We start from the raw sequence: 69,844 nt of genomic DNA on the forward strand, positions 1-69,844 counted from the left end.
GACACATAAGTTTCTCTAATACTCGTTTATGTCCGTAGTCATTAGAGGTGATGCAAAGGAACTCTTGTCCATTCTCACAATGTGTTTCCACATGAAAACCATTGGCTCTTATATCTTTAAAACTCAATAGGGTTCTTCCAGCCCTACGAGCATATAGAGCTTCAGTGACATTAATACTTGTGCCATTTGGCAACATAAATTGAGCTGGTCCTCGACCATGAATCAATTGTGATGGTCCAGCCATCGTAGTCACAGAAGATCGACTAGGCGTCATGCATAGAAATAGTTTCCTATGTCGCAATATAGTATGTGTGGTGCCACTATCAACAAGGCATTCCAACTCTCCAGGAAACATACTGAAAAATAATAAAGTTTGAAATTAAAAACATGTCCATGACATTGAATAATACGATACTTTATTAATAAATGTAGCCAATGATTACATCAAATGGTCCAAAAAGGTCTAATCCAGAATAAAGAAAATCAAACTGAGACACATTGTAGTCACTCTATCCGTTTGGCAACTTCAATCAAATATGACCAGGAAAGTAGAAAGGGATGTTGGTGGAGCGAGGCTCGCTTAAGTACCAATTATCTCAATGACTTTCTTAGACATCATATTTTATTGGATACGCCACATAAGAAAGAGTTAATACAATTGTCATTTATTGACTATTACATGATTCTTGAAAATAAAGAGGACTATTCTAATCAAAGTCTGCAGCATCCTTGTGCACTTCATCTTCAGCTTTGAAGTCCTCTATGGTGAGATTAACATCTCCACCATTTTCTTCTTCTTCTGCAAAGTACACTTCTTGCTCCCTCAGGTCCCTGTATGCCCTGTATCTTGCAGCTAGTTGCTCGCTTGCCTTGCATTGCTTGAACCAATGCTCACTAGATCCACATCGATGACACATATCATTGTGGTTGCCTCCCTTCAATTGAGGTGCACGTTGTGGGCGTTCCCTAGGAGGATTGGCGCCTCCACCACGACCCATAGCGCCACCACCACGAGCTATGGCTCCACTACCACGGCTAGGGTTGCCACGACCCCCTCTCCCACATGTGGCATTGCCACCACGTGTATCCGCTCCAAACTTGCAGTTTACTTCCTGATTAGGGTGGTTATATGGACCCATACATCCCTCATGTCAATTATTCCTAGGGTTCCGCTCCTTGCACCCTCCTTTGGGTGCATTATAATTCGCCTCATGAACGCTCTTGGTTCCAATGGGCCTTGAATTATAATTTCTCACAAGTATGTTATCATGTTTCTCAGCTACAGATATGATATTGATAAGCTGAAGAAACCTCGTGATCCATCCAGCATTGACTTCAGTACAGTATTACTTTGATACCACAATGGCTGAAACGGGGAAGGTGGAGAGAGTCTTCTCAATTAGCTCTTGCTCTGTGACAGGTTGTCCACAGAATCTCAACATGGATTGTAAGCGAAGAGCCTCTGAATTATATTCAGCAACAGACTTGAAGTCAGCAAAACGCAGATTGTTCCATTGAACCTTCAAGTCAGGGAGGAGGGAATCTTGGACATTTCCAAAGCGCTCTTCTAGCGCTACCCATAGCTCTCTTGCATCCTTGATCGACATATACTCCAATCTAAGTGCCTTGTCCATATGGCGTCGCATCAAGATAACTACTTGAGCATGCTTTGTAGATGTTCGGATGAACACAAGATCCGGGTTAGGTGCCTGGATTATGGGTAATATTCCCTTTGAAGTGAGATGGTTCTCAACATCGGTTACCCAACTGTGGTAATTCGAGCCTGTTGAGTCAAGCATGGGAAAGTCAAGCCTTGGTTCATTCGACATCCTGAAAATAAGAAGAGAATATATATTAGTTTCGGAGCTAAACTTCCACGAAAACTAAAATAATAAGATTTCCGAACCAAGCTACCAAGAAATCAATTTCCAAGAATCTCTTTTGGATTAGACCAAACAACAATGTTGTAATATGGTCATATTTGATACTAACGGACACTCTTAGTCCAAGCATTGTGAACACTCTTAGTTCACATGAACGCTCTTAGTTCGTTTAATTATGAACACTCTTAGTTCGTTAAGCGTGAATCCCCACAATTCCGCTTTGTTAAATACTCAAAACCATTTGGCAACATATATTCCAATATTTGCAGAAAATAAAAGATTTTAAAATACATGAAAACAGCAACTTTAATTCACAAAAACTTACGTGATGGTTCTTGGCTTGAGGACACGCGCGTGTTGGAGCAGACGTGTTGGGGCAGCAACAAGCAGCAGTTTCTGTAGCAGGTTCGTTTTTTTTTTCCTCTCTGGGCCTTCTGTTCTTTGGGTTTTCCTCTTCTTTTTTCTTTTTTTTTTCTGGGCCGGGTCCCTTCTCTTTTTTTGTTTTTTTTTCTTTCTTTTCCTTCGCGTGTTCTTCTTCTGGTCTGCAGCGATGGGTGGTTTGTAAATGGGTGGTTATCTGTAGCGATCGACTGTTGATCTGTCGAGGGGGGCGCAAGACTAGGCTGAGCATAGGGCTAGCAAATTCAACCGATCCAAACCAGCCAACCGAGTCCGTCCCGAATCAAGGGTGTCGGTTACCAAGGGTTTCGGTTACCGAACTTGTGGTACGGTACAACCGAACCGAGTGGGTGTAATTGGTACGGTAGCGGTATGGAATTTTAAAGAAATACGGTATACCGTACCGTACCACTTATTTAATATAATATTTAATTATTTTAAATATTTCTTATATAATCAATCATAACCGTTGATTTTATTCCATATTAACTAACAACCGTTAGATTAAAACTTTCCAAACCCTAATCCCATTCCCTCAGTCCCTCTCTCAGTCTCTGGACGACTCACCTCGTCTCTCTCTCTCGAACCCGAGCGAGACCTGAGCCTCTCTCTCAAACTCTTGGTCCAAACCCTAATCCTTAATCCCTCAGTCCCTCTCTCGACCACTCCCTGTCTGTCTCTCTCTCTCTCTCTCTCTCTCTCTCTCTCTCTCTCTCTCTCTCTCTCTCTCTCTCTCTCTCTCTCTCTCTCTCTCTCTCTCTCTCTCTCTCTCTCTCTCTCTCTCTCTCTCTCTCTCTCTCTCTCGAAATCGAATCGTTCGACCCATTCGATTTCATTTCACGTCAAATCGATTCGATTCAAAGTAGTTGAACAATTGCTGCAGTACTGCTAGTGAGTACGAGCTCGGAGCTTCAATTGTTTTGGATTAGAAGCTTTGGATTGTTGAGTTGAGGTTCGAGACTTCGATCTACCCAATTTTAGACTTTTTAGGAATTCGATCTTGGATATGTTATATATTATCTTGAGATTTACCAATTTGTTATGGGTTTTAAACTTTTAATGGTTTTTCTTTTGTGCTTGGAGGAGCAGGAGCACCGATGACTAAGTTTGATGTTTGAGGGAGAAGGACTAAGTTTGTGGGTCTCAATGTTCCGCCATCTGTACCCAGGTATGGGATATCTCTTTTGATGTAAAACATTTTCAAAAGACCATATCTGTATCTGTTAACAACTTAACATGCTAGAAGGATTTTGTTCATTTTGTTCAGTATAATAATCAATTTGGCTATTGGCTTACTCTCTTGATGTCCAGGTGGTCATTCTCATGTTCTTTTCAAAAGTGAGGGCCTCAAAACCTTCGGTTACAAGGATATTTCTGAACTCTCTTGTTCTGTGGAATAGGACTATGGATTAAAGGAGTGTTCAATTTTTTTCCCTTCTTCCTTGCTGGTCATGTAAGTTCCTGTTTGTCTTAATTTGACAGCACCCACATAATTAATTTGTAATAAGTCAATGTTGTTGAATCATGAATGTTTGGTTGGATTTGTCTATGAAATTTTAGGTTCTTGATTCATCAACCCAACATAAACTATCCTTGGATAATATTTGTGGAAATCTGAAGAATCATGTATTATTATTTTAAATTGTAAGGTGAGGAAGTGCTACTCTTATCTCTGAATCCTTAGGCACCTAATTAATAGGTTACATTGTTACAAGTAGGCATCACCTCACCATAAGTATTCAAAATTTCATTCTTATCCGAGTTTCCCTACTTTATATGTTGCTTTTCTTATTTGGCCTAACATGCTCTCATTATAATTTTCAGGTGTTCCAATCTCAACAATTCAAGAAATCTTACAATCAAGGCTTAGAACTAGAGCAACGTAGGAGCACCCCATTTTGATCGGTTTGGACCAACAGGTCAGTTTCAAAGTGATATATATTTGTAATGTTAGATGATGAAAATGTTATATATATATATATATATATATATATATATGTTTGATGTTTGTATTAATATCACAATGTATGATGTTTGTTTCTTTTGTCCAATGAGTTAACCTAAATTCTTCTTCATTGATTGAATTTGCAGAACTGCCAGCATTCTTATTCTTTTCAACTAAAATGGATTTGCAGAAACTTTGAGTCTTTGAGTGAGGCAGGGAGCACAACAAGCAAATATGCAGTGACAATGAGATGAAACTTGAGTCTTTGAATGCTTTGTTTTCAACTATTGTCCGCTTTGTTATTGTATCATTCATTCATTTGTGTGAACTGTAAGTGATGGTATGAAGTGATGATGAGATGAACTATAAGTGATGAACTGAAGTTGATGTGAGAGAGTGAGAGAGTGAGAGTTATAAGTTATTTGATTGTTTTACATTTGCTTATGGTCTGGGCCTTTAAATTCATATAAGTTATTTGATTGTTTTTCATTTGCTTTCAGTTTTTCAGTTGCTGACAGGTTTGGAATTTAAAATTTTCATTTGGGCCGTAGCTGAAAGCTGGCCCAATCTTAAACTCGGTTGGAGGCCCAACCAACTGATACCGAGAAGTTGATATACCGACTTTTGTGGCCGGTAATGGTACTTCATTTTGTGTACCAATAAGTTCTGGTATGGTAGGTGGTTTTGGCCTTGGAGGGCTGGTACCGTACTGAACCCAGCCCTAGCTGAGCAGGTGGGAGGCTGCTGCTGCTGCAGTTCGTTGGTGGTGCTGCTGCAAATCGGAGGTGCTGGGATCCGGACGTGCGAAGCGGGGGCGCTGGGTTGTGCGCAGATGAGGCCGGTTTGGCTGTGCTTAGCGTTGCGTCGCAGGATTGCAGGTGATGCTGCAAGGTGGTGATGCAGGAGCTGGGGGGTGCTGCTGTGCGCCCAGGCGGGTGGTGGTCTGATCTAGGCTGGAGGCCGATGGTGTGCTACAAGCCCGTGTATTGCAAGCGGCAAGGCTGGGAAGGCAGTGGGCTGGGATGCAGGCTACTGCGCAGGTTGCAGAAGGAGGGAAAAGCCAAGCTAAGGTTTTTTTTCTTTTATCTTTAGGCTAGGGTTAGATTATCGTGCTGATAACGTGTTGTAAGAGAATTGTAATTGTGTTTATTATTGATAATAGGAGCCCTTTATATAGGGTGCTACAAGGTACACAATAAGTAATAGAATCCGAATACAATTGAATACCTAGAACACTTTCCTATTACAACTCTAAACCCTAGTTTGTAGAGGCACACATTATGTCGACATCCTTCAACAACTCAGCATTTCATTTGGTAAATTATTTTTTAAACATGATGAGATCATAAAAAGCATGTTTAACGTGTTTGGTAACCTGTCGTGTAAAAATGTTACGAGTATGTGTAAAGACTAAAAAGTTTTGTTACTCCGGATGATAATTTAAAAACACAACTCCATTACATTACCATTAAAAAAAAAAAAAAAAAAACACTCCAATACATTAAAACCTTAGTTGTTCGCATAAACTGTTAACAATTCATTATCTTGCAAAGTTGCTGTAAAAAGATTGGCAGATGAATAGGACCTACCCATTTACTTACATAGAAAAGAAAAAAGAAAAAAAAGAAGAATTTATGCTTTATGGTCCAAAATTGTAATCGGAGCACATGGTACAAATTTTTGATTTATGAGAAACTGCTTGTTGCAAACTTCCAGAGTCTGGTGAATCGATCGGTGCTAAGAAGACCAAAGACACCGAGGAAATACTCAAAGTATGTTAGTTATATGGAAAAGCAATGCTCAATGCATGTATATCCACACTATAAACCTCATTAGAAGCACAACAAGCAATGTGAACATCAAACAAAGTAGAACCCAGCTGCAACTATATATGATGTAGAAAACTTTCCAGGCCCATGCCTCACCTTGTCTGAAAAGAGGGGAAGAACGAAAAAGAATAAATTGAGTAGCAATTAACAATAGATTAGATTAGATTAGACATACCTAGCCCATGTGATTCTTATCCCAGCACAATGAAAAAAGAACTAAAATGTCCATGGAGAGAGAGGAGTGCAGGGAAAAGAACAGAGGAGAAGAAAGAGACATAATGCATCATTTGGGAAATTTAGTCAGGGTGTTTTGGGGAATGTTGAAAATTTCATTAAAGTGATCGCTTCTCCGCTATGCGTTCGACAAACGTAGATGAAAAAAAGCATGCTAGCACCTGCTTTTTATTTTTGTGGTTTCGGGTTGCAGTTGGTAAAAATAACGCTGGATTAAAATATTTACCAAACAGCTAATGAGATGAAAATGGTGAAAAAAAGAAGAAGCAAAAACTAGCCCCAAAACTCAATACCAAACTAGTCCTAATCGTTTCAATACTTTTAACCCAAGCACTTTGATGGCAAAATGGAGGAACCGCTAGCTCTCATGTTTGAAGCTCTCATGTTTCTCAAGTATCCTATAAAAAAAATGTCATCAAAAAAAAAAAAAAGTATCCTATTAATAAGAAGTGTGACAAAGAGCCAAAGAGTAGTGATTACTTTTTCACATGGTCTGTCATTCATCACCAACTTGGCTTCCGTGCATCATCTAATTACAAGAGCTCCGTGAGCATCCCCTTGAATAATGCTCCAATCCATGTGGGTTGGATCCTATTGGAACTACCAACCAATAATTTAATTCCCAATCCCTCTTTTGTTTCTTTCTCTCTTATGGCACTATACAGTTGATGATATGCCCACAACTAGCAAATCTTTCAAGATAAAAGAGCAGGATGCGCACTACCGCTTGTTTAAAACGATTTCCAGTCAACAAGATCCTCCATAAATATCATAATCCCAATATTGAAAAAGTGTTATTTTGTCATCTTCTACGCTTTTGCCGATTTCTTTATTTACAAGCAATCTTCTTCTCTTCCTTTGCTCTCCCATTCTGATATAACGTGCATTATTTGGTGGGTGATTGAAGGGGTCCCTTTTTATATTATCTTGGATCAATTCCTAAAGGTATGGTTCATACTTAATTGAGATGTCCCAACAAAATCAAACAACAAGTCAATGGTCCTTGATTTAGAAGGCAAAGGTGAATAGATGACCTAATCTCTAGGTATGCATCACGATATTTGACGTTTTAACTTCAACAACATTTATGAGTAAAAAAATCGTCTTTAAAGACAGGAAGACAAGATGTTCAATGAATTGTCTTAAAAATACATATGTAAAACTATAATTTTAAAGAAATAATCAAAGAACGTTATGACATGTATGAATTGAGAATAAGTCGGGGATTTGTGTGCTTCAAGGAGGGTGGCAAATAACCTTAAATACGATATTCATTAAATCATACAGTAATTTAGAATACAGGTACCATATTATCGCAAAAACTTAAACATTTTCCTGCATTACAAATTGTCATTTACTTTGAAAAACCAAAGCCTAAACTTGAGAATGTGGGACAACGAATTTGACAAAACTAGCTGTCATGCTTCAACTCTTGAAAAAGCTCTTTTTGGTTGTGTTAGGCCTAATGCCTTGCAATAATTGATAGATTCCAAATAATGGCGGTGGGAATTGGGAAAAACGTGTGTTTAATACAATTATACTCGAAAGAAGTTTCAAAATATTGTTGGCACCTCCCCTAAGAACCTAATTGCCAAAAGTGAGAACAACCGTGCCATTTTTCTTTGCCTCCTCCAAGGTTTTTGATGGTTCATAGCTCCTTGTAAAAAGACCATTTGGACATTCCCTTCCCTTTGGGTTTGGAAGGGACTTATTTTGGAATTCAATTATTTCATTAATGAATTGCAGCTGGTGCGGGTACAGATAATGACACAATGCTCTATCAAATGAATGGCAAGCAGCTATTAGCTACCAAGAAATAAATATAAGCACCAGTGCCACTGGAAAAATGTGTATATCCTTTATCCAATTTGATCTTTGTAATTGATATATGGGGTACTTCATCCTAAACCCAATATGATCTTTCAAGGTAGTTGTAGTGTGATCTGCATTTATGGATGCTCTACTTAATATAAGCTACATTTGAATATCGAAATTCAGTAGCTTCTCGACTTTGACTAGCTCTCTATTGTGTATTCTTAACTAAACATTTAGCTTGAATTTCTCTTTAACGTAAGGTTCTCAACTCTAATAGGTGTCTTCATAATTCTAGGTTGCTAATAACTAGTTTCACCCACATGGGCCCCCAAGTCCTCCCTCCCTAACCTTTGCCTCCATTTTTTTTCCGTCACGGTGCATTCGACTACTAACACTCAATTAACTCCAAGAAGAAAACCGGCGAAGTAGACTGCAATGACGATCATCGACAGAACTACTTGATAACTTCGATGGTAGAGGGACGTCATATATAAGATATTAGCACTTTTAGATCAAAAGTGAAAGCAAGCAAACCTCTAGCTAATTGATATTACTGTGTGATCTGGTCTCCCATGATCTGAGACTGCTCAATCAACATCATCTCTCTTTCTCATTAAATATATATTATTCTACAGTAGTAGAGGCTGGGACCATCTCTCTCTCTCATTATAAAGTTCCAGTTCCATCTTCTGATTTCGTCAAGCACTCAAGCCTCCATCTCCAAATTCACATATTCTTGGAAATATCACTAAAACCTTTTGGGTTAAATAGAATATTGGCCAAGAAAAGCCTGGTTGCTACCTCGATCTTTACTCAAATCTGTATGTATATATACAGTTAGAGAGAAAGACACGGCATTTAGAGCTTTCTCAAAGGGTGAAAGCACCCTAGCTCACAGAGATCTTAGCTGCTCTCTCTCTCTCTCTCTCTGGTCCCTGAAAATCCAAAACCCCATAACTTATTTGTCCTGCACATCCCATCTCTCCACCATAACCCCAGTCTTCGCACCCATCAACTACTTAAAAAGATCAAAGACAAAGACAAAGAGCAGAGCAGAGAATCAATCCAAGTGAAGAAATGAAGATCCGGTGCGATGTGTGTGACAAAGCTGAGGCCACTGTGTTCTGCTCAGCAGATGAAGCAGCTCTCTGCGATGTCTGTGATCGCCGTGTTCACCATGCAAATAAGCTTGCAAGCAAACACAAGCGCTTTTTTCTTCTCCAACCAACTTGCAAAGATTCCCCTCATTGTGATATCTGTCAGGTACCTTGCTCAAATCCTAGTTTTTGCTCAGTTTTTACTTCCTTCAGTAGTTTACAATAACGTACCTTTCGGCCAACCACAACGAAAAAATTGATGAGAAAATGAACTCAAGAGTTTTTGTAATCTATTATGAACTCAAGAGAAAATGAACAAGCGTAAACAACCTACCTTTGATACTGAGATTTAGACTATTACATTTCTTGGAATTGACTAGACAATAGAAACTTTTCTGTTCTTGTCATTTTCGATCCACAATTCAACAAATCCAAAAGCAGGTTGATATTTCTAGCCGCTGCTATGCTTTTGTATCACCATGTCTTGTTGAGAAGATTAGATTTAGCTTAATGTGACAAACTTTCCATTTCAAGACTAAAACTGCAAGAACAAAAAGATATATATAAGCTTACATGAGTCGTAAATTAGTTTTGGTGGGTTTAATTTGCAGGAAAGGCGCGGATTCTTCTTCTGTCAAGAAGACAGAGCAATTCTTTGCAGGGAATGTGACCATTCAATCCACAACGCCAATGAACACACTAAGAAACACAACAGGTTTCTTCTCGCTGGTGTAAAGCTCTCTGCTGATTCTACTCTGTATCCAACTTCATCATCATCATGCTCTACCTTCTCTGATGACATAGTCATCATCAACAGTAGTGATCATGCAAGAGTAGCCTCCAAGTCATCAACAAAGAGACCTAGAACAAGATGCAATGAACAAAAATTGTCATCCTCATCATATAAGGTAGAGGAGAATTGTTCTATCAATGACAATGGTTCGGTGATTTCAACAAACAGCATATCCGAGTACTTGATGGGAGATCAGATCACCGAGTGGCGTGTGGAAGACCTTCTTGATGTCTCATTTGAATTTGATTGTTTCTGTGAGGTTGGAAGTGCACCTTACATGTAGAGAGCTAACAATATCACTTTTGCAGATATTGCTTCTGGGAAATGTTAGTTTTACTTGTTGGAACAATCCAACTCTTTTTTTCAATTTTTTTTTCTTTGTTTCCAATTCAATCACATTCTCATGTGTGAGATTCGTGATATCTGAACCCTTCCTATAAGAAAAGAGTTGGGGAAGAAGTGATGGAGTTGGGAAAAAGGTTAGTAAAAAGAGTTGGAGTTTCTGACATGTAGTGAAGAAAGATTTCAAAAGCAATAGTTCTTTCTCAAGAGAACGATGTGATCTGGATATCTGGAGTTTCATTTCAATCCCATCAACCAAGCACGATAGAGAGGCCTTTGAGAAGTCATAAAACTTATTATAGGAGTTCAGCTTTTTCTATCTTTCTTTTTTTTTCTTTTTTGAATCTGAAAATCTGTATTAACATTTTTTTCAAGGTTTTTTTTTATGTGATATTGCTGTTTCAGAGGTATTCTTCTTTTTTTGTTATGGGAGAATCATAATTGTTATTGGATATGGATGAGTACCCCAAAGAAAACAAAGTAGGAAAGTTTGGACTCTGCAGATTCATACCGTAAGAGTCACGTTCTGACAGTCAATTAATCAGATAAATTCAACCGTGGAAATTAATGAGCATGCCAACTGCCTTGTTATTTTTCACCATTACATCTAAATTTAACGACAGGTGAGCACGACTAACAATAGAGTCAACTGACCACTTGAGCTGCACACCGTAAATAGTGTTCATAGACTCATAGTACCCTAAGAGAGACCAAACTCATGAGAAAGCCACAAACTAGAGCGCTTCAGGTTAAGAGTAAAAGCAAATAAAGAATAGCCAACACTATGTCCTGCGGAAACTAGAGGCAAACATTGAAGCCTTATTTTCTTAAGTGCAGCTGAGGCTGCATAGTCATAAACCTAACACTCACTAGAACTTCAAGGAGACCAAGAGTTGTTGACAACTTTGTTGCAAACTTTAAAACAACCAAATAGGTAAGTTGTTTATCAATAATGAAATACCACAAGGGAAATTGCCCTTACGGTTGTAGTCCACAAGGAAAAGAAAAGGTCAAGCCTAGAATCCATCAAGGAAAAGAAAAAGTCGAGCCTAGAATCCCACCATGCACAATTCTGCTAGAAGGAAAGAATGAGAGACAGAAAGTAGAAAAATTTCTTCGAACAGTAGGAACACATTTTCAGGTACATGCTACATTTCCACAAAAACCTGAACTGTGGCACACAGATTTAAGTGGCCTCTAAAACATCTGCTTCACAGTTCACACTAAGATTTGCAGAGTAAAAGACAAAAAGCTTACATATGGAAAAGGAAACAGCTCTATAATGACAAAAGTTCAACTCACAGAAATTTTTTACCGCTATAGACGATTCTACCAAGTGAGGAACAAGTCAATAAACAGAGTTAATGAATTGATATTGCACAAATGGATGAAGAATATTGCTTCTTAAGCATACATTGTATCTATACACGGCAAAGTAACAATATAACACCAATCACAACATTTTGCTGCATGCTGAAGAAACAAAGCAACATCCTGCATCTCATACTCCCAAATGTGCCGGTTTCTTTCTCCCATTTTTGTACCTTCTTATTTAACAGCCCCCCAGAGAGAAACAAAGTATAAATATACCTTTCAGACAGTCACACTTACGTACAAGCAAACTAATTAAAGAATTGCACCCCCTATATCACGGAAAATTGCAAACCGGCGACAAAGCCCTGCAAAATAAAATGCAGAAAAGAAAATGTAAAAGACCCATGTAAAACTATGACTGCTCATCCATCCTTATCAACCAAAAAAAAGAAAATGACTTGTTACCCATCCAAACCTGAAAATTAGTCTAAGCAATCCAAACCCACAAATTAATGCATTAAGTAAACACAAGTTATACTGTCACCATCTTAAAATCCTATTGCCAATCAGATAATTTCCACAAAAACAAAAAAGGTGTTACCTTTATTTGAGGGCATAAAACAGCATCACGAAGTAAATGCAAAAAGCCTATCTGCAATCTTTGTACGACAAATTGGGCACTCGGAACAAGCAAGTGAACACGATTTACATACTGCAAAAGATGTACATCATGATCACTAAAATACAGAGTGGAAAGAGCTGAAGAGCTTTGCATAAAAATTCAAATTCACTTACAACAAAAATGTCGGCAAGGCAATAGAATTGCTGCAGTTGGTGCTTCGAAGCATACTTTACAGAGATGGGAATTGGCATCACCATTTCCCTGGTGTTTGAGCTCTTTTTCCTTCATCTCTTGCATTCGAGCCTGAAAACATAAAAGTACAATCTATAACACAACTTTCAAAACTCTTAACTACTACAAAGCTTCATAGTTCACAAACACTTGCTTAACTCTCTTTCTTTTTTCTTTTATCCCCACCCCACCTATACCAGTGAGCTGTTGCCTGTTGGTTATTTGAATCAACACCCTGTCCAAATCTTGACTCCAGTTTCTAAAAGGAATGGCAAAACAAGCCTAGCGCACTACAGGTTAAAAGATAATGCAGATTCTGTTTTACCTTAAGGCGAAGAACGAGGGGTTCTTCAGTGCGAACTTCATCATTAGCTGGTTTTGAAACATCCAACGCTTGTCTCTCTTTGGGGATAGTATTACTTTCACTGTCATTTGCTTTAAAACCATTATTGGTTTCCATGGCATCATTGTGTCTTTCTTCTGTGGTTGTCTCAGGGATAGCTCCACCCTCTTTCTTTAATTTTGCAACCAGGACCCACATGTTTGCCAAGTCATTTTCCAGAGCTTCTTCTCTTTTCTTTGCATCTTCAACCTTTTTCCTGTATTCCTCCTCTACAAATTCCTTTTCAGACAGAGCAGCCTCAAGAGCTGCCTCTCGCTGTTTCCTAGCCTGGAGTTCCATCCTTAAATCATCAGGATCAAGATTCCAAGACTCAAAGTCCTCAGACAGCATATCATTAGCACGACCAGAAAGCCTCCCTTTCCTCCCAGGTCTTGATCCATCATTGTACTTGCGGTTGACACCATTACCAGGATGCATGTTAGAACTTCTAGAATTATTGGCTAGCTCACGAGCAGCCAACAACTCTTTCTCCAGTTTAGCACTCTGTAATGACAGTTTTGTCACTTCACCGGCCAAGTTTTTCAACTCAACAGCAGCAGCAGATGCCAGTTCCTTTGCATAAGAAGCTTCTTCAGCCAGTTTCTGATTTTGCACATGTAACCCACTATTCTCCTCTGAGAACTGGACATGCTCCACTTTTAGTCTTTCATTCTCAATCTCCTATGAAGAAACAAAAGCATCAATCAGTTAATGAATACATCGAAATGGAAGCAACCTCTTGAATTAGTACAAGAACATCTCCAAGCATAATAAAAAAAGGAAGTTATTAACACTCACGATGTCAATCTACACGCCAATTAATATCTTCTTATCTTCTTACACACATAAAAAGTTCGAAAGGATAGTATATTGATATAATGGGACTATTACCAACAATCCCCAAGCTAAAAAAACTAATAACCATAACTTTTACCCAAAAAGGAAAATGACCGGATTACATGTTCTCAAAATTGCTACTGTCATGTAAGAATGACAGCAGGAGTGTCTACATGAAAGCCCACAAGAACCATGAATAACAAACTAAACAAAATACAGAAAGTGCAACTCGACCACATGGCAGAATATTTGAGAGTAAAGGAACAGATAGCACCTAGTAATCTAGGGTCTATGGATTCAGAAGCTAAGAAAGATCGGCAATCACCTGAGACTGGATTTTCTTTCTCAATTCATCAACATACTCTTCAGACACACCGTGCTCGGAAAACCCTGAAGCTAGGCGCCGCTCTAATTGATTCACTTTTTCTTGCAATTCCAAGTTCTCTGCACACTGAAAAGAGCCAAAGATATTTATATATATATATATATATGCATATTTATATAACAGAGGAAATAAAGAACAAAGCTAGATGGAATAAAAAAAAAAAAGTAAATAAATAAAAAACCATAAATAAAACAATGTCAATTAAAGCAAGAATAATATTCCAACCTTATTTTGCAGTTGCTCTTGAAGAATACGATTGTCTGCTGATTTTATCTGCATAAGTTAAACTCAAAAGAATGAAATTCTATTACCATTAGAAAGTACTGTGTTATTACACTCCCACTTACGGTCCATCAAACACTAATATACAGAAAAAGCAATAACATAATATAAACACTCACTTCCAACTCAAACCCCTTCTCATCGCACTGTGTCATCAGTCTCTTAACTGTCTGTTGCAAGTAAAACAAAATTTCAGCTATTCACAAATTAAGACACAGTCGCACAGAGAACTACATATGAAATAACGAAGTTATGAGAACAAAGAACAACCTGCTGCATCTCAACCAAAGATGCATTAGAGACTGAAGCCTCACCACTTTCATTGATGCGCTGTTCTAAAACCCTCATCTGCCTTCTCTTTTCATGGATATCACGTTCCAAGTTCTCAATCTGTAGGCAAGCATAATTATATAATCAAGAGCCTTTTTAAGGAAATACACATACTTCAGCTGCGCAAATGAAGCTCTCAACTAATAAATTTTCCAGATAGCTGAATGCTGGATTGTAAAGCATGGAAAAAGATTACATCTCTGATCACATTAAGCAATCAACTCTCTTCTTATCAAACAATGTGTAAAAAGATAATAATGAGCACTTTAAAAACAATGGCGCAGAATAGGCTTTGGCAACAGTGAAAGGAAAATTTACTTGAACTTTGGAGCTATCAGGGTCATTTACAGACTGCTCCACCATTCGCTTCAAGGTGCTGGTGCCAAGTGCTATCTCTCCAGCAAGCATCTTTACTTGCTCGACAAGCAGGTCTATATGATCTGTCATTGTCATCCCTCCCTAAATACATAAAACAATTAATAAAGCAATCATTACCCTAAACTGATTAATACATAAAACAATTGTAATTAGAATCAAAATTATTTGTGACAATTTAGCAAAAGTATTCAAAGTTTATTTGCTGAACTGGAAAGAGACCAAAAAATAAACAAAGGAGGACTTACTGTTGTCAGTTTCGAACCACTGATAAGTTCCCCAGCTTGAGTTGATTCTGTAATTGTACTGCCAGCAGGTGAGAGCTCTTCATTCCACCTGCTGGAAGATCTTTTGTGTCTAATATCATAAGACAGATCTGATGGGACACCAGAGGCAGAAGAAGGTGAGTCCTGGTTCTCACTTTCTACTAGCAAGGACCCATCTCGCACTACTTCCGTTTTCTGACAGAAAATCCACAAAGGTCAAGTATGACAGAATTAGTGTTGATAACAATATAAAATTTTAGAGAGGGAGATAGACTAAACAGATAAAGTCACAGAAGATGAAAAGAGAAACTTCAGATTATTATATGTGAGAGGAAAGGAAATCCTTGTCTTCATTATAATATGTGATATAATGTGCATCCTTCTATATATAGACCTTCCACATAAGGCATCTCCTCATAACTAATTTGTCTCATTTGGAAATAACAGTATCCAGCATTCAAGGCTCAACATACTAGGTTAAGAAAAAGGGTAAAAAGACAACAGCAAATACCATGCTTTCTTTGCAACTTAGTTCAGTAAGGTACTCACATCATCCTCACCAACAGAATAACGTCGTTGGTGGGTGGGAATATCACTCAAACATCCAGGTATGGTATTTTTTGATGAAACAAGAATGAGCTTCGTCAGCCTCTGGATTCTACTCATAAGAGCAGCCTTTGCTTCCTCTTCTTCCTCCAATCTTGATTGCATTTTGACTTGGCCTTCTTCCAACTAGTTGGAAAACAGCAAAGACGATATATAAATCTTAATCATATATAAATATTAAGCCATGCCACAATCAAGCAAAAAATTTTGAGAAGAAAACCTTCTGCTTTAAAGTGATAATTTCCTCATGACTGATGCCAACAAGCATACCCTTCCTTAGCTGATCAAGCTCTTCTTTAAGGACTGAAATTTCTCTTTGATACTTCTTAATTAAAGACTTTTCATCAATAATCTGCTAGAAATATTTTCAGGAAAACAAAAACAGAGAAAAGAGGAATGGTTAGCTACAGGTGTTTAATGCTGAGTCTTGACTTGAAATTTTGTACATACAGTAAAATGTAGCGCACCTTATTACGTGATGCGTAGATCTCTACTCGCTTTGCTCTGCTTGCGAACTTCAATGTATTATGGGTTTCCTCCATGCTACTTGATGCAGGAGTAACCGTGCAAATGAGCTGGAAAATTATACAACGATGGCACAAGAGGAAGCAAAGTTATAACAATTTTAACTGCATAAATATTTTCAGAACTATTGATTCAATAGCACATACATGGTAGAGGTTTCAAACAAACTATAAGCACTGAATAAATAGACATTAAATCATGGATTAATGTGTTTAAATTACAAGATTTACAGCAACAGATCAATATGGGCAAACAAATGTAGCATCTGAAACTCACCGAAACATGTCCATGCCCACTTAGCGAAGATTGTAAAAGGCGGGTGAGCTTAGAATCTCGATATGGAACATGGGATGCCTTTCCCTCACTCAGCTTCCCAATTACCTTCATTGCAACGAAACGAAGTTTAATTCATAAACATTGTCATGGTACATATCAATCAAAACATCATAGTGATTCATAAAACTAGAGTGATCATTTTCCTTCATAATTTTTTTTTCTTTTGCTCAAATAATACAGTGAACATCAAACAATAGATACATGTAAAGTTCTCTACTAATAATGGAAAGTGCATCAGCTATCATATTGCCGAAACAAAAATGCCACCAAAGGCATTCAATATATTTGCATATATGCATGTGCATATAAGCTTTTGTAATTCTACACATGTGACTAAACAAATAATGCACTTAATAAAGCTACAAAAATAATAAGTACTAAAAAATATCCTCAACATTTAGTAATATAATTATATAGTAAGGCACATACAGTTCCAAGAGTTAAAAGGCTCTTGTTAATGTAAGATCCTTCCTTTCTTCTTAGTCCAGTTGTTTCAGTTTTAGAGCTCTCCGATCCAGCTAGATCAATCAAGTTCTAAAGAAAAGAAATAAACAAGAAGTTAAGACTAAACATGCATGGATACAGAGAAATAATCTGATATTTAGGAATGACAAGTATCTTAACCATACAAGTTGAGAGAAGATCACTCCATCATATTCATCCCCATGGGCACTACTTTCAATCATCTGCAAATGCAGGTGAGTTAAAAATTCAGCAGTCAACTTGTCGTGCAGAAATAAACAAATAAATCACCTCAGACACAATGATTAATTTTATAAGAGAAAAGTAAGCAAATTTTGACTACAACTACTGTCCAAGTGATAACTAATTGATGCGTAAACTATGTATTGCCCTTGGCAACAACATTTGAAATATTTTCAATTACCAATATCTGAAATATGAACTGAAAAAGAATAATTGATTTGTTCCAGGAGGTACAGGGAAGGCTCAAACAACTAGCAAAAGAGAAATGTCTTTCTCTATTACAATAGTGACTTTACAATGAATGCATGTCTTCCTGGACGGAGAACTTGGTCCATCAAGATAGATAAAATATAGAACAGCAAATGCAATCACAAATATGTTGATGGAAAAATTGGCATCTCATCACAATCGTAGCAGTGCAAATTGATAATTTATGAGGAATATTTACCAGTGTAAATATGGTGTGACTTCTACTACTGAACAAATTATAATTGTTTGATCCAACATGACGGTGCTCTGCCATTACCATGCAACAATTAAAAAGTCAGTCAACCAAATTTGAACAGTCAATCAATTTAGGCAAATAAACTGATGGAAGAAAAAGAAAATGTAAATCTAACAAAAGCCATCACTACAAGTACCTTCTCCAGCAGCAATAAACGAAAGTGCATGCCCAGGAGACAGAACAACTTCTTCTTTTATACCCTCAACATATGTACCCTAAAATTCCGAGCATTATTGTAAGGTTGTAACCAAAAAGAAATACAAGCACATCAAATACTAGAGAAGCCAGTCAAAAAAATCATGGGAAAAAAAAAACACAGCGAGCAAACACAATTGATGCCATTTCATAAATATAATTTGTCTATGCATGCAGGAAAGCAAAAGAGATGAAGACAAATTACAAAAGGAACAGAGGAGATGAATGATAATAAAAGGCCTTTAGAAACAAGAAAAAAGATGACATTACAATAAGGAATTAGGAATTCTAATAAAAGAAAATAAGCAAACCTGTGAATCTTCTCTAACACGCAAATTTTGACCTGTTGGGTCAAGCAAGTCATTTATCACCTGAATACATATGCACAAAGAGCACCAAAATCAATTACCCAGAAACAATAGTTTCGGTGTTAAGTCTAAACACCAAAACTAAAAAAAAAAAAATTTAAAATTTAAAAAAAAAAGTAAAGAGATATTGATCAAAAGAAGAATAAAGATTATGAATATAAAGATAAAAAATGATGGCATACATATAATTCTACTGACCTCATTGTAGATCTCAAGATACGAGACACGAAGTAAAAACTCTCTTCCTGGGGTCTGAAATCAGAATTCCTCTATCAATTAACAACATGCAACTCAAGCCGGTCTTTCATCATTATAAACAAAAATCAGATAATTAAGCTTCCAATACGTGGCAAAACAAGTAAGCAGTCATCTATACTATATTTAAAAGAAGAGGGTTTGCTCACCATAACAGAACTTTTTTTATGGTTATAGCCCTTAAATATTAAAAAAATTTGGAGTTGAATTATTTAGGAAGGACAAAAAGTCAGTTCACAAAAGATAAGAAAAGGAGAAAAAGGTTAACATACTATTCACAAAAAAAAACCCACAAAAAAATTAAATAAAATAAAAAGTGGAATAGCTGCCCACTTAGTTATCCACACCCATAGACTGTGTTTGTGACTTCTAGAATAATCTATTGGCAAGCAACACACAAATACAAACTGAACAATTCACAGAAAGAGATAGGTAGAACTCATATCTGTTAGGTTCTTATGCCAGTAGAACAGCACTATAGATTTCAAAGAAAGACAGTAGCAATATGATTAATTAATTTATATTAGTAAATTACCATCTGTTACTTGCTGAAAGGATTTTACAATCAAAACTAATATGGTGTAAATCATAATCTTTCATTAGATGTTAATGTTACATAATTGCTTTCCTAGAAGATGCCAAAAAAGCGAGTGTGGGGGTAGGGATAAGTATGTGTATGATGATAAAAAGGGCAAGATACATCACAGGGAAAATGTCAAATTAAGGAGTACTTTACAACTATACAATTCATAAGTAAATAAATAAGCACTTACATCTTGGATCATACTGAATACATCTTTTATGGCCAATGGTATAACACCTGGAGCGTTTTGATCTCCCTGTGCAGACAAAAATGAGTCAAATCAACAATATTGCAAGGATATTACATTATCAGTGGTGTACAAAAGGGGCACATATTTTTTTGTACTGATGCAAGGGAACAGAAACAAGAAAAATCAAGTATGGTAAAAGAACTTACATAAAATTATTACCCATTGACTTGCTCATAGAAGTAGATTATAATTATTCTACCAATAACTTAATAATCGGGGTTGTGCTTTATAATAGACTTTGTAAAGAGTTGATAAAGATGCGAAAGCATGGACGACAGCATCGAAATCAAGAGTTTCTTGTTACCATGTTCATTTGAGTCAACATGACCATTTCCTCACTATTAGTTTACAAAAAGTTATGATATCAAAGTTTTATGGAATTTAAAACAAATGTGTATTATTATTCATCATGAAAATTAACTAGAATTCACATAAGCAGCTGCAATTAAGGTTTTGTTAGGACACAGATTTTACCACATATTACAGAAAAATGAGTACAGTAACATCTATGATTTCTAACTCCCAAAATCTCTCATGCAAAGTAAAGAGATAGAACAATCACACCAGTAACATGCACCTGTGCTACGGAGTAGTCCCTTATGAATCCTTATACTTTTTTTTTTTTATATAGGCAACACAAGGAAAGCTTGTATCTAACTTCCTTAATGTGTAATCAAATATAGGGAGAATAAGCAAAACAAGACGGCATGGTTTTTATACATTCTCAAAGTTCTAACAGAAAATCCCAAGAAAGCACAGTGACACTTACATGCATAGTGTGCGTCTTCCCACTACTTGTCACACCATAGGCAAAAACAGTGCCTGCGTAGTTAGCAACCAAGCTATTAGAAATGGAAAATTAACTAAGAAAACTGAATGCAATTACTGAATTCAGTTTTTCTACTAAAACAGACATTCCGCCAGCGGAGTTTCATTAAATATGTACAAAAGAATTGAAACAGAAGGTATGACATACCATTGACACCTTCCATGGCAGCTTTGACCACAGGTTTGGCAGCGACCTCATACACCTCTTGCGAAATCGTATCCTGTCCAAAAACTTTATCTGCAAACAACAAAACAATCCTCAAATCCAACAAACTTCAAATGCAAATCGATTCGGCCACATTAATAACTAGCCATTTGCTTTTGCATTTCCATCAATCTACATCCGAAATTTCAAATTCAAACTTACCGAATGCATAGGCTGTAACTGGATTGTACGCATTCCGCACAATCTTATCACCATCTGCATACCAAGTGACCTCATCCCCTCTCTGATACTCCCTCTCGCTGCAACCAAAAGCCCCAAAAAGAAAACCAAACAATTCAACCACATTACCTCAATTCAAAAACCCTAGGATCCAACGGTTCAAATCCCCCCAATCCCAAAGCCCGTAGATCCGATCCAATCCCGACGGATCTACCAAAATTACCTGAGAGGGCGAAACCGAATCGTGACCGATATGCTATCCCCAGACCTCGGCGCATCCACAATCTCGGCCATAAGGTCCTCGGCCGCGAACCCCACGGGCGAGACGCCGCCGTAGGACCGCGAGCCTTGGTACATTGATTCGGAGCGGGAGCGGCTGGGCGTGGCGGATCGGGGACCGAGTCCACTTCCGGAGTTGTAAAACGACGTCGCTGAGCTGGAGCAGGAGCGCGGAATGAGAGCGCGGCCGTTGATCAGCGAGGAGGAGGAGGAGGTCGAGGAGTAGGGACTTGAAGGCTTGCGGTACGAGAATGGCGAGCTGCTCCTTGCTCTGGAGGACGAGGCCATCCAGGTGAGTCAACTCGAACTCGGTGGCTGACTGGGCCAAGCAAGCAAATCCAAGTGGAGAGAGAGAAGAGAATGGAGAAGGAAAAGAAGAAGAGGAAGAGGAAGGTGCAGCGGAAGGAAGAATATGTCAGAGAGAGTCACATGGTTTGGGAACCGAAAGCGAAGAACATTGTCTTCCACCTTTATTTATAAATATATACTCACTCACACGCTTCTTGAAGCTATTATACCTCACTGGCTCACAGTGTGAGCGAAGCTCCCTCTCTCTGTGCGTAACAGAGGGAGAGAGAGATGGAGATGGTTTCGTCTTCTTTAAGGCAAAGTGAGAGTTGCAGAGAGAGAGAGAGAGGGACTAATAACCGGTGAGGTGAGTGGTGAGTGAGAGTAGAGAGAGAGAGAGATTGAAATTGTTTTTTGTGGATTATTGGAATTTGAAAATAAATAATTACTGGGGTGACGTGGCGGGGTGGTTTAAATTTAGTGGAAGCACCCGCGCTAACAAAAATACAAGACGGGCTTTGAAAAACAAACGTTGCCAGGGAGCGGGAATAACAGCGGCCGCCGATTGGGACGATTTACAAAACGCCAGTACTAATCATTTTTAAATTTAATTATTTTTTTTATTTTCTGATTTTTTTTGTTCTTGTTTTTTAACTGAGAGTAAAATAATAAAATGACATTATTGGGGTTAGTCCAAGCGGTGAAGAAAGATTTGAAATCGGGTCTAGAATTAGGCTAGGTCAAGGGTATGATTTGCCTTCAATATAACTAAAATAATTAAAATTTGTAAAATGACATTTTTTATTGTTTAGGGTTTGTCGACTACTTGATTCAGGTTGTTGAACAAATTTGGTTGGATTGTGTTTTACTATAATGAATGCTAGTTTAATATGAGTTGGTTGTAACTAATGCTTTCCTCTATTGGGAGTCTAATTACTTAATGCATGAAACGTCAAGTTGACTGGGGAATGGGGTTTTTGTTTTTGATGCGATTGGGGAATGGGGTTTATGAAGCTCGATGTTGGTGTAAATATTCAAATGGCCTAAAATATTGGCTATGAACGATTTAAGGAGGAGGAAAGGTATCCTATCGAACTTGTTTCCTTGCCATTATATAACATTGGCTAAAATTTTAGTTATATGGATTGGGTCTAAGATCTATGTTTTTACTACTTCATATTTAAAGATTAAGTATAGTTGAATGACATTAAGTATATTTTTTTCATTATTAAAAAAATGATTGTCTATAACGGTTGAGATTTATTGTATTTGCTAGTTCACTTGCACTGCCGGTGTGTAGAAAAAAAAAAATTTAAATCAAAATGGTAAATGTACAAGAAAAGTACTATGATTCTTTGAGTAAAGTAACTAAAGTAAACAAGAGCATCATCACTTACAAAATTAGTCTCTCTATAAATATGATTGAACTGAATCGATCACCAAGATTGTGTCAATAATAATCCCATGTGTATGTTGTTGTTTGATCACCAAGCCATCAAAATTAGCTACACCACATTATCATGCGTTGGCTTTCATTAGATATGGCTGTTTGAACAATTGGTACTGTATTTTAGAGGGCTACCAGCCTCATTTTAATTAGTTGATTTTACTAAAAATAAAAATATCCCCATTTACACCATTTGAGCACTTTATGTGATAAGGAGGCCTAGTGAGGAGCTCTTCAATGTGGTTGTCCAAAAAACACCATGATATAATCTGGCAATTAGGATTGACTTGTATAAAAGAAAAACAATATATTATTTGATTCGTTAATGATCCGGTTCATTTTTATAATTATAAAATATTAATTTTTATAAATATATAATTATTATTTTTAAATATAAAATATAAAATATTAAGAATACTTTATAAATTTAGTATTTTGGTTACTTTAGTTTATCGTTCTAGGAAATATTTTGATAATGTAATTTAACTTTTGTCAATATTCTTCATGTTGCTTTTATATTTTATTAATGTTTTATGAGGTATCTTGATAAAAATTTAATATTACTATTTAAAATGCAAAAATATTTATAATTATAAACACATTGAATTAGCGGATCGGGGATTTGGATTGAGTTATCAACGATCCGCGGGGTTAACGGAGCGGGTAGGGTTGAAATTTTGTATTACTAAACGGATTCAAATTTAGGTTGATCCGTTCCATTTACAGGTCTATGTGCTGTGGGTAGTTTTAAAAGCATCTAACCACTTCATCGTTTAAAATGTTACCAAATTAGCTCTTTCAAGCATTTCCAAAACAGTTCTTATCATCGTTTGTGAGAAAGAGAGAGCTATATTTGTTGTGCTATAAACTTTTATGGAGACTCATATCCAAATTATATTTTACAAATGATCTAAGGGACATATCCGTATTAGCATCTTCAGAAAATTCTTGTCAATTTGAACTCTCGCTCGTAAATTTCACCAAATTATGAACTTTGGTTTGGGAATCTCCATCACCCACCTCAAATCCCCTAATTTAATCCAAACACTAGCTGACTTGTTCAACCCTCCCGACTGGCTCCGACCAAACTCTTTTTATATTAGTTGATTTATGCATGTATAGAACTTATGGGAGATGTGACACCGACACCTTTTTGGGAAAAGAAAAAAAAATTAAGAAATGTGAGCTTTACCACGCATCCATTGCAACATTAAAGTTAAACTACCAGCTTGGATTATTAAATTACCTATAGTTGCATGACACATGGTTTAAAAACAGTGCGTGTAACACACGCGGAAGTTTTTGGACGGTAAGGATTTGGGATACTTTCCCATGTGATGGGCTTTCTTTACCTTTCGCCGCTTACACGTCAGATTTGGAAGGCGACATGACGAGGGCAAAGTCATTTTGATGTTGTGGTGGGGCCAGTTTTGTCTTTTCGCATGATCCACAATCTCCTTATTCAGTGTTACTGTGCAGCTCGCGGCACCTTGTTGAGGAAAGGCGGTGGTGAATCTAACTGGGTGCATTTGTGTGAGAAAAGGAAATAAGCTGTCCGAATCAAAGTTCAAAAATTTCGGTTTGAACTTTTGACTAAAGTTTTTGGTAATTTTGATTGATTGATAGAAATTTTGATAGAAGTTCGAGGTGTCGATGTACATCTTGATATATTTCGGTCATTATTAATTTTTTAAAATTTGTTTTTGATAATTTAAATCTTATCCTTAATGACAAAGTTTTAAACTGTAAGACGCACGATAATTATTGCAACAAACTTAGCATTGATATTGCTTGAGTTTGACCCAAAGGTCGCATAGAACAGTATCTTATGATTAGCATGTATAATCATTATGTCCAAGTAGAAACAAAAAAAGTTGAAAAGAAGAGGAAGAAAAAAAAGAAGATGCTGTGTATCTCAGTGCCATTAAGCACTAACTATTGGCAGCTATCAATGGCGTAGTTATTATCACCCTAAAATTAGGAACGGGTAAAACGTCACTATAGGTCCTAGGCAACACAATCCTACAAATGGGGGTTTTATCTTCCTCACCAGCGCAACAAATATATCGCTCTAAAAAAAACATAACCGAGCCGTCTGAAAGTTTAATGCGATTCAGATTTCCATTTTGACTCAAAATCGAGACGATATAACTGAATTCACTCGGCCACCCGGAACTGAATCCACTCGGAGCTGATAGAGTAGAAGCCAAGAAAGAATAGTGATAAAATGGGTGGTCAATTTCTCACTTATTTGTTTTCTTGGAGGTTTTAGCAGAAAGCAAGCAAGTTTGCAACTTTTTGTTCTTGGTGGTCCTAGGTAGTGATCAATAATATATGTGTGACCGTGAAGAGAAACCAACTCGCTGGATATGTGTTTGTGACACTCATATGTCTCACGTGCATTTGGGGCCTTTAGCATTTCCCATGTGGGTGCCCTATAGGCTATAGCTTCCAACTCAGATATCACTCATTGTTTTTCCCTTTCTTTTCTTTCATGCTCACGGCATAAAGAAAAGACAATCTTCCAAATCTGATCTTACTTGCTGTTGGTGCCCCTCTTGTTGCTGCTGCTAGCAACTCTGGGCCTGCGCCCTTGGAAATAGTCTTTGTCAACCATGAATGTATTTAAGTTGAATCAGAGACTCCGAATTTATCATTAACTGTGTAAACACTAAATGTGAAGTTTTTTCAGCGCCTGAAATCCATCATTTGAGATATCAAGCTACTAGATAACTTGAAGTCATTTCCTTCTCCTACATCCCAAGAGAGTCGGGAAGTTAATTTTACTGTGGATGCCATTGCCGAAGTGGATCACAACCGCCAAGGATCTCAAGTTTAGCACCATAGTTTGCCCTCTTATGCTTCTTCGCGTTCAATTTTGACCGCCCTAGCTTAGATTTCCCTTGTAATTTTCGTTTGTAATTTCCATTTCCTGATCAAACGAAAAGAACAATCTCACTCATGGTCCTCATACAGTATAAGAACTTCAAAGATTTGTGTGTTTTTGCTAAAGGGGAACAAAGAATAATGGTCGTGTATTCCTAATTGTAAAAAAAAAAAAAAAAAAAAAAAAATCGTTCAATATTTTTTTAATTAACGAAATTTTTTTTTTTACTGTTGTTCTAGAGATGATGAGTCACTTTACTGGCCTGCTATCCACTTCCTTGAAAGGCCAAATTCATCTATTCCTTCCCTCTTCTTCTTATCGGCTCCATCTTCATTCCCTCTTCTTGGTCCGCTCCGACACACACAAGAAACAGCTATGCATGCTATATCAGTGCCTTCACCGATGAGTGTGAGAGTAGTGAGAGTGGGAGCTTCTTGGGATACCCAACAAAGACTCCCATACAACCGCAACGCCCCAAGAAAGTTAAAGCAAACCCCCTCCTCCACCACTATTCCCACCACCGAAACCCCTCCAACTGTCTCTCTAACTGCCTCAACTACCCGTACGGCCGACCACGTCTTTGAACTTCTCAAACGCCCAACTCAAGGTAATCAGATTCCGACATTCTTATTGCCTCCACTGTTTTTGTTGGGCTCCTGTAATTTTCTCATATCATGTTTTCTGGGTTGATGAGAAATATGTATCAAGTTTTTAGTTCTGTGTACTATGTTGTTTTTTGCTTCTCAAAAGAATAATAGTCATTTTGGAACCTATTACCTATGTATGTGACTATGTGTAGTGTTTCTGAGTGATGAAACATGAAAACACAATTTCACTTATTCGTGTAAAATGCCGTTCATTTTCTCAATGATGCATTCTGGAAAGTCTTCATGGTGGGAATCTTATCTTGTAGAGGAGAGAGTCAGAATGGATGAGTTATATATGGGCTACGACCGATGGTTGCCTAGTCCACCTAAGGTACAGAAGCCTAGTTCTCCCAAGGTACAGAAGCCTAGTACACCAAAGGTACAGAAGCCTCAGACCGTACTCAATGCAGTCTCATTAGCTTACCTCGGCGACTGTATTTATGAGGTAGGATGCTTATAATTAGTCTTTTTTTTTTCCTTTTCTTTTTCATGTTTTGTACTGAAGATAGAACTGCTTCCTGTTATAATTGCGACAAATACAGTTATGCAATGTGTTTATATGGACTTAACCGCTGTTTCTAAAATCAGGTGAATTGTGAGAAGCGCACAATTTTCTAAAAGATATCATTAGCAATAAGGCTCAATACATTTCGGTGTGAATTTTTGGATGGATTTTTCTTTTTCCATCTTAAGATAGAGTAAGGCGTCAGTGTGTGCCTAATTGAGGCACCACAGTTACTGAGGAGGCTATTTGCATTGAGATGTGAAGCGACATTTCATCAAAACAAATAGAAAATTGTAGAGAACTGGACAAGAAGTCTATTAAGAAACAAAGCTACAACAGAAGAAGCTAACTGAGAAAAGTCTAACAAACACGAAGTCCATGACTCTAATACCACACAACAGCTGTACTTCAATTAGAGAAAATTGTAGGAAAGGAACTATCTCTGAACTCATTAGAAATTGAAGCTTAAAGAAGCCCATAACCAAACCATTAATCCTCTCCCACTGATCTAATTAATCCTTTCCATCCTAATGACCCAAAAATACTGCCATCACCACACATATTCCGATCATCAATCTTCTCTTTCTAGCTCGGAAAACTCCAAGTATTTCTCACAGTAAAGACACATATGCTCCTGGAGTGTTTTAAGTCAACACAGCCTTCCAAAACAACATGTCCAAAGAGCAAAGGCAATTGGACATATAAAAGAACATGTTCAAAGAGCAAGTGATTGCTCTTAGCACAGACGAATGAGGCGACAGATATAAAGGTCTTCTCTGAACCATATTACTTATAAGCATCCAAAATTTGCTTACCTTTAAGCTTTAACAAAAACTTCTCCTTAAAAAAAAAAAAAAAACAAAACAAAACAAAAACTACTTTAGTATGAGAAACAATATCCCCCTAAACCTTGGGAATGTAGGTTTCCTTGGTGGCTACACTGACACTCCTGCTTCCCAAAATTCCTTAAAAACTATCATCAAGTCTGTGGTTATGACATGTCAGGATTGTTAATTGCAATAGAAGACCACTGCAACCAGGTGACTTATCTGTGTAACAATATAAAGTACTTTCCTCGCCTCATCCTTCGTAATGGTCTTTCTAATCAAGTTGCCTTTGCTTCCCCAATCTATCTCCAATGGATCCCTCAACCGTTGGTTTTGAACCTCTTCTTTTGTCTGGAGCCTTTATAAAAACTGATTATTTCTTCAGTTATCCTCCTTCATCTTGGGTCACTGGGCCCGTCTCCCAACTGCAACCTCTCAATCAAGTTCAAAATACCATTATCACAATTCCAAAACAGAAACAAAAAGATGATTTAGAATTGCACCAAAAGATGTACTCTATAGTTGGGAAAAGGTCTCAGAGATTATTAAATACTATAATCGAAATGCTAATGTATAGTTCATCATGTAGAGATCACAAGAAATTCATATACTTGTATGCTGCCTGGTTTGAATTAATATTAGTGATATTGTTACCCTGCTTCTGGAGCTCAACCTTCCTTTATCACTTACTATCATTATTTCTGATGCAGCTATATGCTCGCAGGCACTTTTTGTTCCCCCCCTTGAGTATTGAAGAGTATAATGATCGTGTGATGGCTGTTGTACGCTGTGAAGCACAGGTATGATAGCATTTTTTTTTAAGCTTCTAGCATGTATCTCTTAGTTCAAGATCCTTTTTATTTACTCAAATCAAAGCATGTGTAGATCTGTGCCACTCATATGGGATGGCTAGGTTTATGAACTTATAATCTATAATCTGATGATCGAGTTGATTCCATGATTCTAAGTTCAATATCCCTAAATTTTTGTGTTCTAATTTTTTGTAAGCTAGGGAATATCTCTTTGTTTTGTTTTTTTTTTTATCCTGGTTAGACAGCTAGGGAATATTATGGTGCTGCAATGAATTTTTTACCTGTTTGCTGATGTGCATTTGCATAGTATGGTTCTCTGTTTTTGATTACATAAATAAGAACTACAACAACTATCTCTGTTGATGTAACTGTAACCTTTTGTTTTTTTCCGAGCTATGCTCATACTAGCAACATTTCACTATCCAATTAACTGCATTAGCTTCTGTTCTTTTAGAAGATGTAAATTAGATTTTCTTTGTCCTCCACACTTAATGTTAAAGAAGATACTAGATTGCTATACAATGCTGTGATCCTTTCTGTTTCAGCTGACTATACTTTGACATATATCTGTTGCTATACTTTTGTATTTACTAATCTTACATATATACAGACTTACTAATCTTATATATACTAATCTTGTTTGTGGACTTGAACATATTTGTTAAAGGAATGTAATTCTCAGGATTTATTTTATCTCGTACCTACCTTGGAAAAAGAGATTACTTTTGTGCTTATGTGTTTCCTGCAATAAATCCTAGGGTGTGGTTCATAAATTTGTTGACTAAAACAAACTTAGCCTTTTACTAAAACAACTTCTGCGCATTTCAGGATGCACTGCTCCAGAGACTTCTAAAGGACAATTTTTTATCAGAAGAAGAGAGGTGAGTAGATTATACATTGTTGATCGATTTAAATTTTTGTTAAGAACAGTTGTCTGAAGGAATCAGGATTCCCTCCTACACCATTTCTTGATCATGTTGAGGGTTATAAAATATCTACCTTAGATATCTCGTTTGATATTTTGCTTCAGGAATGTCCTTAGGTGGGGAAAGAACATCAGTTCAGCTAAAACACGAACAAAGAAGCGTGCTGGTGCAGCAGTCTATAACAGAGCATCTTCACTGGAAACATTAGTCAGTGCCCCCTTGTGCTTTCCTTGGACTTTTTTCATCAACTCTAGGCTTTGGAATATTGTATTTTGAGTCCAATAGGAATGTTGATATGGTAGTATCGGTGCATTCTTGCAAATTATTTTAGATATCTTTATTGTATTTCCTTCATGAAAATACGATACATGATCCTCATATTACAAAAGTATCCACATGTGATTCTTTTTTGCTTTTTAAGTCAATGTGACACATGCACTCATGCACCAGCAGGGATTCAATCCCTGAACTGACCTCTACCCTTATGTAAATGCAGGAGGTGCTTTTAAACCTAATTGCAAAATTGGCATGTGATTTTCCACTTGTTACCAACACTAGATAAAGATATGCACCAAAAGACATGCCTACATAACTTGTAGTATGTAGTGTGCGTGTGTGTGTTGTTTTATTATCTGGAAAGGGGGTAAAATTCTAGTGTATATTGAAACCAACCAGTATGTTGCTAATGAATATCTCCTAAATATGTTGATTTACTATTCAACATGCGTATTCAAGTTCAAGATTTTAAAAGTATATTATGATTCTCTATTCATGAACTAGCATCTGGCTTGTTAACATAAAGTGACCCTAAATGTTTGTAGGTTGGACATCTCTACCTGACAGATGTAAAGCGTTTGGAAGAAGTCATGGTGAAGTTGGGGTTCTCAACTGATTCTTCTATGCAGTTGACATCAGAAGATGCAAATGGTAAGTCTGCACCAGCATCAGAAGATGCAAATGGTAAGTTTGCACCAGCTTTTTCTATATACAGTGTACATGTATCTGTGCTTAGTTTGCTGAAGAACTTCCCCTTCAAAGATGGCTCTATTTGAGAGGGGAGGGCATTTTGTTTTGTTCATGCCCTTCAGGTGTGGTTTCCTGTATTTTGTTTTATGTCCATTGTCTGTGAGTTCAATAACCTGCTTTATTCTTGTTCATCTTGGCAGGGCAAGCATCCTAGTTGATGAAGATGGCACTGAAATCGGGTGTTCCAATGGGAAAACCTTCAGACGACCTTTTTTGTACTGTATGTTGAATTGTTGATAGCCCACGTGGTTGCGAATTTGTTTAGTTTTAGAAATTCTACGACTCAGAAGATTTTGTGTAGTGTTCGGACAATATTGTACAAGTACTTTGTATCTGAGTTACACTTGGTGCTGAGTTTTGGCACTCGGCAAATCATCAATTTACGATCACAGATAATCTAGGGTTCGGCACTAGATTATTACAGGGTTTAGACTTTAGAGTCTCAAATCATGCAAAGAGTTTGCGTTGACCAACAATAGTACTCTCAACTAGGGGTGGGTTTGGTTCCTAGCCTATACCGAAAACCAAACTGAATTTGGGCTCGGTGCGGTTCGGTTCGGTTTTTGTGTTTTGAGAATTTGACACCGAAAATCAAACCGACCTGAACGGTTCGGTTCGGCTCAGTTTTGGTTTTTTTTTTTTTTTGGAAAACAGATTTTTACCAAATATACTTTTTTGGTATTGTAACTCGATATACTTCTTTGGTATTACAACTCGAGAAGTTTTTGTTTTTTCAAACCTATAATAATAATCTATCACAATGAGTTTACAAGTTTACTAATGCATGCTTTGTACTTCAATAGACAATAATCTATAATTCCATACTCCATAGTCCATATAATTCAATTGATATAATCCAATAGTCCATCAAGTTCTAGCATCAACATATGAAATGGTAAAAAAATATAAAGTCCAAAGTTTATAAAATTCTATCATTACATCAACACTAACCTCACAAATTAAAAATGTATAAGTTCACTAAAAGATTAAACATCACAAAAAGAATGAACCAACATCAACATATGAAGGAGGGCAATGACATGATCTCAAGCTCGGAAAGATGAAGTCTTCAACTTTGGAGGTAACATTCCGCTCCGACTACTCCCCACTGTAGCTCCACATAGCATCTTAAGCATCTCTACATTAGTATAAGATAATAATAAAAAGAACAACATTAGAAAAGGAATACATACAATCATATATAACATAAATATTATAACTTCATTAACCCAAAAAACTTTAACTAAGAAAATAGAAACTATTACCTCTTTCTGCTTCTTCACACAACTCTATCTCTTCAATAGTAGGCATATGATGTAGATACACATTTTCACTCCTAATCCAATTTTGTGTACATATCAAGGCCTCCACCATTCTAGGACTTAGGGAGTTACGGTATGGATCAATAATCCTCCCACTCGTGCTAAAAGAAGATTTCGAAGCTATGGTTGACACCGGAATAGCTAGAATATCCTTTGCAATGCGGGCCAATATAGGATATTTACAAACTCCATTCACCTTCCACCAATTCAACAAGTCAAAGCCTTCACCATCTCCTTCTATAGGATATCCAAGATATCTATTCACATCTTTGTTTACAATCTCGGCTTTCTTTTCTCTTCTCCTTTGCTCCTTCTCTTTCAATCTCATTTCTAACTCCGTTAGACCCTTATTTGAACTAGAACTAGATATCCCCTCACTTGATACTTGAGAACCACCAACCTCACCAACACCTCTTTCTCTTCCCTCTTCCTCATACACCTTGTACAGGTCATACAAGAGATCTTTCACAGTCTTTGTGTTAGCTTCCACCTTTTCATCCATACCCTCATCATCTAGAATTTCAAAATAGTCAACAACTCTCTCAAGTTTATGATGTAGATCAAGAACAATAACAATATATGAAAAGATAGTGATTCAACTTATCAAAGCTATCCCAATACTTTTGAAACTTGTCTTGCATGGGTGATGCAATCTCAGACAAACATGAGTTCTTTTGTTCTTGCAAGAGACCATAAATAGAGAGTAAATCACCAAAAGTATTACGAACGGTAGGAGAATTAGAACAACATATCTTCAAAGTGATTTCATAAAATGGTCTCAAGAAATCCACAAATTGCTCCCCATATTGCCAATCAACACTAGGTGGCCCTTCTTTTGGCTTTTCACCCTTGTCACCTTTGAGCCATGCCCAAAAATTACCTACATCGTCATCCACCATTCTATCAAAAGCTTTTTGGAATTTGAAAGCCCGTTCCAACATCAAGAATGTGGAATTCCACCTAGTAGGGACATCCAAAATCACAAGCACTTTGCACTCTAGTTTCACCATTTCAACACATTCCTTGAAAAAATCAAGCCTTTGTGGGGAGGATCTAACATACCTCACCGCATTATGAATGACACCAATGAATATTTTCATCACACTCAACCCATCATTGACAATCAAGTTATGAATATGGGTCACACACCTCACATGCAAATTATTCCCTTCATGCAAAAGTTCATTAGGGACACTCCAATCACCTATCCTCTTACTCAACTCCTTCAATGCAACATCATTTGATGAAGCATTATCAACAATGATTGTGAGAATCTTCTTTATACCCACCACTAGAAATTTGCATATAGGGCGCCGTCTATTATCGGTGTTGTTTGTCTACAAAGGGCACCAATTTCCTCAAAGGCCACTGTGCAGCCACCCATCTAATGTCAGTCTCCTATATTGGAGTTTCCTATAGGCCATAGGGCACCCATATGTCTTCCGTGGCAAAATTTCTTCTTGGTCTGCTCTACCATCTCTGTTTTTTGTCAGACAATGTCCCCATTGTGGCCACTATTCCAAACAGTGTGAAAAATGGATAGATTTTTTTTATTTTTAATTAGGTCTCTTCCTACACTATTGCTTATCCAGTATTTTATATTTTATAATATTCAATTTTAGGAAATATAAAAGGCAACCAATCATTCAATTAAAAGCAAAATGTTGAACATTCCTGCAACAAAGCTATTACAACCCACCAATTCACATGCTGGAAACCATATAAAAAATGGTCTACTAGATTTTACCAAAAAAATTAAAAAAAATGTAGTTGCAACAGAATCCTGTACGATTATATGGAGACCTCCAAGGCTGAGCTCCACCTACCGAGCATAACCTCAAGCTGCTCTGAATATATACATCCAAAGAATAACAAGTTAGAACAGTAACAATGTTACTATATGGAATTGCAGCTGATTGATAATTAATGTGCGCACAGTGGAGAAAGAAATGCAACAATAACAAAGTAAAGCAAAATTAATACAAGTATCTAATTGTAACAATACAACAATGCATAGTTGCATATATACCGTTGAAAAAAAACAATACAACATTAATGCATATGCAACTCATTCCATTTCCAGCATATTTTGACATGCGTATACAAAGTTTGTAATTGAATATTGAATATTGATGCAATCAGCATACCAAATATCCTTCACAAGTTATCTCATGCCACAGAGATCTTGATATGCATTGTCTTCTCAAGCCCAAGATTCAGGGTACACACCATACCTAGAAAAGTTAAACCATAAATGTAAGATACAACTACATACATGACCTAGTCATATATAACTTGTAACGTAAGATATAACTGTATACACAATGTGACGACAAGTTTATTCAACATAAACATGACCAATAGAACTCAATAAAGGTGAACAGGTCCATCACATTTAACGTTGAATATATAGAGGAAGCCACTTTGATATAATAGAATGTAAATGAGAAAAGATATATGTAGAGGGTATACAACTGCATTACCTTGTTACGAGCATATAATGCTACATCATTCAAATGTTTTAATTGCATCCTTAAATCATATTAAGCTACATAATCACCATAATAAGCTAGTCATATATAATGTATAACCCAACTTGTATATCCCAACTTAATTTATACCCAAACTTAATTAACAATAGCTAGAAGCTGGAAATGCATTTATAAATAATGCATAACCCAACTTAATATGCAATGGTCACAGTTAAGCTAGTGAGGACTTTATTCTTCCTATATACATATACCTTCTAGCTAGCTAGATCCAAATTGCCACAACAACGGAGAGGTACATGTTCAATTTTCATACTCGTACAAACAGATGATGCACTTACTAAGGAAAATCACAAAATATGACTAAGTGGGATCATGATCGATTACCTGATAAAATTCATCTCTACAATCAGAGGGTACCACATGAAGCTAAAGATCTTTGGTTCTTTCTAATTTGAAACATGTTTCATAAAGGACATGTAATCATTATCATGGTAGATCAATATAAATGAAACTACAAATATATATATATATATATATATATATATATTCACCTTCATTGCATTTACAATGAGAAGAACTCCACATAATATGGAATTGCATGACTATATTAGAATTATCCTTCTCTGCTTCTCCATTTCCAGAAAACCTGAGACCTTCTAGAAGAAGAAAAAAAATAGCCCCAATATCACCAACTAGAAGAAGTTACATTTAAAAATAAAATATAAAAAAAGCCAACCAATAGATTTAAAAACTTGCATAAAATCTGGAATTTGTTTTAAGTTGAGTGCAAATTAAATATATTTTAACAGCTTGTCTCCAGTTTGTAACTAAGATTCAACAAGCAGTTGACCCAAAAAAAAAAAAAGATTCAACAAGCTAGTTTCTCATTTCAGAAGAAACATCCCAATACACCAGAATACTCAAAACATTCGCTAAAGATTGCATTCCAGCAACAAACCCTAATTAATTAACCAAAAAAAAAAAAAACAACTCCACGAATTTTCAAATCGAAAATGATCTAGCAATGGTAGGAAAAATGACATAAAACCATAATAAATAACTGACCCATTGTGAGCTTCTTATCTGGTCTGGATCCATTGAAAATGTGATCGAAGACGGTTCGAGTTGATATTGGAAAAGTATAAAGCAAGGAGCGGCGCGTGTGGCAAACTCTTGTGATGGCAAGTTTTGGAAGTTTGGGGCTTTTGTAGATCGGCTCAACCTGAAGACATTGGTGTAGGCGGTGTTGTGTACAACTTAAGAAGAATCTAAAAGCAAAAATTTGTGCAAGAGAATTTTTTTGGGTCGAGTAGGAAGTGCTTAAGTTGAGAACCCTACTCAAGTAACCAGCTCTGTTTGAGCCTTTTGGAGTAGGTATTGGATTGCAGAGTAGTTAATATAAAAAATTTGCCACGTATACAAATTGTGGAATATTAAATTGGAAAAAGCCCATTAGCCACCCATGATCGGTGAATGCTGCATGACAAGGCACCAATCCAACAAAATGGTGACAAACTGTTGGGTAACACACACCAACCCCAATCAGTGGGCTGAATTGGTGCTCACAAGCCCATTTTGTAGTAGTGACCCCATTCCAACAAACAACTCAGTAGTTGGTTTTTTAAAAGAGAAAATCTTTTGGCTTTTAGCTTTCAACTTCTCAATATTAGGGAGATACTTTGGACACTTGTCCATATGATTTAGAAGGGAGGTTGTACCATTCTTCCTAGGATCGGCATAGTACTCTTTCCGCAATAATTACATTTATCCTTAATTCTACCATCCACCACATCCCTCTCAAAATGATTCCAAATATCTGACATTTCTTTCCATTTCAACGCCTCAAGGATGCTTTCCACACTTCCATCATCTTCAACCTCGGTTGCTTCCTCTTTCTTCTTCCGGATTTGCAGCATTACTTCTTTCTTCAACTGGTATTGGTGTTGTCGATTCACCAACACTAGTGTTGATCTACAGCTTATAGAATTTGACTGTTAGAGTATATCGATACATAGACATAAAAACAGAAAACAAATAGCAAAACAGAAACAGATTGCAAAAAAGAAATTGTTTACAGAAAGAATTACATATTGCAGTAATAGTTTACAGAAAGCTGCACATATTGCAGAAACATAAACCAAAACAAATTGCAGAAACTGTTTACATAATGCAGAAACTGTTTACATAAGCAGAAACTGTTTACATATTGCAGAAAATGAAAACAAATTGCAGAAAATGTTTACACATTGCAGAAAATGTTTAGGACATAAGCACATACTTGAGATGATGAAGTTGATTTCGGATGAGCACCCGAACTAGTACCAGCTGATTTAGATTGCCTCTTCATTTTCTAGATTTGCAAATTACTCCTATTAAAATAAGTAAATAGAAACGTGAGTATAGAGGTCAAGAACACATGTTTAGACCAAAAAGCTACTGTATAGACTATAGCAGAAACTGATCAAGTTCAAAGTGACAACGGATACCATTTGAATCCGATATGTGAAGTATTACAAATTGGTGATGTTAAAGTTCATCATGAACATCATCTTATGGGGTAATGGTGTGTGCTTGTTTATGGTCCCATGACATAAAATAGAACTACAATTGTAAATCAAACCAAGAAAACATAGAAAGCCAAATTGTTACTTGTAGAGTAGTCTCTATCATAATCAAGCCAAGCAATGAACCACACAAAAACACTCCAACACAAATAAAAAGGTTATTTCTCCATTTTCTGAGCTTACCTACAGTCCCAGAGTCATTGTGTCCCAAAACCAACCAAATAATAGCAAAGTGAAGCAATAACAGAGCACTGATACAACATCTCAATTATGAAAAAACAACTGAACCATACCAACTATGAAAAAAAAAAATTCAGAAATCAGTCGCTCCCAAAAATGAAAATGTCATCAATTCCATATCTTTTAAATTGAATGAGTATGCAAAGTTGCAAACAGTCAAGTCAGAATGAAATCTCTTAAACAAAACTCAAATTCAGAATTGAATATAGTAAGAAGCTAAACCAACGATCATCCAGAACAATTTTCAACATCCAGAAACAGAATACCAAAGTTGATTGCCCTATATCTTAAATTAAGTCAAACCAACAATACTATAATAAATCCAGTCCAACAGAAAGAAGGTAACCAAAATTGATTCTCAAAATAGCTACAGAAAAGATCTTGCTTCTACAAATTTAATTAAAAGCCAAATTCATAAGAATAAACCCAACTCAACTTCAGGCAGAAAAAGAAAAGTGACACGAAAGGGAGAAATTTCCTTTACCTTCACAAATGCAGTGCAGGACCTGGGAGGCAATTGATTTCTATACTCCATTCACCAAATCACCAATAACAATCTGGGAAATCAAATAGAGACCATCAGCCCAATTAAGAAAGAAACCTCCACCAGACAATATTTGTTAAGAAAGAAAGTCTTAAACACATTCTCACCTTCTACACTAATCAAATATGGAGGCTAAAAGATGGATAGCTACTGTCTTCGGGAGTCTTCGGGTGGCTTCGTTAGTTCCTGTCTTCGGGCTTCGGTAGCGGCTACAGTGAGTCCACGAAGATCTAGATGAAAGGAAAACGTCGGGGCTGGGCTAAGAGTTGACTGGCTGAGGAAGTGACGGGCTCTGGTAGAGGCGATGGAGACGGCGACTCCACAAAGATGAAAACGAAAGGGGGCTGGGCTGAGAGAAGTGAGAGCTGAGTGGCTGAGACTCAGAGAGAAGTGAGGCAGTGAAAATGCTAGGGTCGAGGGCTCGAGGCTGTTTAGTTGTTCTCCAACCCTAAAACAAAACGATGTCGTTTTGTCAAATATGAACAGTAATTCAGTTTTCTGTTCGGCTTTCACCAAGCAAAAACCGAAAATCGAAAACCGAAAACCGAAAACCGAACTGAACAAAATCGGTTCGGTGCGGTTTTTTTTTTCTGTTCAGTTTTTTTTTGGTGTTGTTTTGTTCGGCTTTAGTTCGGGTTTTGGTGCGGTTTTTTTCCGTTTCAGTTTCGCGAACCTACCCCTACTCTCAGCATAAACTGAGGTTAGAAAACTAGGGATGCCATACAGTGAGCGCGCAACTAAAATTTGTTGTGAGGTGACAAATTGGGTCAGGATGAATTCATAATGTTTGCATGGCATAGAAACCAAATATTAGGGGCTGGTTGACGCCGTTGACCCCGGTTGTTGGTAGAAAATTAAGTAGAAGTCCAAAAATTATGCCCCATATTGAGAATTTGAAATCATGAAGTCGTTTTCAAAATGTAAAAAGGAGGCTTAGCAAGTGTTGCAACTCAAAATATCGTTACCCATACCAGACAATGATCAAAAGAGGCCTTGGTAAGTGTGCAACATTCAAAGTATGGTATCATGAATCTCATATGTATGTACCGTTCTAGATTTCATAATGGAGTCTATTGTAACTCAGGAAAAAAAAAAACTTTCATCTTTTGCTGGGTTAGGATGGAATTTATGTAGTCATCTTTCAATTTTAACAAGTTGGATAATTCATATCACCGGTTATAGTTACAACTTTAACCGCTCAAAAAACTCATGCAACGCACTATTTGATGCCTCATGGCATTTGGTCTTGTTCTATTTAGTTTTCATTTCAGATGCGTTTTTGCATCTAGTTATCTTTTTTCTTATTTATTTTTGTTGCGTTTGTCTCGCCCTATATATTGTTAGTATATTTAATATAGATTGGTGTATTTGATTAAAAAATAAATAAAATAAAAAAACATAGGAACATGAGTAATATCTGTTCTTACAAGTATTAAAACATAGTCAGTGGCGGAACCATTTATAGGCCTGAAGAGGTTCAAACCCCCCTAAGCAATCTGACAAAACATCTAATTAACCTATAGAAACTATATAAATGTTTGTGTTCTTTCAAGTTGACCCCCCTCCCAATATCCCTAATATTGCACAGTAACTACAAATCATAATAAATAACATCTTTTTATATGAAGTCAAAGTCTGATAACAAAAATTAATAAAAAACTAACACAGTAGTTCTTGAAAAATACATTCTCATTAAGTGTTTACTAAAATTAATAAATAAGAATATATATGGAAAAAATATTTACAGAATAAGTTTAGGTGATGTATTAGTTTATGAGGATAAACTAGTTTGTGTATACACACACATCTACACATATTTTTTTTTTAAAGTTAGAGATGCTATTTTATATATTGGTCAAGCACGTAAAAACGTTGTATTTAAATGATCGCCATTGTTTTACTTCTTATTTTTATCTCATTCATCGCTTAGAATTACCTATAAAAATTAGTTGTTCGTTTTGGTTATAGTTCAATTGCAAAATTTTCTTATTTAAATATTTTATAATATACAAACTAGCGAACAACGAAAAAGCGTTATACAGGGGAGGACCTCCTCAAGTTATTCCAACTATGTCGATCCAAAAGACCACATTAAACAACTTCATCCATCTGTTCTGGAAACCTCAACAACAGTCTTGATTAGAATATATAACACAAGAAGAATAATCATGAAGTGAGTACCTTCAGAAGATGATATTCACAAATGTTACTGACCTTTAGTAACAAAGATGCCAACTAATCAATACACTCCAAAATCTTAACATTCAATCACAAACACTAAAAGTAAATGCTACAAACATAAGTATAGACTAACATTCACTAGTAACAACAATCACACAACTATTAACAATGTTCAATAACAAATCAAATATCATTACTCATAGTCAATAACAACTAAAATATGGCTACTGAGGTTCAATAACAATTCATATTGGTTACTAAAGTTCGATAGCAAATCAGATATGGCTACTGGGGCTTCATAACAAATCAGATATGATTATTGAAGGTTAATAGGAAACCAAATATGCCTATGAGGGTTTTAGCAAACAAGATATGCCTATGTGGGTCTAGGTTATGCATCTCAAATTTTCATATGTAAAAGAATTTTTCATTAGCAAGAAATGATTTAAATCAACAAGCATAACTAATCAACACTAAATCCAATTGCAATGAAATTGAGGAAAAAAAATAACTTTAATTATTTGAAACAAAAAATCGCATACCTCATATCATCTCAATTGCACAGATAATTTCATTTTTGACCTATAATTTTGAACTCTTGGGCAATCGAGAATGATATTTGTCTATCTATCTCTGAATAAACGCTTCAAACTTAAAAAAAAAAAGAAAAAAAAGAAAAAAGAAGAAGACCAAATCTAAGAAAGATGCAAACTAAGAGATAGAGGCAATTGTGAATTACTTGAGTAGTTGTATGAATACGAATTATGGGGTTGATTCTCCATGAAGAATCAATTGATTCAATGAAGATAGGAAGAGAACCAGAGTTTCGTTGTGAATGAAGAAGAAACCAGATCTAAACCGCAAACATATCCCTAGCTAAGAGGAGGGTAGTTTATTAAATTCAACTTAACATAAAACAAACAGAAAATAGGCCGCACGGATGTAGGCTTTACGTAGGGGTAATTTGCTACACCGCACAGATTTCCTCAAAATAGAACCTGCGCATGGAAGAATTAGGTTTTTTTTTTTTTTTTTTTGACTTGAATGGTAATTCCATTGATAATAATGCATGCCAAGAAGGTCATTACATACTCACCCGCTGACACATAACAATGACCAGATCAAGGTTTCGTGGAGGAGCCACAGTAGTACATGGGATAAACCAATTATATTCGAACTAATCGCTCACTTTAAAAGCGAGCCTAAAAGCTATGGAAACATAGCGAATAGACAAGCCAAACTACACTCATTAGGTTTCTAATACAAGACACTTATTGTTATTAGACAAAAGCTAAAAAGATAGGTTTGGGCCAAGAGCCTAAACCCCAGCCCAAAATAGCAATGGACTAGGGCAAAACCCCAGCCCAACAGTTAGAGGCCCAATAGGAAGTCCACCAAGAAAAACTTGCTCCAGGCCCATCACTCTGGTTCGGGCCAGTCCACCTTGCCTCCCACCATCCCTTCGGACCTCCACCGACCGGACCTCGCTCCGGCTGACCCACATCGCCCTACTCGCGTCGCCCTCTCCGCCTTGCCTCCAAGTCGTCCCAAGCCAACGCCGCCACGAGATGCAACCAGCACAGAAACCCAACACTGTTCCAGGCCCGTGACCATACCCCGCCGTCAAATCGAAATCGAGGGCACCGGCGATCCTAGAACGCAGCAGCAAGGATCGACGACTGGATCCGTAAAGCCCCGAACACCCCATCGAACAAACCCAGCCGAACTGTTGACAAAACCCGAGCAAATTCCCTCCGACAATCCCATGAGCATTTAGACCTCCCGTCCGGCAGCAAACCTATGGTGGCGGTGTGGCTGGAGACCACCCCGGCGACCGGGTGCCGCCGGAGGTTCTGAAGCCGCCTTAGGGTTTTCTCAGAGAGACAATTAAAAAAAAGTGATTTTCGGAAGAACTTAGGCTTAGTTTATAGTTAGTGGTAATTTATTATTAATAATTTTATACAGATTTGCTCACCTAAAGGACAGTTTTAAGGGATTGTAAGAGACAAATGCATCTAAACCACATGTATTAAATATAAAAGCATAAATTGTAACAACTTAAAACTGTACATTTATTGCCGTCAGATTCACTTGTCTGTCACTGTCCCTTAAAAACTGTCGAGCAGGCAATTTTATAATACACAAAATAGCGAACGCCGAGAAAACATTAATACCCAAGTTATTAATCCTAATTCCGCCCGTGGACATAGTTATATTATTTTATTTTCTGGACGAATTAAGACATTGTTTCCAGAGACCGATCTTCCCGTGGTTGAAAATCCAGTGACCCCATTATCCTAAGCAAGTCTCCTCCTCGTCACTAGTATCAATGCTGGCTTCAGTTCATCATCATCCTGCCTTTGCAAGCTCCTTCCTGTTCCCCTGCTCACATGGTCCTCCATCCCATCTTTTCTTTTTGTCATTTAATTTCCTTTAGTAGCTACAGCCATTGCTATCACTCAAGCTGTGTTAAAGTAGTGTTTGATCATCATTCTGACGCTGCAGGGTATCCTAGTCCAAGAAGGCAATCTCCACCAACTGGGTTGCACTTGAACAGAGCTCTGATCAAACTGAGAAGACCAAGAGGTCCAAGGCCAATGACTTTTGGGAGCAATGGGGGTGAACCTGAAGTTGGGGAGCGGCTTTATCTGGGACTGGACTTTGGGACTTCTGGAGCGAGGTTTGCCCTTATCGATAAACGAGGGATAATTCATGCTGAGGGAAAGAGAGAATACCCTCTTTTTATGGTATGCTACATTTGCTTTAGGATTCCATGTTTTGGTTCTTGGCTCGTTCATTTTCAATCAAGTACTGATGAAATAAAATGCTTGGAATCATTTGTTCTGATTGGGTAGCAATCAATCTTTGTGTTACTGAGGAGTATGTGTATAACATAGATGATAGTGAAATGAAGAGGATCCCTGATATGTGTTCTGTCAATAATTATCCACTAAACAAGTTGAAAATTCTAGCATCTCTGAGAGGTTGTCAAATGAGAATTTCTTATGAAGGAAGGACCTAGAACATGTGTTGCGCTTGACACAGCATTGTGATATAGTCATGACTCATGAGAGAGAATTCCAGCAGTAGATATTGGTTTCAGAATTTTGTGGAAGATGAATCAAAAAGCTGTTAAAAAATTGGATACTTTGGTTCAACATACAACTGGATAACTAAAAGATCAAGGAGTTAATTAAGTACTGTGGACCTAACAAGAAGAATCAATTGCTTTTCTGAATATTTTCACTAATTTTGCTTGCCCAAGTAACTGATATTTTCTTTCCATTGTCTAGAAAGAGTGAAGAAAAAATGGATTGGGCCCGTTCATGGAAGGCCACTCTCTTCTCACTTCTTGGAGACATTCCATCTCATCTTCGTAAACTGATTGCTTCTATTTCCATTGATGGGACTTCTGCAACTACTCTCATTGTTGACAGGTAAATACCTTAAGGCTTTGATGCTTATGCGTTCACTTGCAAAGTTCCATTTTCCACATCAAGATTAAATTCAAAGTTGGCATTTGACTTTGAATATGCAGCAACACAGGAGAGCCGTTATGGAGACCTTTCCTCTACAATGAGAGCTGCCCTGATGCTTTACCGACGGTTAAATCCATTGCTCCTCCAAACCATACGGTCTGCTCTGGTTCCTCTACTCTGTGCAAGCTTGTCTCCTGGTGGGAGAATGATGATCCAAATAAAAAATATGCACTACTGTTGCACCAAGCAGATTGGCTTTTGTGGCTTCTTCATGGAAAACTCGGAGTGTCTGATTATAATAATGCTCTGAAGGTAGTTTCTGTAACCCTTTTCTCTAGTTTATGTTTACATCTTCTAGCTTTGAAGCATTAAATTTCTATGTTTGGATAATGTAGTTCTATTTATTTGCTTTAGGTTGGTTATGATCCTGAGCTTGAATCCTATCCACCCTGGCTACTCTCTCAGCCCTATTCACAACTTTTACCTTCTGTTGGAGCTCCTGGAACTTCAATCGGTCATTTGAAAGAGGACATTAGATCGGATTTTGGTAAAATTTTCTTGCAATTGGCATAATAATAGCACTTAAACAAGTTCTTTGAGGCGAATCAGTTGTCCATTTATGTATTGATCATTGACCTTGTATAGTAGCAACTAGCGACTGACAATATCAGGAAAGCTTTCGAGCAAAGTTCATGCGAAATGAATTCTAATTATACACTTTTTTACTTTTTAGCACCAAAAAAAAAAAAACACCAATAAGCTGAGCTGGTGTGCTCCTGATTCTGCTAGTTAAATTAAACATTATACTAAGTGTGGTAGTTGGACAATTGTATACTGAAAAATGGTGCTCAAGTTTCTAAGGTATCTGATAGGGCAATGCATTTTGTATCTTTTTATTTAGGTTAAGACTTATGATTTTGTTCAGGTTAAGACTTATGCATTTTGTTCAGGTTAAGACTTATGATTTCGAAATATTGCAAGCCATGCAGTACATATCTTAAGCATGTTTTATAGCAGTTTAACCTGATAACATATAAAATATGTAATTGCAGGTTTCCCAAGTGATTGTGCTGTATGCACAGGAACCACTGATAGTATAGCAGCTTTTTTAGCAGCTCGTGCAACACAACCTGGGAAAGCTGTGAGTTCCTTGTGTTCCTTCTTACTCAGTCAGAAACTTCTTTAAGGCATTGCCTAATGGTTAGGTCATCAAATCATATGACTTTTTTTTTCCCCTCAACTCCTTACACCTTATTTTATTTCTGCATTTCCCCATCCTGTGCAAACATTGTTGCTTACAATGCAATCAAAGTGCTGTTTTATAAGTTGTCTTGCATTTGTAATTTCCTGAGATCTTGTTGCTTCCAAATGTACACATGCCTACTATTGATTATTTAGCAAATAGTCTAAAACTTTGTATCCAGGTAACTTCTTTGGGTTCAACACTTGCCATAAAACTGCTGAGCACTACTAGGATTGAGGATGCACGGTTTGGGGTGTATAGTCATCGCCTTGATGATAAGTGGCTTGTTGGAGGTGCTTCAAATACTGGTGGAGCAGTTCTTAGACAAATTTTCACTGACCAGCAACTGGAGAAATTGAGTGAACAGATTGATCCCATGGAAGCTTCTCCTCTAGACTACTACCCACTGCAATCAGTTGGTGAGAGATTTCCAGTGGCAGATCCGAATATGGCTCCAAGGTACTTGTTTTTTAAGGGAAGAGGAAATAAATATATGAGTGGTGCGTTAGAGTAGTATCTTTTGCACATAATTTGTGGAAGCATTGTCAATCTTTCGCCTAACAAAAGCAGTACACAATGAGATGCCTTCTGTAGAAAAGATTATATATTCAACTAGCTTAGATGTGGGAAACAGAAGCCAATGACCACATCTTTTTTCATGATAATAAAGTAGAAATAATCAGCTGCAGATTATTAGTTTTCATTCCTGTGCAGATTACACCCACGTCCAGAAAGTGAGGTGGAGTTTTTGCATGGGATTCTTGAATCCATTGCGCGTATAGAGGTAATGATAATAGACATTGCCTTCTCTCTACTCGAGCTTGATCAGTTGTGGTAGAAATTCAGGTCTAATGACTTTGGAACCTTCTCACTTGTACAATAAGCAGGCAAAAGCTTACAACTTACTCAAGGAACTAGGCGCAACCCAAGTTGATGAAGTGTTCACAGCCGGAGGTGGTGCGAGAAATGAGAAATGGACAAAGATTAGAGAGAGAGTACTTGGTTTGCCTGTAAGTTCTGCAATTCAAACCGAGGCTGCATATGGAGCTGCTTTGTTGGCTTTGAGGGGAATCCATGAGAAATGAATCTAGTATATGTAAGATGATATTGTATATTCATATGGACTGGATTAGTAATTGGCCTACTAAATAGCGTCTGATTTGGTACTTTGGTAACCAATGTTCCAAGTAAATGTTGCATAAGTAAGCTACTTTTATTATTATTTATTATTGCTTTGAATATATTATTTTTTCTTATTTACATATTTGTAATAATTTTCCTAAAAGCATGGCTCCTGGACTCTCCAAATGGGAGGGGCGGCCTGATCTGTCTCATATGGACTAAACCCAACCAACCAAAATGATTATTGAAGATCTATCTCATCAACATTCCTAATGCAAATAATTGGTTTCAATGGAGAATATATGTGCATAACTCCCACCATATGCTATTTTGTTTTCTCTGGTTTTTAAACCGATGGTCAAGTACATTGATTCATAACATTAACATTCAGCTGTTGTAGCTGTTTTCCCTAGGTCCCTAAAATGCAGAGAAGAAAAAGAAGTGAAAGAGAGGAGCAAAGCTGAGGAAGTCAGGAACACATTGCTTTTTCTTTCTCTCTTCTGGTGAGTGCTTTCTCTACCGAGGTAATTTCCATTTCATTTCTTATTTCTTTCCAATAATCTCAACCAATTTGTTGCCTTCAGGTCTTGGATTCATCATGATCACCATCTGAAATTTTAGAATTTTATTTTAATTCAACTTTTGTGGTAGGTTTTTCTCTCTCTGATTATTCCCTAAATCTATTACAATCATTTTTCTTTTGCTTTTGATCTATTGGGTAGACATTAAATTTTTCATTCATACAGATTGGAGCTGAAATCAATATCTGTATCCATTATCCAGAGGACATGGGGTTTGTGTTAGAAATTGGAGTTCAAATCAGGAAATCTGTGACCACATCACTCAGAACATGTTACAGATCACTTTTCCATCATCCATTTCTCGTGGCATTTCTGCTTTTCTTGATATTTCTGCAGAGATTCTTTCCCTCTGCATTTTCTGTTTTGGTGACTGCATCCCCTGTTTTGGTCTGCTCTGTTGTTCTTCTTGGGACCCTTTTGATTTTCGGCCAGCCAGAATTACCTGAAACCAAAAGGCAAAAGAAGATTACCCATGATTTTGCTTCTCTTAGAACCCGGGTTTCAGCGGATGCGGCTGTTACTTTGGAGAGGAATGGGAGGTTTTCTATACATAAGTTCTCAGGAAAGAGTTTAGATGAAGTGAGTTGCAGTAGATACAGTAGTGATCGTGAAGGTTCAATTGGTTATGTGCCTCTTATTGATGAGACATTTCACTACGCCGAGAGTGAGAAGAGAGAATTAAATAGTAAGGAGCTGGAGAACCAGAGAGTCATTCATAAGCAGAAATTCGGGATTGATGCCATGACAAGGAATGTGGAAGCTATTGAGAAGCCGGCTTCCCTCAAAGGTGATCACTCGGAGTCTTCACAGGGTGGCGGTGGTGGTGATGATGAGGCTTCAGATTCTGGCTCAGACCAAGCAGAGAGTTCGTCACCAGATGCTTCAATAGCAGACATCCTTCCAATTCTTGATGAGCTACACCCACTTTTAGACTTAGATGCTCCACTACCTGCTCATATGTCCCCTGATGATTCTGGGGTTGGGTCTGATAGGAGTAATGATGGCAGTAATGAGTCAGATGATGAGGATACTGAAATCCGGGGTCGAGGAGTAGAAGAGTATGGGGTTGATGATAATGATGGCGATGAGGAAGAAGCACATGATGGTAAAGAGGATGAAAGCAAATCTGCAATCAAGTGGACAGAGGATGACCAAAAGAATCTCAGGGACTTGGGGAATTTGGAGCTTGAAAGGAACCGATGCTTGGAGAACCTTATTACAAGGAGAACTGCATCGAAAAGACAGAACCCTGAGAAGAATCTGATAGATTTAGATACTTCTGAAAATCCCTTTAATATAACACAAATTTCGACAACAAGACACAACCCTTTTGATCTCTCACATGATTCCTATGATGATATGGGGTTGCCACCCATTCCTGGTTCTGCTCCATCTACTTACTTACCAGGAAGAAACCCCTTTGATCTTCTGTATGAGCCAAATGAAGAAAATCCTGAGCTCAAGGGAGATCATGTTGAGCAAGAATTTGCGACAGTTGTCCCCAATAATACATTCTTTTGCAGGCATGCAAGCATTAGACCATCTAGGTTAGGGGATGCCAGGCAAGAGAGGCAAGACCTTAAATGGAGACCTGTTTTTGTACCAGAACAGTTGGCTTCAGAAGAAACAAGCTATTGCTCATTCCAAACATTACCAAGAGAAGCTAGTGATTCCAAGTTGAGTTCCATTCCTGATATTGAGTCAGTGAGTTCCGGAGAAGATCTGGATGAAAGGAAGTTCAATGAGCGCGTTAAAGAAGCAGAAGTGATCTCCAATATATACCAAGCTTCTGAGCTTGTTGACCATAGAAGGCATTCTTCTGAAGATCTAGATCATCTGGAAATGGAACGGCCTGGGAAAAAAGATGTCCAGCATGATGAGCCGGAAATAAAATTGGGCCAGGTGGAGAATGGGAATGCAAGCTTGTCTGGTACAGGAGGATTTGTTATTCCTGTGGAACCTATTACTAATGCAACTTATTTGAAACCAGAAGCATCTGAAGATAAAAACAGCAGTAGGTCAAGCTTGTCATCGTCATCAGAAGCAGATGAAAAATCTTCAGATTTGAGGAAAGATGGATCAAAATTTTTTGAGCCATTTGAGACACAAGTGCAAACTACGAGTGGAATGCTGGATGACAATCAACATAAGGAGCCAGTCTATGACACAAGCCCCCCAGCATCTGCAAAGGTCCTTTCCTTTAACTCCATTTCTTCTGATATTCAAGCAGAAATATCTGAAGTGGTTACACTTCCATCATTGGCTGAAATGCGTGTTCCCTCCATAGACCAAGCCACAGATTCAGATTTTCATGGTAAAATCATAGAAGAAGGTACTTCAGGTAATGAACAGATTGGTGCCACCTCACATGTACGTGCATCTGTTGAAAATGGAAGAGATCCTGGGGAATGCAACCGGCTCTTCTTAACAGCTTCTCATTCAGATTTAAATGATGATCTCCCTAAGAATTTGAATGTGAAAGCAGCTTTTACAGACTCTAGTCCTCAGTATGTTTCTTCGAAAGATAAAATGCCAGCAGAGGAGAAAAACTTATTCTTGTCCGATATGCCCTCTTTTCATGATCATTTTACATTTCCTGTAAGTCATGCAATCATTATCCGTATTGTATTTCAGTGCTTATTTCATACTTATCATGTTGTACTTAAATTGATTGAATGCTTTTCCCTGTTTATTGCTTGAATTGTCTAGAACACTGCATTATTGTTGCAGATAGTGTAAGTGACTGTCTTTGTTTTTGGTAAGTAGTGTAAATGACTTTGTCAGTCACTCTGATTTGGCATAATTAAATTGAAGTTATGAAGTTATGAGTCTCTTGGATATGCCAAACTTTTATCAGACATCATGTTGCCATATTAATATTTCTTCTGTTGAAGTGAAAGTTGTATTTGAAGATCTGTTTAAATCACATGAGCTTTTTCTATATATTAGTTTGACTATCCAAAAAATCAAAGTTTTTGTGTTATTTCTGAAGATTAATCCGTTCTTTATAGTTGTTTTCCTCATGTATAATATTATACAAAGATATATGTTTTACATTCCAGGTGCGTGCTAGGTTAGAGCCTTGGCTAGTTAGCTATAAGGGAAGCTTATTTATACCTACTGATTTTGTAAAGCTCACCTTATTTCCATTATTTCAAGAAAGGACTCAATAAATGGACCAGTTAATAAAATCCTAGAGTTGTCATGAGGAGAAAATACTTGGTTTTATTTTGCTATGTGAAGTGTTTGCTGTTCTATGCTCTTTTTTGATTTTTTATATTTTATAATTTATTTTATTGAAATGCTTTTGCTGATTTCTGATGAAATCTCTTGGTTTTTGAGTTACCATTTACAAGTTCTAGGAAGTTGCTTGTTAACTGAATTGTAGTGTCATCTTGGTACTGTATGTGTGGGAGAGAACAAATTGGCATTGGAAATATTCACATGAAGTATTTTTCACAGAATTGTTTCTTACAATACATATGCTTTTTTTGTTCGATGAGGAATTACATCAACAGAAGAAGCACTCTTTTTTCTTTTTTCAAAATTTCACTTTTGGTTTGCAAAATTCATCTTCAGGTGCTATTAGTGCTATGATTCTTTTAATTTTTCGTATCTAAAAAGAAACCTTGTCCAATGATCTTCTGTTTGCTGTTACTTAATCCACCACAACATTCAGCTATATCCTTTTTGTTGGATGATGCATGCTAGTTCCCATATTAGTTCATCCAACATGAGAGGTTCTGGATGCTTTCATGCATGTCTTACTATAGGAGTTGTTTTAAGTAATTCCATGGTCTCATAATTTGTTAGAATCTTCTTTTTAACCATGTTTACTTCTCTGCGGTCAGCCATTGGATTTCCATGCTTCTGCATTGCATATATAATGCTTGATTGTTTCCCTATGATCTGTACTTTTGTATTGGTCAAACCAACTCTTCTGGTTAGGCCGAGTCATTTTTAAATTTTTTTTTCCCCATCTATGGACCACCCAAAGCCTTAATAATAATTATTTTCATTGGTTATGCAAAAAAATATAGGAGTCTAATCATGGTTTCTCTGACATTTTAGGAACCACGTATCATCTTATCAGAGTCAAAAGAAGATTCAAGCATCAAGGACTTAAATGCAGTTGGAGTCCCAGACCCCCCTGTGGGTGTAAAATCCACCTCAAGCAAGGTGATAGAATCAAGCAACGAAGCATCTGGTGTTCAACAAACTATCAGTACTCATATTGCTATGGAGCAAGTCTCAGAAGCTAATGAGCTGCCAAAGCCATCAAATTCAAAAGATGGGTCAGTGGAAGTAGGAACTACTGCAGTGGATTCTACAAAGGAGATTGCATCAAGCAATGCAGGAACAAGTATTCAAGGAACTGTCACGCCTCATGTTTCTCCAAAGCAATTCTCAGAAGCTAATGTTGGTGGGCAGACACAACCATCAAATTCAAAAGATAAATCGTCAAAAGTGGAAACTAGTGCAAAGGGTTCTACCAAGGAGATTGCATCAAGCAACACAGAAACTGGTGTTAAAGAACCTATTGCTACTCCTAATTCTCCAAAGAAAGTCTCAGAAAATAATGATCCTGTGCTGCCTATTTCATCAAAATTCAAGGATGGGTCAACAGAATTAGGAACCAAAACTTCTCCGAAGAAAGTCTCAGAAGCTAATGATCGCGAGGTGCGTAAACCATCAAATTCAAAGGATGGGTCGACAGAATTTGGAACCAATGCAATGGGCACTACCAAGGAGATTACATCAATTAATATAGGAACTGCTGTTCAGGAAACAGTTACCACTGATCATGCTCCTAAGGAGGTTTCCGAAGATAATGTTGGTGAGCTGCCAAAACTATCAAATCCAAAAGATGGATCTACAGACGTTGGAAATAATACAGTGGGTTCTACCAAGGACATTGCACTAAGCAGTACAGGATCTGGTGTTCAAGAAACTGCTGAAACTCCTCTGAAGCAAGTCTCAGAAAGTGATGTCAGTAAGCTGCCAAAATTGTCAAAGGACATTGCATTAAGCAATACTGGATCTGGTGTTCAAGAAACTGCCACCACTCCTGTGAAAGAAGTCTCAAAAACTGATGTCAGTGAGTTGCCAAAATCGTCAAATGATGAACTAGCAAAAGTAGCAACTAATGATGCAGTTGGTTCTACCACGAGTCTTCAAGAAACTGCCCCTACTCTTCTGAAACAAATCCCCAAAGGTGATCTCAGTGAGTTGCCAAAATCATCAAATTCAAAGGATGGATCAAATAAAATAGAAAGTAATGCAGTGGGTTCTGCCAAGGAGATTGCATCAAATACTATAGGAACTGGTGTTCAAGAAACTGTCTCTACTCAAACTCCTGTAAAGGAATTATTAGATGTTGGAGACCAGCCAAAACCATCAGATTCAAAAGATGAACATAAAGAAATAGAAATTAATGCAGTGAGTTTTACGAAGGAGACTGCATCAAAAAATGCCAGATCTGGTGTAAAAGAAACAGTTACTACTGACCAAAGGAAAGTCTCAGAAGGTAATTTAATTGAGCTGCCAAAAACGTCGAATTCAAAGGATGAATCATTGGAAGTAGCAACTAGTAATGCAGTGGGTTCTACTAAGAATGTACAAGAGACTGCCAGTAATCCTTTGGAAGAAGTTTCAGAAGGTAATGTCTTTGAGCTGCCAAAACCTTCAAACTCAAAGGATGGATCACCAGGAGTAACTAATGCAGTGAATTCTACCAACAGTGTTCAAGATACTAGCGTTGGTGAGCTTCCAAAACCTTCAAATGCAAATGATGGATTGACAGAAGTAAGAACTAATGCACTGGATTCTACCAAGAAGCTTGCATCAAGCAACACAGGAACTTGTGTGCAAGAAGGTAACGCCACTCATACTGCTAAACAAGTGTCAGAAGGTAATCTCTCTGAGCTGCCAACACCATCACATTTAAATGACGGATCAGCAGAAGTAGGAACTAATGCAGTGGGTTCTACCAAGAACGTTGAAGAAACTGCTACTCCGAAGCAAGTTTCAGAAGGTAAGAACAACGAGCTGCTAAAACCTTCAGACTTAAAGGATGGATCACCAGAAGTAACTGGTGCAGTGGATTCTACCAAGAGTGTTCAAGATACTAACGTCGGTGAGCTCCCAAAACCTTCAAATGCAAAGGATGGATCGACAGAAGTAATAACTAATGCAGTTGATTCTACCAAGAAGCTTGCATCAACCAACATGGAAAGTAATGTGCAAGAAGGTATCACTGCTCATACTGCTCAACAAGTGTCAGAAGGTAGTCTCTCTGAGCTGCCGACACCATCACATTTAAATGACAGATCAGCAGAAGGAGGAACTAATGCACTGGGTTCTACCAAGAGTGTTGAAGAAACCGTAACCACTCTGAAGCAAGTTTCAGAAGGTAATATCAACAAGCTGCCAAAACCTTTAGACTTAAAGGATGGATCGACCAAAGTGCCTAATACAGGCAGTTCTACCAAGAGTGTTCAAGAAACTTTCACTATAAAAAAAGTTTCAGAAGGTAATGACGGTGAGCTTCAAAAACCTTCAAAGGATGGATCAACAGAAGTAGGAACTAATGTAGTTGATTGTACCAAGAAACTTGGAACTAGTGTACAAGAAAGTATCACTGCTCATACTGAAAATAAAGGTGCAGAAGGTGGTGTTGGTGAGCTTCCCAAATCATCAAATTTAAAGGATGAATTACCAAAAGTAGGAGTTGATGCAGTCGGTTCCTCCAAGGACATTCCATCGAGCAACACAGAATCTGGTGTTCAAGAAAGTATCACTACTTCAGAAGGTGATGTTGCTGAGTTGCCAAGACCATCGAATTCGGATGGTCATGTTGGTGAGGTTCTAAAACCATCTATTTCAGAAGAAAGTAATGCGGGTGAATTGACAAAACCAACAAATCCAAAGGAAAGTAATGCTGGTGAGTCGCAAAAAACACCAGAATCAAAAGGATGGTTATGGTGGTGATTTGTTGTCAAAACCATCAACTCCAAAAGAAAGTAATACAGGGTGAATTTCCCAGACCATATAGTTCATAGCATCAATCTGCAAACGTAGTAACTAATGTAGTGAGTTCTGCTGAGGAAAAAAAAATCAAACTTATTAGCTGCTTCCATATCCACTTTGTAAACAATTGTGACGTAACATACTAAAGCCGTATTATTACACAAAATCATTTTCGTTTTAGGCTTTGTAGAATTGTAGGTAGATGCCTGCGTTGATTAAATTGAATTATCTCAACTCTATTCCGCAGCCTATCTCAAGCTCATATCCTTCTCGTTGATATCTAACAATATAAAGATGGGGTTATTGTGAATTCGGTCAAAGGACTAGGTTGACACCAAGACAAGCGTTTAACTTCACCTCAAGAAACTTGTATGGGCCGGGCTAGGGCCGGCCCTACCCTAAATTTTAGGGCTTAGGGTCGGGCCGGGCTGGGTCTAGTTAAAGTCAACAAAATTTAGGGCCGGGGCTTAAATATGCTAACACTTACCCGCCTGAAAGGCCCGAGCCACTAGGGCCGAAAGGCGACCCGGCCTTTCTAATAGGGCCGAAATGGGCCTGAAAATGCCTTAATTTGTTTAACAAAAAGAAATATATTACTTTTATTTTTTTTATCTCAAAATGTGGTTCATTGGTTTTTTTTTTTTTTTTTGAGTGGAAGACGTCAATAAAACCAACACACACACCCATGCAGGCAGACGCACGAACCATTGGGTGTTTTAACTAACCCAGGTCCCTCAAATCTGCTGGCCACGGGATGAAGCTGGGATTCGAACTCTAGACCTGGGGGTTCTAGACTAGGCAGCTCGACCAACACACCACACCACGTGGTTGGTTCAATGGTTATATAGGTAATACAAGACTCATTATTTTTTGTTGATCATATTTAATATAAATATATATATTGGAATTAACTTATAAGTTATAACATTTATAAATATTAGTTAAGATGGTTATATTCAATTAACTATCTCTCTAAATCTCCCAAAATTAATTGTTGTTTAACAAAGGAAACAAAAATTAAAGAACATAAAGCTAGGAAATCAATTACAAAAATTAGATAAGTTGTATGTTATAGACTAAAGAGAAACATATTTAAAAAATAGAAAAAATAGAAAACTATTAGGGCTTAATTGGGCGGGCCGGGCTTGGCCCTAACGGGCTCAAATGGATAGAGCCGCAGGGTAGGGCCGGGTTTCATTTGCATGACCCTTACCCTACCCTATTTGAGAAAGGGTAGGGCCAGCCCGCCCTAATGCAAGGGCCAGGTAGGGCTTCGGCCTAGGGCGAGCTTAGGGCCGAAGGGCTAAATGATGAGGCCTAGAAACTTGTACCGGTGAAATATACCAAGGCCTCATTTGGTTCGCGGATTTAAGGACTTGGAAAAGAAAATGTATTTCTTTTCTATGTTTGGTGTGCATAAGGAAATGAACAACTTTATTTTGAGAAGGGAAAATATGGAGAAAAGTGGATCATTCCATTCTCCAAAGAGTTTTTCTATTGAAACCTCCAAATTTACTCATCACTTAACCTCCTATGCTTTTTACACCTCCTATCAAATTTTCTAATACTAAATTTACTCACTAAACCTTATTGAATTTCCTCAAATAACCTCACTCATATAATTTGCAAACAAACTATTATCTTTAAAATAAAAACTTAATTAATTCAATGAATTAATTACTCTATAAATCATAATTACACATCCATTCCTTAATCAAACAGCATAAAAAAAATTTTCAATAAAAAAATTAAACACAAGATATGGAGTTTTAAAAATTAATTTCTAATCAACAAGAAAATAACATGAACTATTTTGTAGTTTTTTTTTTAAAGTTTTTTTTTCTGTTTTAGCTCTGCAAAAAATATGAAGATTAATTATTTTTTCCTAATGTTTATTTTATGTACCTCATGATTAATTATTTAAATATTTGTTTTAAAAAATTGCTAGCTCATTTTTTGTTTTTTATTTTATTTTTTGTAAATATAATGGATAGACTTAGATTTAGGTCATAATATGATTTGTTTTGTTTTTCCTCACCAATATGCGTTCAACATGCATATTATATAATTTTATGTCACATAATCATAGTTTTAAAACTCTTATTATATATATATATAAATGCTTTAATGAGTATGTAGTGAAATTGGAAAATTAAAATAGATAAGGAAAATAATAAAGAATGCAATCTAATATTATTGAATTGGAGAGTCTATAGAAAATAAATGTAATATTTTTTTGGTATAATTATTGTCTTTAATAGTCATTTTATAGTAGGTTATATATGTCATTTTATAATTCATAATAGAGTGAGGTTAAGTGAGCAAATTTGGAGGTCCCAATAGCAACACTCTTCTCCAAATGATTCATTTTCCCTTCTAATTTCCCAGCATTAATTACATATTATAAATACATTTCTATCATTGTTGAAAATTATTATTGTCAATTTTATTCAAAAAGTTTATTAAATTTGTGTAATTCACTAAGTCTATATTATAATACATGAGGATATAAATGGAATTTTAATATAATTTAGTTTCCTTTCCCTGCACAAACCAAACACTAAATGGAAACACACATATATTTTCTCGTTGCTTTCCCAACGTTTCCAAACAGCGAAAAGGAGAACAAACTTCGTACTAGCTTTCCTTTCTCATAGGAAATACAAAAGAATTGATTTCCTTTCCGCGAACCAAACGAGGCTTAAATCTAAAACTCTCTTTAAATTTAGCGCAGACAAATTTTGGTTGCGATAAAGGCATGAGAGACAATAAAAAAATAAAATATGGGGGCTAAAAGGCCCAACAAAACAAAGAACAGTTACATTTTAGATTTTATAATCCTAACTCTAGGACTCTCACACAAGTCATCAAGAAGCTAGAAATAACTTGTGAAGGGGGTTGCTCCATGAATTAAGCTTCAATCTCTGCATCCAAACCAGCTTTGGAGAGAATGTCAGCAACCTGATTCACTTCACGATAGACATGCTTAAGATCATAGCTGTGCAATTCATTGAACTAGTTTACTGTCAGACATAAACTAGTAAACTAGTATTGTTAGAGAATAAATAGTAAGAACACTAGTTTATTGTCAATAAACATGTTGTAACTTAGGTAATGTATTTATTGTTTAACGATAAACTTTTGAAGATGGAAATTGACATCTCTTTTTCTTGCAAACTGCACCCTTTTCAACAGATATGTGTACATAGAGGAGTGTCGTTTGTAAGAAAAGGTGTATTTTTCACCTCCAAAATTTTCATTTATTATCAGAAAATAACTAGTTTATTGAGAGATCTGAATGTTATTTGAGTGTTTCTATTCATATCTCTCATATTAGCATTTGGACCTCCTTTTTTTTTTTTCTGAAATTTTAGAAATCCTCTTTTACCCCTAAATAAAAAAAACCTCAATCCCTTTCCACCTTCGCTTAGAATTTCTCTATCTGGGTATAGAATCAAACGTTAAACTGTCAACTATAAAAATAGAAATGGACAATAAAAATCCATACCTCAGGATGATCTATATATATATATATATATATATATATGTGGTGCCTAAGAAGTTTGGGTAATATATACGATATGGGATTTAGTGTGTGTGTGTGTGTGTGTGTGTGGAGAAGGAGAAGGAGAAGGAGGTGCAATGGTATGAGTGATGTGTTCCTTATAATCTTTTGCCAGATTGCCCAATCAAGAATGAATGATGTCAATGAATAATCCTAATTAGCTAATCACATTTCAAAATCATGAGGCAAAGAGTCTTATGATAGTTAAATAATCCAAACTGAAAAATAAACAGACTTTGTATATTATGAACAAATAAAAATGAATGTTTTGGGGGTGTTTCTTATAAAAGAATTGAATTTTGTTTTGCATATCTGCTTATTGCTTTAGCAGGTGACCATGCCGAAGGTGATTAGAGATTGGTGGTGAGAACACCTTCTCATGGTGGGTGAAAAGAAAAAGAGGAAGGGTAAAAGTTGGAAGTTTGGGGTAAAAGTTAGGGGAGGAGGTCCAAATACTAATATTAGGGATATAAATAGAAGCACTCATTTTTTTTTTTTTTGAAAAAACAAATAATTTTATTACTTATTCATAGTCAGAAGGCACGTTACATCAATTATTGTCTCATACAAAAATCACAGATGGCACAAATTGCCAACAAATTGACCAGTAACTCACATTGCAAATAAAATGAGCTTACTTATTCATGCATAAAAACAAAAGGACCCAAACCTTCACAACCTAATTCTCCTTTATGATAATAACCTAGAGACCTCAATTGGTATAAATAAAAACACTCGTGTTATATTTATAAACTTTATAAAAATTAACTTTATTAGATAAAATTAGAAATAGAGCAAAATTATATCAGTTAACGACTGTAATATTAGTGTAGTTTATTTTTTTCAATGAATATTTATTTTACTATTTATTTTAATAGAAATATCGAAATACATAATGAGTCTGAGTAGAGAGTAAAATGTGGGGCAAAAGAAACGATGTGATGGAGAAAAGGTCATCGACGTACTCCGAAGGACAATCACACCTTTGAATATACTTCTTTGTTACTTACAACCGTGGGATGACCATGACTTTAAACTTTACACTCAGATTGCTACTCAGTATCAGTAGAGACAGACAGACAGGCTCTGTGTTTTAAGTCGGCGACTTGTGATATCACCAAATCCAGGCATTAAATGATGGTAATCATGAGAAATCTTTTCTCTTGCTTCGGTAAGCCCTTCTTCCTACTCTTCTCTGCTCCCCCCACGCGCTCACACTCTCTTACCTCGCCCACACAGAACCCTTTCGTATATATACACATCCCCACCCACGGTAAGGTCTGTGTTTCTTGTCAAGTATATCCCAGCCATGGCTTCTACCAAGGGTTTGAACCCGTTTGCCGCTGAGTTCGTCAAACCTCAAAACTCGAGTTTCTCAAAAAAAGACTATTCACCGCCTACCCCGCTCAACCCTTATGCCTCATCCTTTTACTGCTTCTCAAATGTTCTACCGGCACCCACAGGCTTCCCAAGTACCCCCATCACTTACTCTCTCCCTTTCCCCACCGATTTTCAATACCCAACTCATTTTGAGCACCGTGTGCTTCCGGCAATCCAGTCGGTTCATAGGACTGTGTCTGCTCAGCCAGAGCTGGTTGAAGTGCAGCAACCAGCTCATGACCTTGTGGCGCAGGAAGCTAACCAAAAATTTGTGCCTCCAAAAGTTCCGAGGATTCGTGGCTCCAAAGGAAGGTATAGGAGGTATAGCCGATTCTTTGATCAGCAAATCGGAAGAAGCAGTACTAGTACAGAGAAGCAGGAGGGGAAGCCTGCTTTGAAGTCGACTGATGAGAAAAAGCTACCAAAGAAATTTATTGATTACAATTGGTGTGTGCCCAGGAGGATGGTGAAGAGATTCTCCAACGTGCTGCCGGTGAGAAAAGACGGTGACGGCACCACCGTCATGATTAGAAACATACCCAATAAGTACTCGTATGTCGCCATCCCATCTGCATACTCGAGTTTTTTCATTGATTTTGATTATTCATTTTTTTTTTTGTGGGTGGACTAATTTGGTTTTCTGCTTGTTGAAGTCGTGATCTGTTGATGACTTTTCTGGACAAGCACTGTGCGAATGAGAATCGGAAATCTGACGGAGGAGAAGAATCGGAATCGGCCTTTGATTTCTTGTATCTGCCTATTGATTTTTGGTACATATGCGTGCACTTTATTGATCACATTGTTCAATGCATGTTTGCCTATGCCATAAATGATAGAGGTTTTCAATTTATTAATTAATTGAGAAAGCATTTGTGATGGATTAGCTGCAATATGGATCAGATGCAGTTTACAACTGTAGTGGTCACATTGTCCCAATGCATGATTAGATTGTGCTTTTTGACCTTAACAATCCAGATATTAATGCGTGCGTTTTTCGATTATGAAAACTCAGGACTGGGATGAACAAGGGCTATGCATTTGTAAACTTTACAAAACCAAAAGCTGTGTGGAAGTTTTACTTGGCCGCTCATAGCCAGACATGGGATTCGTTCCACTCCAACAAGATTCGAGAAATCGCCTACGCTCGAATCCAGGTATTATATTTAAGCGTTACTCTGTTGGCTGTAGTTCTAGGGTTTGAATATGACGACGGGTAGGATGATATATATGTGGTACTTATTTCAGGGGAAGAAGGACTTGGTTCAACATTTTGAGACAATGGGGTTTCCTTGTGAGTCGGAGGACGTGCTGCCGGTGTGTTTCAGTCCACCGCGGAACGGATCAGAGAAGTTGGTGGAGAGGACATATGTTGGGAAGCTTGAAGGATGGGAAGGGATTGGGTTGAAGCGACAGGCTGCAGGAACTTGGAGGAAGGTGAAGGAAGGAAGCTCAGCTAAGTCATGTGATTTGCCTCAGTGCAATTAATGCCAGAATCTTAGTATGCTGGAGGATATCTTCTCTGAGATGGTGTACCGTGGGGCCCTGCTGTATGCATCAGTCTCAATCGAGCTCAGTTTCTAGTTGATTGTTATGTTGGTTAACTGTGTTAGTTTGTTTCAGGGAGAGAGGGAGAGAGTTGGTAGGGGTGTACTTGGTTGATTAGTTTTTAGTTGTAGGATTGAGTGTAGTGTAGAAGCAAGCGGCTCCAGTTGCTTGAGGTACTAGGGTTTACTTTGTAGGACATGTAATGTACAACTTAGGTGGTGATATGTGTGCACGCACGTGCATGTAGAGCTGGGGAAGATGAGGCAAATTTGGCGGGGGTGGAGCTGGGCACCTGGACCTTCTGATCATATTGGTCAGGTGGCTGGTGGCGGGTTCCACCTTCTGATTGAATGGTCCTGATCATCCCTTTAAACTCTGTGTTGTATGTCCAGAGCTTTTCAGACTGCAATGTAATAATTTTCATTCTTAATTTGTTGCGTGGTTCTTCATTTGTTCTTATCTCTTTTTGTTCTCATCTCTTTTTCAAGTATTTGAGTAAAGAGATATTTTTTGCCTTTTTGGTAGGTTTACTATGTGGCTTTACAGCAAGTCAAACAGAAGGAAGATAATATTTAAAGTATGTGGCTTTAGGTCTACTGTGTGGCTTTTTTAAGAACTGTTTTTTTTTTTTTTTAAAGTACAATATTTAAAATGCCCTTCTGATGATGTCTGATTAGCCTCCGCCGTAAGATAATAAGTTGTGTATATCTTTTACCCAAGATAATAAGTTGTGTATATCTATTACCCTTTCAATTAAGGGGGAGTATTGTATATGGAATTAGTAGAACTTTAAAAAAAAATCTATGAAATTTAAAAGTTCGGTGTATTCAATATAGACTTTTAACAGTCTATGAAAGTCTTGAGGTATTCAACTAGGATTTTTAAAGACTTCATGAATTTCACTAAAATCTAGGGGTATTCAATTATGACTTTTAAAAATGAATAAAAGTACATATGTATTCAAAATATCATTCATACTTATAGAATTAGAAAATCATGGATAATTATGGACTTTGTAGTATACCAAACTCTAATAATTTTCTAGCCTCCAGACCAAAGATTTCAAAAAGTCTATCAAAGTTTCCTCTTCAAAAAAAAGTCTATCAAAATTCTTCTCTCTACGCACCAAGAAGTTTGTCTTTCATCATCTCTCTTTCTTAATTTTTTGTCTTTTCTCTAATCTTTTATGATATCAACCTTTTTTGATACCCAACATGTTTATTGTAGTTGTTGAATGTGATTTTTGTTTTTGTTTTTTTTTTCAATTGTGATACTTCGAACCCTAATAGCAATTAAAATGATTTATGAAACTCTAAAACTCAAATATTGTGGTCTAACCCTAAGACCTTGAACCATACTAAATTTTATCTTATTAATTAATTATTCTCATTAATTTAAATTTATATTATGGTTCATAAAAAGGTTGAACAATTGAATTTCAATTGATTGATTATAGATCAAGACATTGACCAACATTGCTACAATATATGTTAATCGGCGAAAACAAAATTGATGAGAATAATTAACCATAAACATCAAGTGATCTATATTGTATATTTATATTGTTAGGAGATTAGGAATGAGAACAAACTCACTAGACAGACTAACAATCATTTATTTGAGTCAATTTCTATTAGAAGATACTGAAGCATTAAAGAGACAACAAGTTATTATTTTGTTTTGTGTTTGGGCTACATTTATTTTTTGTTTTTTTGTTTTTAATATTTTGTACATTCTAGAAAATCTGTAGAAGCCATTCATAATAAAGTATATAGATTTTCATGAATCAATAAAAGTCTGTTGCTAAAATCAATGGTTTTAAGAAATCCATAACAGTCTTTCAACTTTTAAAAGAGTCTGTGGACTTTTCAAAAAGTCTGTCATTTAAAAAAAATCTGTACAAATCCAAATACAATACACCCCCTAAGTGAATATATGGAAATTGGGATTAATATTTCTTGGTTTTGGCTACAGTAAAAAAGATATACACAATTTAAAAGTATATAATGAAATTGAGATTTAAAGATGTGTCATGTTCTCTTGGAGTGAAGTACTAATATAAAATAGTAGAGTCCACTCATTATGTGTGTGGAGAGAAGTTAAAGATAGTAGAAAAATTTTCAGTACAACTACTATATTTTCTGCTTCTTTAATTTTATAATTTATCATATTATCCTTATTAATTAATTATATTTTATAATTTTTTAATATATAAAAATTAAATTAATAAAAAAATTCAATTTTAGAGATCAAGCTCTCTTGATATTTAAAAATCTGCATTTCTTTCTTCATGTTTAATCAGTCATCTGTATTCTATGGTATTTGACCAGGAAAAAAAAAGATAATCTCCCTACGATATATAATTTTTATTTTTCATGTTTTTGAAAGTTGATGAGTGTGGTTCCTGGAGGCACCTACAATAGAGCTAGGTAGGTCCTAGGTGTCCCAATTTTCAACACCTCAGGCGTTGCTTATTGGGCGGTGAAAAGTGAAAACACTCATTGCATGCAGAATCAAGACGTAGTTGGTGCTTACTTTTGGATAATCGAAAGTTCACTGCTGAGACCTGTTCACTTTTTCGTATTGAATATCAAATCTTCTCAAATCTCGATCTTCTCTCCTTCCTTACGCACAACATCTTAGAAGTCTGAACTATATTTAGGTAGCATGTGGATGAAGCTGAATAATATTGAAGAAATCACGATATAAATCGATTTAGTTTCCTAGGGTGTGAGGGAAATTAACAATACGGTTTTCTCCGTGAGGAATTACCATTAAGGTTACTTATGTGAATTTTTTTTTTAATTCAAAAGAAGTTTATTATTCTTAAACCAAATTGTAACTGTAGCAGTTTCTTCACAGAAATCCACTCCTTAAGAGCATTTTATTTTCTTTTCAAATTCCACCCCTCCCCACTCTTGATGGGGTTCGCAGTTTCGCACACATGCATCATCTTACAAATAGGAAACTAGTGTCTTATGCCATCTCCAGTAATGGAGGGCTATATTGGGTTTGGGTCTAAATTTTAGCCCTAAAAATATAATTGTTTAATAAATGGTCTCCAGCAATAGCAAAGTCAAATGTTAACTCTTTCTAATATTTTATTATTGTTTGATTAATTTTTTTTTTAAATTTATGATCTTATTAGTTGTAATTATTCTAAGCTAGATTATATTTTGAGATGTAAATATTTTTTCTAACGGGCAAAATTTTGACAAGATAAAATATCTATGTTGAGGTGAATTATAAAAGAAAATAGAAGGTGTGAAATAATATATAAATGATGTTTGAATTTATAGGAAAAATGAGATTTTGAAAAAATTTATGTTTGAAAACTACGAGAAAGCAAAAACCTAGAAAGAGAAACTTTGAGGCCACCGTGGTCGTTCGCGCCTGTCCGGCTGCGCCTCGTCGCTGGCACAGGCCGTTGGCCTTGTCGGTGTACGATACATGTTGTCGGATGGGTTATCTGGTGGGTTAGCATGCTTATGGCTCAGAGGTTGGGGTCGGAGTACGTGTTTCTTCGTCTTTCTCGTTGGATGGTGGCTGCATTCAGGGCGGTGTTGTGGCTGGGATCGGAGACCGGAGGCTTCTTGGCCGAGATGGAGCGGCATCTCGTGGGGATCTGAGGAAGGTGGATCGGGATCGGTGGCCACATGAGATGGTTCGGTGGTTTGATGAAAGGCATGACGGCGGTGCGTTGGTTATCGTTGATTACTGGTGGTCTGACGGCGGAGCAAACATAATTGTGTTGGGGGATCGAGGCCGGCGGCGGTTCAGAAGATATGGTGGCCTGGCAGTGATTGTAGTGCAGTGGCGATCTTGGTCAGAGACGGAGAGATGCAAGAAGGCCTTGGCATTTTGGGCTTGGGCATTGCTGTTAGACCCATTTGGGTCAATGGGCCCTTTTTGGTTGTTTGGCTATTTATTTTGCTTCAGTTGCTTTGTTTATTTTTCAATTATTAGGTGTTTGATAACAATAAATCCCTACCTAGTTTTTGTAGGGAGAGTCGAGCTGCATGCCTGTGCGTGCACTCAAAGTGCCTTGTTTGTCCTAGAGAGGAGGCGAGTCCTTATCAAATGGACTTAACCTCCTAGTGTCAGGATCACACCAAGTGTCGCCGGAGTTAGTTCTGGTCGACAACATAGTGGGAAAGCAGGTGTAATTGTTCTATGGCTTTGTATGAGCTTTATCTTTCCGGTATGTCACTATTGTGAAGCAAATGGTGTTGCCCAGTTATCTAGTATGTCAACCCTTGCTAGTTGGTGCATGTTTGAATGCATAGGATTAGTGGGAGGTCCTGTTATTATTCGGGATGTTCTCTCGTTGCTAATTGTTCGAGGTTTAGGCTTTACGTCCCCCCCTTTGTATTCAACAGTTTCATTAATGAAGGCTTGAGAGCAGCTGCACCAGCCCTTATTAAAAAATAATAATAATAACAACTAACTAGTGGTTGCATGTAATTCTAGCCATTCATTTGGTCCCTTTAAATTTGGCCTGGGCTAGCCAAAGAGCTACAATTGGCCCTTTTCTAAGCCCTTTGGCCCTTTTATGGCCCTTTAGCCCTTTTCTTGGTTGTTGTTGGAGATAAAAAAAAATGTGGCTACAATTTAGAGAAGGGAAAATTTCGCAAACAGTACATCAAGTAAACGCTACTAATAATTTCTATACATAAAGTTTCAAACCAAACATTTTGGTACACGGAATTTGAAGAACGACCCACTTTTCGTATACGACGTCAATGACGCCGTGAGATCTCTGCCAGCTGGCATACTTTTAGGGGTAAATTGGTCACTATCTCTTCCTTACTCTGGCCACCCAACTCTATCACTCTCTTACTATGGCCACCCATCTCTCCCTCTCACAGCTATATCCGATCAGTATTTCACGGGTGGCTGAAACAACACCACCACCACAACCACAAGTAGTAGCAGCGGCGGCACCAACATTCAATCCACCAAGAAGCAGCAACTGGCTGCCATGTGCGACCGGTTCGTCACCAAGAAAAAGCACAACAAGCAGAGATCCAAACCCAGCTATGTGAACTCTTAACCCAGCCAAAATTCTAGCTATCGCCTCGCCACACCACCATCATCACTAAACTTAATGGACTACAGAAACCAAAACCCAAAGGCAGCTACCCCAACCGACGCCGGAAAATCACCGTACAAGCTACCTTCGATGGCATCGAATCTGCATGCCTTTGTTCTCCAAACTTCAGCTCGAATTGAACCAGACCACCACTAAGGATATGATCCGCACCCCCTTGTTCACCAAACACTACTACACAAATTGATTCAGACGACATCTCTCAGACAACGCATCCTAGTTTTCCGCCGTCTGATTGGTTTTTTTTTTTTTTTGGATGTCGTTTTTATAAAATCCGTCGTCTGATAAGAAATTGCGAATGAGTTCAGAAGACGTTTAAGAACAGAACCATTGTATGACCATAAAAAATATTGAGAGGCAAATTTTCCACCATGTCTATGGTGCCAAATCTCATCTCAAACTCCACATTTCCCCAAACATGTATTAAACATTAGACGAAAAACAATAAAACTACTCTCGACTGAGGCTTCTCGACAACCCAAACTCTTCTCGACAGACCCAAACTCAAAACCAAAACCCTCTCTCGACTTGCCTTACACTAGGCACTCACTGGCAACCTCGACACTCTCTCTGCTTGACAAACCCCGACCTCTCTCTCCCATCGACAAACCCTTTCTCGTCAAACCCTATCTCTTCTTCTACAAACCCCAACCAAAGCTCTCTCTCTCTCTCTCTCTCTCTCTCTCTCTCTCTCTCTCTCTCTCTCTCTCTCTCTCTCTCTCTCTCTCTCTCTCTCTCTCTCTCTCTCTCTCCTCGACAAACCCGGACCAAAACCTAATGGGTTATTCGATCTGGGAAATAGCAAAGGCCTTCATTGATAACCACTTTGAGTTTGTCGTCGCCGTTGACCTCTACCCAGGCAATCGCTGTTGACCCGAACAACTTCGAGCTCTAGTCCAACCGCGCTAAGGCCAACATCAAATCCAACAATCTCCAGTAACAACGACCTCTCTCTTGCAATTTTTGACGCCTGTTCTTCATCGCCGTCTTCTTGTTTCGTTTCTAAGACCTAGGAATTGAATTGTGTTTTTTGTGTGAACTTATGGGTTTGGGGTTTTTGAATTCTAGGGATTCTGAGCGATTGTATTCTTTGTTGTAGTAAGGGACAAGGAGGGATTTCAGCACTACAAGCACTCCAGAAACGCACCGGAGAAACCCGTGTCATCTCAATCGAAAGCTTAGCTCAATTCCTCGAAACAGAGGTGCTCTCTGAGGTCTCCGACCAGGTTATCTACTTCATCTTTCTCTCAATTTTCGATTTCCCCTAATCTGTTTAGTTTCAAAATCCCATTTTTATGGTATGGTTTTCTTTAATCTGTCTTGAGAATTTGCGTTTTGATTGGTTTGGTTGTGTTTTTCCCTCTCTGCGATCTCTAATCTCTCTCTCTTTCTCTCCCAGCTTGGATGTGCATGGAATCCATCTCTCTACTATTGCCATAAAACATGTAGAAGGAAGAGTCCTATAAGGTGAAGAAGAATTCTTGACCGATAACTGAGATGAAGGCCACACCATCAAAATCAGTCTCTTTGGTAGGATACTGTGAAGAAGAAGGGGAGCAGGTATGAAGCTTGCACTCCTGAATAATTAATCATTGCTTGCAACTTGCACTTATTGTCTAAATCTATAAAGCATATGTTATTGAGATAAGCAGCAATTAAATGTAGAGAGTTTCATATTGTTTTGTTTAGCAATTAAGCGAACCATAGGGTAAGTTTTGTACGTTACAGATATATCTTTCTTCCTTCTCATTCTGAACAAGGTTAGTTTAATCTGAACCTTATCAATTGGAAGTTGAACTCATAAATAGATCCACTTTGCTGTTCCGCAGAGTGACTCTTCACTTAAACATAGTTGTTTCTATGTAACATAAATGTGTGTGGCATGATGGTATTGTTGAATGGTTCAATGTATTATGACTACATGATATATCATTAATCGAATTGTGTTATTGCTGCTTCTGCAGATGTTGGTTTATGAGTTCATGCCTAATGGTAATGGTACCTAATGTGACTGGCTATGCGATACGGACTTTGCAACATTTGAAGTTTTTTAAGTGGCTCCTCCCATACGATGCCTTTCTAGCTGGAGTTTCATCTAGCTAATTCTGTTTACTTACTTTGATATGAGTCACAAAGCCTGGACTTCAGTATGAGTTTACGTGTTGCTTGGGTCTTGGGTTCAGCCAAAGGACTTCTTTATCTCCATTCCACCGAGATATGAAAGCCACCAACATAATTTTGGACTTCGGTTTCTGAATCATACCAACAGAGTTATGGGAATATGCCTCTGTAAGGAAAAGCCATCTTCATTTTAAAAAGCATTTGTATTTTATTTTCTTCTCTGCATCATATATATGAACACAAAATGTGCTTGTACTGCCATCCACAATCCTAATTCATGTATTTACATGTCAAATACCACTGACATGAACATTGAAAAAACAAGGAAAGTATGAAATGTCGAGACTTGGATCTGTTTTGAAACATGTCTAGTACAAGCTGTATTTCACATTACATCTCTTTGTGACTGAAAATTGTGTTCATCAAATTTGACAAATGCAAATGCTGACAGTGCTTTTGTTGCATCTGTGGGCTTTTTCTTCCTTAGTTGATTTACAGAATTAGCAATTTCTCTTATGGTTTTTTTTTTTGTTCTTTTTTTCCTTTCGGGTTATTGCTGTACTCTTCAGATATTTGTTTAGATGGTGAAACTGTAGTTTCTTCTGTTAGGCCTAGAGGTCACTTGGAAGTTAAAGGCAAATGTATACATTTCAATTCTTTTTTCTTCTTCTTGATACTGTCATTTTTCAAGGACCGGAAGTGTTGTTAACATGCCTTCAATATGTTGGGAAGGAGGTTTTTCACATGCTCCTGACAAACAAACATATGGTGTTGACATGAAAGAAATAAGATGGTGTGGGATTCGCTAGGTAAGATTGATTATTGATATGCATAGGTATCTGTTAGTATTTGATTACATAATTCAGTTTAAAGATGCATGGCAGTACGTAGTAATTATAGTCACCCTCTGTAGAGAATTGCTCTTGCATGTCTGGTAGTGGCACTGATAGAAATTTTCTTGAGAACTGCACAAACCAAAGATGTGTCACCTAGCAGGCTGATTGCAGCATGTGTTCTCACTACTTACTTTGCTGTTATTTATGGGACAGATGTTCTTGATTGGAAATTTACTGTCTTTGATAGAGACAATAGTGATTAAGGGAAGAGTTTCACTGTAAGCTTATGGTTTTCAAACCACATACTCATAAATAATTGGCATGTCTGAAAATCATTAGAAAATTATTGAGTTGGGAAACTTTGTATGTGATTGGAGTTTAAAATATTAAATTATATCACACTTCTTTCAATGAAAACATCCATTTCAATTTTAGGTATCTTGTGGCGTTAGAGGAGAACTGGATCCTCCTTGTAACGCAGTGGGATACATTGATAGACAAGTGTTGGGAATCAATCATGTGTATTAGCATCCAGCTTGAAAAAGATCAAAAGTATGTACTTTATCTTTCTTTCTTTCGTTTAATCACTTTATGATCATCAAGATATTATAACACTGTCAAGTTTACATATTTAACTTGTGTATGTACTCCGAACTGCCAGGCTTGCACTGAGAATTCCCCATATGAAGGACCTTTCCAAAATGGTGCTCCTTTTGAACCTCAAGGAATTGTAAGGTAATATAACCACTGACTGTGTTAGATCATAGATCAAGAAAGTTGGATATGACAAATTATTTCCTTTGTCCTTTAATGAAATGGTTAAGACAGGTACTTTAAAATTAGAACAATTCAATATATCCTTATATTTACGGAGTCACATTTTTTATCATTAACCGCATGAAATGTGATATTTAAGGCTCACAAATAACAAATCTGGAAGTTGATGACTGATTCTGTTACAACCTGATTTGCATACTTCTATCTGATTTTTACTAGGCTTTCCAAAATGATTTTTTGGCTCTGTTGTTATCTTTGACTAATTTTCTTTATACTGCTGTGGCTTACATCTCTTTATTGTCCATTTTTTTTTTCAGTGTCTTAGTTTTCCGAAAATAGCAATGATTCATCAGGTATTTAGGTCATGGAGATTCATCTATTATGCAGGTTCTTGACCGTGGTGAGAAGATTGAGCTATTGGTGGATAAGACTGATAACGTAGGTTAGTTCAATAAGCTCCATTAGTACTCTGAATGCAGGACCCCTTGCTCCCCCATTAAAGCCTTCTCTTAAAAACAATTACCCTTGTGCTACATTTCATGTGTTTTCTAATGTTTGACTGGTGCTTTAATGCTGTGCTGTAGGCTAAAGATTTCAAGCAACAAGGAACAAAAATGAGAAGGAAGATGTGGTTTCAGAATATGAAGATAAAGTTACTAGTACTATTAGATGTACTCCTTTTGGGGACAAAAGATTAACTTTGCACAATCCATTTTGGTGCATGATGTAAATTATAACAATTTATTCTATATATATATTGATAAGTTAATTTGGTCTTTTTTGATTCCACATCCAGCAAATATAATGCATTGAATCATTCTATTAGGACAACAATAACCACAAAAAATTGTCGTATGTGCACCAATGATCCAAAAATAAAAATTGTTGTCTGAATGTAAAATAGATAATGGATACTTTAAAAAACTGTAGTCTGAATGAAAGTCACACAACAGGCATAAAATAAAGCGACCTCTGAATTGCCTTCACACAACAGTTTCTAAAGTCGCCTGTCGTCTGAAGAATAGTCACGCAACAGCTAATGCTGTCGACAGGCTGCCGACATGCTGCGCACCATGCTGCCGAGCCCTTCACACGACGGTTCCCCACAATTGATCTTCATCAGACGGCGCCGCGATAGACGACGCTTTGCCTCCATATCAGACGACA

The 69,844-nt window shown here is 37.1% G+C and overlaps 6 protein-coding genes and 1 long non-coding RNA gene across 14 annotated transcripts; 5 read left to right on the forward strand and 2 right to left on the reverse strand.

The window, feature by feature from the left end:
• Positions 1 to 8,822: 8,822 nt before the first annotated feature.
• On the forward strand, positions 8,823 to 10,427 carry LOC112171958 (B-box zinc finger protein 20). The gene is made up of 2 exons (XM_024309086.2): positions 8,823 to 9,368; positions 9,814 to 10,427. Exons 1-2 carry the CDS (start codon positions 9,183 to 9,185, stop codon positions 10,276 to 10,278), a joined length of 651 nt encoding a protein of 216 aa, XP_024164854.1. The 5' UTR covers positions 8,823 to 9,182; the 3' UTR covers positions 10,279 to 10,427.
• Positions 10,428 to 11,597: 1,170 nt separating this feature from the next.
• On the reverse strand, positions 11,598 to 21,843 carry LOC112171956 (kinesin-like protein KIN-7D, mitochondrial). Of its 2 annotated transcripts, none has more exons than XM_024309084.2 (25): positions 21,126 to 21,843; positions 20,885 to 20,982; positions 20,666 to 20,755; positions 20,459 to 20,511; positions 19,630 to 19,695; positions 18,800 to 18,853; positions 18,545 to 18,604; positions 18,175 to 18,253; positions 17,982 to 18,049; positions 17,458 to 17,514; positions 17,258 to 17,362; positions 16,769 to 16,873; positions 16,435 to 16,542; positions 16,188 to 16,322; positions 15,911 to 16,093; positions 15,344 to 15,556; positions 15,039 to 15,179; positions 14,661 to 14,780; positions 14,510 to 14,560; positions 14,334 to 14,381; positions 14,049 to 14,174; positions 12,830 to 13,567; positions 12,447 to 12,576; positions 12,253 to 12,363; positions 11,598 to 12,016 (listed from the first exon to the last, which is right to left on the reverse strand). In XM_024309084.2, the coding sequence occupies exons 1-24, from the start codon at positions 21,467 to 21,469 to the stop codon at positions 12,278 to 12,280; spliced, it is 3,258 nt and encodes a 1,085-aa protein (XP_024164852.1). In that variant the 5' UTR covers positions 21,470 to 21,843; the 3' UTR covers positions 11,598 to 12,016; positions 12,253 to 12,277. The 2 variants fall into 2 exon arrangements, with proteins under 2 accessions (XP_024164852.1, XP_024164853.1); XM_024309085.1 differs by having other exon boundaries at positions 16,188 to 16,319; positions 21,126 to 21,469.
• A 4,228-nt stretch (positions 21,844 to 26,071) lies between these two features.
• Positions 26,072 to 30,942, forward strand: LOC112172921 (mini-ribonuclease 3). Of its 3 annotated transcripts, none has more exons than XR_005801249.1 (7): positions 26,072 to 26,410; positions 26,717 to 26,895; positions 28,493 to 28,582; positions 29,423 to 29,475; positions 29,625 to 29,818; positions 30,342 to 30,447; positions 30,687 to 30,942. XR_005801249.1 is itself a non-coding variant. In XM_024310425.2 (7 exons), the coding sequence occupies exons 1-7, from the start codon at positions 26,179 to 26,181 to the stop codon at positions 30,698 to 30,700; spliced, it is 810 nt and encodes a 269-aa protein (XP_024166193.1). In that variant the 5' UTR covers positions 26,075 to 26,178; the 3' UTR covers positions 30,701 to 30,942. The 3 variants fall into 3 exon arrangements, 2 of the variants coding, with proteins under 2 accessions (XP_024166193.1, XP_024166194.1); XM_024310425.2 differs by having other exon boundaries at positions 26,075 to 26,410; positions 29,625 to 29,727; positions 30,342 to 30,480; XM_024310426.2 differs by having other exon boundaries at positions 26,075 to 26,410; positions 29,625 to 29,727.
• Positions 30,943 to 36,085: 5,143 nt separating this feature from the next.
• On the reverse strand, positions 36,086 to 40,779 carry LOC121050278. The gene is made up of 4 exons (XR_005802542.1): positions 37,816 to 40,779; positions 37,649 to 37,721; positions 36,639 to 36,729; positions 36,086 to 36,331 (listed from the first exon to the last, which is right to left on the reverse strand). It is a non-coding gene; the product is annotated as an uncharacterized LOC121050278 (long non-coding RNA).
• Positions 40,780 to 42,109: 1,330 nt separating this feature from the next.
• LOC112173219 (D-ribulose kinase) lies at positions 42,110 to 46,236 on the forward strand. 4 transcript variants are annotated; one of them, XM_040508930.1, is made up of 10 exons: positions 42,110 to 42,282; positions 42,395 to 42,636; positions 43,187 to 43,326; positions 43,428 to 43,680; positions 43,783 to 43,915; positions 44,421 to 44,509; positions 44,793 to 45,070; positions 45,326 to 45,395; positions 45,496 to 45,707; positions 46,134 to 46,236. In XM_040508930.1, the coding sequence occupies exons 1-9, from the start codon at positions 42,219 to 42,221 to the stop codon at positions 45,694 to 45,696; spliced, it is 1,470 nt and encodes a 489-aa protein (XP_040364864.1). In that variant the 5' UTR covers positions 42,110 to 42,218; the 3' UTR covers positions 45,697 to 45,707; positions 46,134 to 46,236. The 4 variants fall into 4 exon arrangements, with proteins under 4 accessions (XP_040364864.1, XP_024166571.1, XP_024166572.1 ...); XM_024310803.2 differs by lacking the exon at positions 46,134 to 46,236 and having other exon boundaries at positions 45,496 to 46,013; XM_024310804.2 differs by lacking the exon at positions 46,134 to 46,236 and having other exon boundaries at positions 42,113 to 42,282; positions 45,499 to 45,974.
• Positions 46,162 to 53,509, forward strand: LOC112173218. Of its 2 annotated transcripts, none has more exons than XM_024310802.2 (4): positions 46,162 to 46,236; positions 46,318 to 46,380; positions 46,480 to 48,912; positions 50,386 to 53,509. In XM_024310802.2, the coding sequence occupies exons 3-4, from the start codon at positions 46,522 to 46,524 to the stop codon at positions 53,302 to 53,304; spliced, it is 5,310 nt and encodes a 1,769-aa protein (XP_024166570.1). In that variant the 5' UTR covers positions 46,162 to 46,236; positions 46,318 to 46,380; positions 46,480 to 46,521; the 3' UTR covers positions 53,305 to 53,509. The 2 variants fall into 2 exon arrangements, with proteins under 2 accessions (XP_024166570.1, XP_040364863.1); XM_040508929.1 differs by having other exon boundaries at positions 46,175 to 46,236; positions 46,517 to 48,912.
• Positions 53,510 to 58,217: 4,708 nt separating this feature from the next.
• On the forward strand, positions 58,218 to 60,048 carry LOC112171088. Its single transcript, XM_024308323.2, has 4 exons — positions 58,218 to 58,840; positions 58,942 to 59,058; positions 59,301 to 59,442; positions 59,534 to 60,048. Exons 1-4 carry the CDS (start codon positions 58,218 to 58,220, stop codon positions 59,771 to 59,773), a joined length of 1,122 nt encoding a protein of 373 aa, XP_024164091.1. The 3' UTR covers positions 59,774 to 60,048.
• Positions 60,049 to 69,844: the final 9,796 nt, after the last annotated feature.

Source organism: Rosa chinensis, chromosome 6 (genome assembly GCF_002994745.2).
Source record: "Rosa chinensis cultivar Old Blush chromosome 6, RchiOBHm-V2, whole genome shotgun sequence".
Lineage (NCBI taxonomy): Eukaryota > Viridiplantae > Streptophyta > Magnoliopsida > Rosales > Rosaceae > Rosa > Rosa chinensis.

What these genes read in the sequence shown, in the direction of transcription:
- LOC112171958 (XM_024309086.2), top strand. Translation starts at nt 9,183, where the DNA reads ATGAAGATCCGGTGCGATGTGTGTGACAAAGCTGAGGCCACTGTGTTC. An exon ending in CTCATTGTGATATCTGTCAG is followed by an intron (nt 9,369 to 9,813) that starts GTACCTTGCTCA and finishes TTTAATTTGCAG; the next exon opens with GAAAGGCGCGGATTCTTCTT.
- LOC112171956 (XM_024309084.2), bottom strand. Translation starts at nt 21,469, where the DNA reads ATGGCCTCGTCCTCCAGAGCAAGGAGCAGCTCGCCATTCTCGTACCGC. An exon ending in AGTTACAGCCTATGCATTCG is followed by an intron (nt 20,756 to 20,884) that starts GTAAGTTTGAAT and finishes TGTTGTTTGCAG; the next exon opens with ATAAAGTTTTTGGACAGGAT. An exon ending in ATTCTGTTGGTGAGGATGAT is followed by an intron (nt 15,557 to 15,910) that starts GTGAGTACCTTA and finishes ATTTTCTGTCAG; the next exon opens with AAAACGGAAGTAGTGCGAGA.
- LOC112172921 (XM_024310425.2), top strand. Translation starts at nt 26,179, where the DNA reads ATGCATGCTATATCAGTGCCTTCACCGATGAGTGTGAGAGTAGTGAGA. An exon ending in TCGGCGACTGTATTTATGAG is followed by an intron (nt 26,896 to 28,492) that starts GTAGGATGCTTA and finishes TTTCTGATGCAG; the next exon opens with CTATATGCTCGCAGGCACTT. An exon ending in CATCTTCACTGGAAACATTA is followed by an intron (nt 29,728 to 30,341) that starts GTCAGTGCCCCC and finishes AAATGTTTGTAG; the next exon opens with GTTGGACATCTCTACCTGAC.
- LOC112173219 (XM_040508930.1), top strand. Translation starts at nt 42,219, where the DNA reads ATGCTGGCTTCAGTTCATCATCATCCTGCCTTTGCAAGCTCCTTCCTG. An exon ending in ATTATAATAATGCTCTGAAG is followed by an intron (nt 43,681 to 43,782) that starts GTAGTTTCTGTA and finishes TATTTGCTTTAG; the next exon opens with GTTGGTTATGATCCTGAGCT. An exon ending in GGACATTAGATCGGATTTTG is followed by an intron (nt 43,916 to 44,420) that starts GTAAAATTTTCT and finishes ATGTAATTGCAG; the next exon opens with GTTTCCCAAGTGATTGTGCT.
- LOC112173218 (XM_024310802.2), top strand. Translation starts at nt 46,522, where the DNA reads ATGGGGTTTGTGTTAGAAATTGGAGTTCAAATCAGGAAATCTGTGACC. An exon ending in ATGATCATTTTACATTTCCT is followed by an intron (nt 48,913 to 50,385) that starts GTAAGTCATGCA and finishes CTGACATTTTAG; the next exon opens with GAACCACGTATCATCTTATC.
- LOC112171088 (XM_024308323.2), top strand. Translation starts at nt 58,218, where the DNA reads ATGGCTTCTACCAAGGGTTTGAACCCGTTTGCCGCTGAGTTCGTCAAA. An exon ending in AACATACCCAATAAGTACTC is followed by an intron (nt 58,841 to 58,941) that starts GTATGTCGCCAT and finishes TGCTTGTTGAAG; the next exon opens with TCGTGATCTGTTGATGACTT. An exon ending in TCGCCTACGCTCGAATCCAG is followed by an intron (nt 59,443 to 59,533) that starts GTATTATATTTA and finishes TACTTATTTCAG; the next exon opens with GGGAAGAAGGACTTGGTTCA.